We start from the raw sequence: 72,089 nt of genomic DNA on the forward strand, positions 1-72,089 counted from the left end.
ATAACATGGACTCACACCTCAGCATGTTTATGTTGCACTATGAAGTTCTGGAGTAAGTGAAGAGCATGTTATCAAACTCATGTGTCAAGAGTAACCAAGAACTGCAGAAAAAAATGACCAGTTAGCACTTTCCCTTCTGTGGAAACTCGTTCTTAAAAACGTGTCTGCTTTTATATTTTTTAGTATCTTGCAGTGATATTCATATGTCTACTCGCATAAATTCTATGCATATTTCTTGATGGACATGGGATCTTCTGATTTCATATATTTATAAAGTTAACACTCTTCACCTGCAAAGAATTTGGAAAATCAGCATTACCCGCAATATCCAGGTATGATTAAATTTAAACCCTTTTAAAATACAATTAGAACATTATTTATTACTGTCCTTTAATGAAAGTATCCTTTGAGATGCCATCAGTAAAGATAAGCATTTATTATATTAAAAATTGGCATGGCAGAAATAATTTCTACAGCTATGTAAGAAGTGCTGTGTGACTTATGTTTCTATAGCACTTTTTAATCATATGGACCAGTTCCTCAGGGTGTTAAGTGATACAGCTCTTGTTAAAGTCATTATTACTTCAATTTTGGCAACCCTGTCCTGAATAAAGAATTTAAGTACTGTGTACCATACCCTGTCTATAGTAGCAGAGGTAGAATTCAAAATCGCAGCCACCATGCGGGAGGTACTGACGTAATACAGCTCAAAGATCTCCCACAGGAAAATCACATTGGCCTGATGCTGTCCAGGCGAAATGAAACTTTTCCAACAAGCATGCAATTGCAGAGTGAAACAAAGAGTGAGGGTTGAAAGGTAATAAAGAGTGGTGCGGAGGGGATAATTAGCATTTGTGCATGATAAAGTTCTGTCAGTAACAGATTGTTCTGGTTTTGTGCAAATGTTTTTGCTACAAAATTATTCTGAAGAGTCTTACAATCAGCAAATGTAATATACAGAAATTTAGGTGGATTTTTATGACAGTGAGAAATCTGGTAGTTGGTAGTAATATACAAAATTCTCCTTATTGCCTGTCGGAATGGAAGGTGCCATTGGGCTGGTCTCTTGATTCTCAGCGATCCTGTACCCGCCTGTGATTTCCTGCACTGGCTGAGGCGACTTCTTTCAGGAGAGCTCTGGTGTAGCAATTTCAGAGCTGTCTTGCTTATTTAAAAGCAAGGGGCCTAGCTTCTACAAATCCTAATTTTTCACAGTTCATCTGCCGAAGTACAGTTCTCCAAGAATGTACTTGAAATAATGTGTTTGAATAGATACGTCTTATTTTGCCTCCACCTCAGAAAAATAATCGTGTAACTAATGAGCCTCATAATAAGTAATTTGCAGGCAACTGAACCTAGGACCTTAAAGAAGAGAGCAGAGGCTTCTGCCACTTGGTTTAAAAGAGTAGTAGACTGACTACAAAAGAAGGTTATTTTTCTCTATTATTGTCTTGCCAATTAGAGGAATGCAAAACACACTGAACTGGTGGGTGGATGTTTTCGAAAGCATTCATCGTTGACTTTAATGGGAGAGGAAGCAAAGGATAACCCATTTTAAGTGTGCCATCTACAGGTCTTTACAGATGTACTTAAGCATATGCACCACTCTCGGTGCGTGCAAAAGGGTCTGCAGTGACAGGCACCAACTAACTGAAAAGAAGAAACATTAACTCAGTAGTACCTTAAATGAACCTGAATAAGCAGCATATATGCATTAAATGTTTGGCTCTTGCAGAAGCTCTGCGCTGTCTGAGCGTACTGAAATCAGTGTGGTTGACAGTACTCAGAATAAACGTGCCTCCAACTTACTAAAATAAAAGAATCAGATTCTGGTGGCACAGTATTTGCATAGCCAAATGAAGAATAATTTTCTGCCTTATAGCAGTTTTGAAACAACGGTAAAAAAGAGAGGAAAGTCACAGAAGCAGCTAGCTGAGAATCTGAAATTCTCTCACTTTGAATAATGACCTAAGAATCCTCAGCTTTCACTTTAAGATCCTAGTCAAAACCTTCAGGCAAGGGAACACCTTCAAACCCCATCCATTAACATTTTGTTTCAGGAAACGGCAAGGACAAAGCTTAGAAAGCAAACATTTTCGGGAATGTTGAACACGATTGAGAAAAAAAATCTCCACTAATAAGGCAATGTCACTGTTGACTGCATTGATTAAGAGGAAAAAACACATTTGGAGTATATAGATTTATACAGCAGACTATCAGGGCTGATAGGCGCTTCATATTACAAAAACTTAGGCACTGTGTTTTGTAAGAGTTACAGCTCCCATCACTGTAGTCATGAAATTTAATGCATATTTTCGCCTACCTACAATCTACTTCTTGAGATATGTTAAGTAGAATCACATGAATGATTTGCTTGAAATAAAGTGTGATACATCTTTAGTCTTTTTTTTTCTTATAGAATCATTTGCAAAGTGAGCTGAGCTGCTAACTAATAATTTGCAAATGTTTGTCTTATGTTTTAGGGCATGGAAAATATGAGTTGATAGGGTTATAGAACAATTTAACTCCTTATCTAGTCATAAACTTGTGACCAGTCACTTTTGGCAAACGCTGTAACATATATTTCCTCATTGGCCGAATGGAAGGTTTTAAAAGAGAAATGAATTATGAAGAATGAATAAAGAACAACCATGCTTTCTGGTAGGAATTTTAAGACAAATTATATGTGCTAAAATTTATGAAACTTTCAAGATTTGCCAATGTTTTTCATGAATAAGCCATCATAGCACACATTAACCTTGAGTGTTATGACCCTACGAATAACAGTAAAGTGAAATGGCCATTTATTTTCTGCAATATATAGCCAGTAGCAGAAAGTCTTCAGGTTATGGAAGAAGAGCAAATAGCTTATTTCAACCATGCCAATAAGCTTTAAATTCCATTACAGTCCTTGAAAGACCAGTAAATTGGAATAAACGCTACAGGATCACTTGAGACCACTAAAAGAAATGACAAAGCATTTCGTTTTCCACTCGTATAAAACCAATGTAATATTGTATTAAAGTCCTTAAAACAGTAGTTACAGAAATATGTTGTCAATTTATTTTTTAATGAAGTAGCAAAATTTTCTGTAAATTTTTAACAAACTCATTTTAATTTTGATCCCTTTTAGGTCACAATCATTCCAGGGAATGGAAAAAGAAAAAAAAAAAAAAAAGAAGTAAAAAAACCCCAACTTATTCAATGTTTCTTACAAAGGGACTTTTTTGGTGGAAAAAATTGTGGAATTACATAATTTTAAGAGAACACAGGACATATGGGCAGACCACTTACGTGTTTCAACAACTGTTTGGCCTTTAGCAAAATTTCAGTTACACATACTGTCCTCTTCTAGAACTCTATTCAGGGAAGTCAAACTAAATTTGAAGTGGCAGATATTTATACAGCAAATTTAATTTTAAGAACCATAATCATTCAGCAGCAGGAGCAAGGCCAGGTAGAAAGAGTAATTAGGCAACTGAAGGAAACAATGGTGTGGTATAAACAGAAATGAAACAAATTGCTTTAAATAATTTTACAGTTCTCGTATGGTTTAGGGCTGTCCCTGCAAAAATAAGCAGATTATGTGAACTCATTCTTCCCTGAGTACAAATAGCGAATTTAGATCTCTTTTTCAAAATTGGACATTTAAAAAGTAATTACTACAGCAGATTTCCTAACTGCTTTGAAGCATATTCTATACAGACTTCAGACTTTCTTCAGTCCATTCTATCCACATGCAGCTTCCTGTACGATACAAATTGCTTCTCATTAGTTCTTACTTTGCCTATCACTATGTCATTTGAAAATTTAGGTATCAAGAGCTTCACGTTTCTTCTAGACAATCAGTAAAAAGTTGCATAATATCTGGCTTGGTAACAACCTCTACTGAAGCCCACTGGGGACACTGATACTGCATTTGATGAGAATTCTCTATTAACAGGTCATGTTTAGGTATGTCACTAAGATAATTATTAATTCACTGTGTGCTCTCCTGATATTGGATATCACAAGATTTTAAATCAGAATTCGATGCTGTACTAACTCAAACCCCTTACAGAATTATATAAAATACAGCATCTCTGCACTTACGTATTAGCCAAAGAAATATCACCTCACCTCAATCCTTCTTTCTCATCAGTTTTCAGTAAAACTTGTTGACAAGCATTACATTTTCTACTGCTCTTTATTTGCTTGCTGATTAAGGTCTATCTCATTTTCTATGTACTTTTACTTATAAACAACACTAGAAAAACTAAAACAAAATGACCCAGATCACACACCCCTTCAGTGACACTGAAACAGCATTAACACTTTCCCTTTTCAAAGATTCCACACTTGCACCATTTTTCCATGAAACGATTGCCAGATTTATTTTCCAAAGACATTTGAATGCTAAGTTACTCACAGTTGGTTCAGAAATAGAAGAGGAGGTAAAGTACTTTGAATAAATTATTGCTCAGCTCTGCATACAAAGTATACAGATGTTTTATACTGCTGAAGACAATGTATAAAAAGAAAGGCACGGGACAGGATTTAATTCCTGTCTTTCATCAGTACTGCAGAAACTTGGACTATGATAAATCTTAATACTAATGGTTAAAATAAAAATCACTAATAGTTCAAAATAACTCTAGACTCTCCTTGAGAAGCTGAGAAAATCCCATTATCCTTTGGAACTGTGTCTTCTGATGCTCAGAGGGGCACCAACATGGATCAAGAGGCATAGAAAATAACAGTTAAGTCATCTTCCACCCTCCCTGCCCCAGACAGACACAACTCCCAAACTGCTGGGGTAAGCTTGAGCATAGGCCTAAATCCCAAGCCTTTTCAGGACCCTTCTGTCATAGGTGGTGAAAGAGAAAAGCTTGAGTGGAGATTGCTTCAGAACAGAAGCCACATTGGTGGGAAGCAGAGGTTATTGCTTTCCATGGACAGCAGAAGCAGATGAGTCTCTCGGACCAGTCTTAAGGGGTTAAGTTGGACATTTCCAAATGTGTTTCAGTACAATACTGAGGGAACATTCCAATACACAAATGTGACGGTATGCAAGAGTGAACTTCCAAGAGTTACCTGTAAGGATGCACATTATTCTTCACCTTTGGGGAAAAAAAAAAGAAATTTGAAAGAAAATCCTTTTTTTTTTTTTTTTTAGCTGGATGGAGGGCTTGCACATTCTTTATTGTCCTACTACAAAAGAAGTAGTTTCTACTGTGATCGAGAGTCACCTCTGTGTCTTGTTTTTCTGCATGCAAAACGAGAATAATAATAACAAGAATAACAACATTCATTTCCTGAACCTAGTGGGAGAGATGTTTTATTAATGCAGTAAAATGTATAGAGATCATTCAGAACAGCAAATTTCTGTTTTGATTTGATTTAAATTTTAAGCCATGTAAGACAATTTGATTTATGTGTTCATCTATTGATGCCTCTGAATACATAATACAAGAATAAATCCTCTGGGGAAAGGGAAAATATAAGTTAGTTAAAATGCTTAGGCTTATGGTGATAAAGTCTGTATCATAATCTAAATAGAGTATTGCTATACACAAGTGACAGTTTTGCATTACCTACACCGAGCTCCAAAAAATTCAGCTGTCCAGCAATGTGACATACACAAGCTATAAAAAACGACACTCTTGGAGTTCTCCTTTGGTGCTCCGGATAATATGCTAATTGATGTCTAACAAAGAAGAATGCAGATTGCACAAAAGGCAGATTCGTGGAGTTTACAGGCAGGGTATTATTAGTGCTGAACATCTCCAGTTCTTAGTAAGTGTCCTAACTAGTTGAAAACTTTTTCTCGAGAGCACACAGGATGCTATGTAGAAGCTGGTGGAATTATCAATGAGCCACAGGGACACTCAAAATGTTCACAGGATGTAATTCTAAGCAAAAAAAAACCTGAATACATCTCTGGGAAATATCTGTATGCTGATTTCTCCCTGTTTTAGCTCAGATTCCTAGAAAAAATATCCCAATAAATTGCAGTTTCTTCTGTGAACATCTTTGGATGCATTTCTTTCTTTTGTAAACTGTGCTATAATTCAGTACAATTTGTGTTTAGATCTCATCAAATGTCACTCTTTTTCTATTCAGATACTGTTTGTGAGAAGTTTATAACTATCTCACATTCAGATGGCTTCAGCAAATAATCCTTGGTCTGTGGTTTATGATAAAATTCCTTGACAACAGAAATCTCCACTAAGCTAACCAAGTGAGCTTCCCCACCACCTCATTTTTCACTTGCTAGTATTTCTCACAAATATTTCTACAAAATGAGGAAGATATAAAAAGCCTTTCATTTTACCTACAGGTAAGGAATGTGGCAAATTTGCAAATTCACAAATTAATTATTTTATTTCTGTGACAGCCTTTTTATCTACTATTAAAATGTGTCATCCATAACGATACAAGGCATGTACTTAAAAATCACATGTAAAACTCTACGGCAGTCATGGAGAGGAGGTGATAGCAATCCAGTCAAAAGTGCAGAATGCTCATGAGTTAATACAGCTTTCTTAAGATTTGGTCTTCTGTTATGTATTTTTTACAGAAGTTTTTTCTCTTCCCTACAATCTACCTTTTCCTGCAGCTGTTATGTTCTGTTTCCAGATCAGAACAACTTTTGAATTCAAGAGATGATGGCACAGAAGTACATATAGATATAGAAGCACACACAATACTGTGTGAATTTTGATAGAATAGGTGGGCCTAGAAAGTGAAAAGAGTGATCATAGTCCTATTATTGTGCTATGTTGAAGCCTTGGGTTTTGAGACAATACCTCAGTATGCTTAATCCTATAATAAAAACAGCACTTGTGCCAAGACTGAAAATGTGTAAAGTTACACAAGAGAAAAAGAACCAAAACAAGGGTGTAATTTAACTGGAAATTGAAATGTAGATTTTTTTTTCAGAACAAATATACTAAATACTTTTGGAGACCTTTTAGTTGGAGAAATATAACTGTTAAAGTCTCTTATTTTGTTAAGCAATTCTAAGCAGTAAAAAGTTATTTTTATTTTCAGTTCTCAATTGAGAATGTGATGATTCTTCCTACCTTCGAAAAAATTAAAATGCACAAAAGTAAAAAAAGAGAACAATGGTGGGGAAACTGCAGCTTTGAGTAGGTCTTCTAGGGACAAAATCTTCTCAGTCAAAAATATATACTTCAACAGCTGCTACCCTGCTCTTTCCTCCAGACTGAAAGTAGTGTGGCTGGGCTAGTCAGGACCCTGCAATCCTACTGCTCGTTCTCATCAGTAACCCAAGTTATGTGATGACCTGTCACATTTTGTTGTGTTTGTGCCAGGTGTTACACTAGGTCTCAGTATCATGCAAAAGAAGAGAAATTTAATGTGAGAAACATATTGTTATGTTTTAGTTCAGTACAATCCCGTAAATCCAGGAGCCAGAATTTTGAGAACACTAGATGCACATTAAAACCGAGAGATTTGGCAATTGCAGGCACAACACACCCTCTGTCAAAGGAAAATATCTGATCTTTTTTTAATCTAAAATAACTTCCACCCTGATGGAAATTCCATCTGTGTATGTGCAAGGATCAAAGGTATGAATGTAAACTGGAATTTTCCCTTATACTTGTAAAAAACGTTGGAATGAATTTAAGGATAAGTTCTAAAGCCTACATAATGGAAAAAATGTCCTTGTACTTATACAGGGTCTTTGTGCATGCACAGGCAGTGTCTTGATTGACAGGCACATCACTTTTCTGCACATGTAAATGCATAAAAATCTTGTTCCTGCTGAAGAAAGTAGTCACCATTCCCTTTTTACTAGATTGCAAAAGCTGAAGAAGATGGATTCTGCAGAATTTGTTCTTATTTTTCTTAAATCATTGAATATTTTTGAGTCCTAGTTAATATTGCTCGAGAGAAATGGTATAGAAAGTATATGTGCACACACACAAGTACACTTAAACTCCCAGTTTCCTGGTTTTACACCAAGCAGCAGATTGTACTGGTAATTTTCACCTGTCACTGCTGTTTATCTCATTAGAAGAATGTCACCCAGGATGACATTGTCACCCCTGCACCATGGCAGTGTATGACTTCAGGACTGATTCAGAGCAAAGGGTGCCATCTGCTTAGCCGGTACTATTACTCTCTGCAGTGCCTCAAATTTTCCTTGGAGGCTGCTCTGTCTAAGGCTGCTTTGTGTAGCTTACATAAGTCAGATGTTTTTGAAGAAAGGACAGATATAGCTACAGATGGCAAGAACTGCACCTCTAAGAGAGGAATTCCCCTTTGGTTTTCCAGACCTGTAGTTAAATGCATGCTGTAGTACACAAGTTAGCTCGCTACTGTAAATATAAATATATAGCAGACGGGAAAATAGAGAGAACCATTTGGGGCAATACATTTATATAGTTTGGAAATGTAAAGCACACATCTGGTACAGATGAACAGCAATCAGGAAGTTATGGCGGGGGAAAAAGAGAGAATGTTACAATCAATTGTGTTAAATGAGTTTTTCAAACAACCGAAGTTATGGCCCTCTGAGCCTGGGGAAGTGGTTTGTTCAAAGCACAGGGGAGGGTGGAGTGAGCCCAAGCCAAAGAATCTGCTTGGATCAAGATCCTGTGTAGTGAATGTAAGTTCATGAACCACTGCATTCCAAATGCAGATGGATTTGTGGGCAACATTATCTGGCAACCTCCAAAACCTGAGTGAAATACAGCTTAGTTTTGCAGAAAGGAGCTGGTAAAGGAAGAGGTGGGTGTATATATACATATGTTGTGAGAATGCTATGTAAAATCTTTCCCACCATCAGGACACATATTTCTGTGTATTTTGATTCTTTTGTTTGAAATACTCTGATTTATTGTTACTTGAAAAGTCCGTTTGCTTCTCTTGGATGTGCATTTTATGGATTTCTTCTTGGACATATCATCCCTTTGGAGTATAAAAGGAAGCTGAAATTTCCTGACACTACTGGCCAAGCAAAGGAAAAACAAGTTCAAAGCAAAACTATTCTGATGCTGACTGCAAATACCACAGCTAAGCCTCATCTTAAACAACTGTCCCAAAGGTTTGCAGAACAACAACAACAAAATGTTGTGGCCACCTTCTTTTGCAGCCAGAATCAAGCCTCTTTTATTACAGTTACTTAATTTGTTGGCTTGTACCTTTAATTGCATGAGATGAAAATGTAAGCAGCTGGATTAGTGTCTGCAATTTAAATATCAGAACTAAGGTAAAGTTGATGACCCTAGATTGCAAACATATAAGGAAACATTATTCTTTCATAATATCTTTGGATTTCAGAGTCCTAAAAAGGATACAAATAGCAAATAGTGAATAGTGATCTTTCAAAGGAAAGATTACTTAAATAGGACCGTAGGGTATCAGTTCAGACAAAGTGTCAAAGCAAACATGTTAAATGATGGTGATAATGCACAATAAGAAAAACCTGTTCACTCAGAAAATGTCTATTTATGTGATATGAGGCTCTAGGGAAGGAAGCAGGTGATAATAAAAACTGCATTGTAGTGTATAAGCAGAAGATGGTGGAGTTAAGGCTGAAAGGACATTTAAATTCTGGCATTTAACGTATTATGGGCCCCTGATTTTATGACCATAACATTCAATAAAGGGATTTTCCTGCTAAAAAAGCAAGTGAAGCCCTTGAATTCCATCCTCCCTTATTTCCCATTGAAATGCTACCCAGTGCATACAGATCTGAAGCACAGAAATCCGAAAGAGCAAAAGCCGCAGCTGGAAAGAGTGGGAAACAGATGTTTTTTTCCCACTTAGGAAAATTGTCCCAATTAAAAGAAAATATTCACCACAAATAAGGCTTAGAAGTTGAAATGTCACATTTTTCATAGATTGAAAGTTAAATGCATGATTCCTATTCAATTGGAGCAGGCTTCTATATAATTTTGAAGTGTTTCATTCTAGTTCTGATCATTTTACTCTCTTAATCACAGTCAGCTTGCATTTTCAAATGAAGGCTTGTTACATGCCATAAACCCAAGATTTTCAATTTTGAAAAGGTCAGTATGGGCATCTACTATTTTGAAGCTTTTTTCCCAAAACTTGTTGCTTTGTCAGAACCCTCTGAAAGCAAGTTCTGTTCCTGTGAAAGATGTTAGATTTCATAAATTGGCCTTTGCCAGGAAAACAAAATGACAATGTCCAACTAGATCCTTCACATTCATGGCATGGACCTCTTCTGTATCTGCTGGTATCCACTATTGTCTGCTTTGTGGTTGTCTCTGAGACACATCCTGAGTGTGGATTTCAAAGCTACTGCTGACAACACAGCATTGTTGAGAGGCTGAATAGTTACAAGGGCTGTGCTTTACTCTTTCCAAGCCTGAACTCCCCAATCCTCAATTCCTCCAGCAGCTTCCCTCTCTTTACCTTTTCTTTACCTTCCAGTCTGTGTAAGGTGTCACAGCTCTCACAGTTTAATGGCATTACTTCTTTTTTTCCTTGGCTTCAGGGATAGAAATAATTAGAATAAAGATAAAAAGTGTTCTTGCTTTTGAATCCAGCACCTTGCATCGTAACAGCTTCTAATGACATGGAAGTGCAATGCCAGGGGAAGTGCTGCTCATCCCTGAAACAGGCGAAGCTGCTCTTGGAAGATGTGCACGTCTCCCTGATGTCTGCAGCGATATGAGGGATTTGTGAGCTAATAGAGCATGCTCACTGCTCGTGAAAAATTGAGAGATTTTGCCACCAAATTCTTAACAAACGCATATTGAACCAGGGACTTCACTGTTGTATGGTTACAGTGGTTTCCTGGCAAAATCTCTACTGCGGTCGTGTCAGCATCTCTGCCTGCATCTCGATGCCAAGTTTCAAGCCTTTTCAAAAAAGCAGAGTTCCTGTTGTAATTTTGTCAGACTCTAAGGAGCAATTATTTGTAGATAGACTATGTGCAAACCAAACATCTAAAGTGTTACGCAGTCAGTTTGTGAAAAAATAATGTATTAATCTGTAAATTTTATGCGAACGAATGAATTTAAATCAACTCCCATAACACGTGCAGGACACCTAATCTTTCAGTGTACTTACTAACTTTAATATAGCACTGATGTTATCACCAATTTACTGGCTGAGAAAGGAGAGATTTACCTTGCTACATATATCACATATTTACCTTCCAACTGGGATTTTGAAACAGCCTTTCATCCAGGATCCTTCTATAAACTGGAGGATTACATCACATTATCACTGTGCTACAAATTTCTGTGCACCATTTCCCACACAGCAGCTTTAACAACTGGAACTTTTCCAAACACGTAACTGCAATATTTCATCGTCTAGCAACTTGTCAAAGGGCATCTCCTCTGTAAGAGGTGCAGGTGTGGGCTGGAGATGGCTGCAGAGGCAGTATCACTGACCCAGTGTTTTGGTCCTGTATAATACTCTGTAGCACAGAGCTTGACTGTCCTTAGCATTATTCATTCACTCTCCATCATTCTGTACATTCACGTGGACAAGCCAGACCAGTAGGGAGCTGAGATAAGGTACATGCCATTATCTCTGCCTTCCCTGAATTCTCTTCTTTTGACTGTTTTATTAACATTATTACAACTTGAGATTTTTTCTCTCTCCTTTCCCCCTCCGCCTTTTCATGAATATTTTATCACTTATTTCTATTTAGGCTGTGAGAGAAGGTGAAAGAGGTGATTTCTTCCTGTCAGTTCACATAAAATACAGCAAGAGAAGGGAGGGGTAAAAACCCTTGGTGGTTATTAAGGGGCCCGCTGTTGACAGAACATGCCATTCAGGGCTTCCTGCTGCTGTTATTAACAGTGGCCAAATGTTCTACCGCATAAACCCACACATGCTCTTGAGCCAGCTTTTCACTGGCTGACAGAAGAGTGGCATGGGTTCATATTACTTTATTACTAAAGCACTGAGGCATTTGGATGCTATGTGGAAAAGCAGGTCTCTTGTTTTGACAGGACGGAGGAAGAGATGAAGATAGTCTGTGAAGAATGACATAAAAATCATTACTCACCTTTATCATAACTGAAAGCTTGGTAACTATTCCATCAGTAACCAGCATCTTAAATGTCTGCCTCCCTGAGATGAAGGGTCTGATTCGGATCCTGCTTTTATAAAATCTCCACTCACCCAGAGACTTACTCCTTCTTTACATCGGAGTGAGCAAACTCCAGCTCACACTTCCTACATGTACTTCTGTTTGCTTGCCCCTTGATGTTGCTGAACTCCTGCTCTGTTTGTTCTTCTTTGTAAAATGTGTCCTTAACTGCAATTGATTTCACATTTGTTACTGAATTTGGATTGCTTACCTGGCAGCAACCAAAGTTGAAAGTTAGTTGTCAGGTACTGAGTCAGCATTAGAGAGGCTTACATAGAAGCAACAAGTGATGTAGGCTGGCTGAAATCAGTGAGCTAAAGAAAGAAAAAATAGTAAAATAATCTTTATCCAGTACTTTGCATGGACTTCATAGACAGCACTTTATCAGTAACATGAGCATTCACAAAGTGCAGTCAATGTGCAAGGTGCTTTATGGAGACACCTTCCTTAAAAAGATTCATGCTCCAAACAGTCTGATATTCAAGGAGCAAATCTTGCCTCAAAAATGTACTGTAGGGATGGTGCGAATTTAAACAACAAAGGGATTGAGCCCAAGACTTTAGGACATTGTCCTAAACTTAGAAAGAGACCTCAAAAATCCAAAGGTAAGCTAGTAACTTGAAGTTAATAGGCTACACTTTTAGCATATTATGAGGCATTTGAATTATCTAGAATTTAGTAAAGTGGTCAGCTTCTCTAACCTACCTCTATCCACTAGAATGTCTCAGTTGCTCATCTCTAAATCAAAGTATTAGTAATTTTTGAAACTCTTATTTAGGAGATTTTTCTAAAGACAGATAAGAAAATGTGTCTGGAGAGGATTTTTATGGAGTGGGAAAAAAATCTAAAAGGTTTTCTTGTTTGTAGACCTGTTTGTAAAAAAACAGAAATTCAGAAAACTCCCCGATCAGATTTTTCTTTCTAAACTCTTGGTGACCCTTTCTGTTACTTCGCTATTTATTCTAGTTCAATATCCCAATAGTTACATTGTGCAATTTTTACTTTAATAACCCCTGATTTTTTTATTTTTGTTTCATCCTTTCTTTAGAAATTAAGACTATTCCCTGCTTATCTCATTTTGATCTTAATTAATGCCATATTCCTGATATTTTTTTTATCTCATGTATTTTAAGTCAAAAATTATGTTTTATAAAAACGTTCTTTCCATTTCCCAAATGTTTATCTTCACTATTGCTATGGTTTAGCCCAGTCGGCAACTAAATGCCACCCAGTCACTCCCTCACCCTCCCCCACCCCCTGGGGAATGGGGAAGAGAATTGAAGGAGAAAAGGGAAGGAGACTTGTGCGTTAAGATAAGAACAGTTATGGAATATTATAAAACAAACCTCTGCTCTACTTTAATGATTTCACTGGCTTCTGTTAAACTATGGTTTTATCATGATGGCAAGGGGGAGGGACAAGAAATTAGTGCAAAGAAGAGTGGTGTGCTAGCCAGAAATAATTTGTCCTCAGAAATTCTCCATCTTGTGAGTGATTTATTCAAAACTACTCCCTGTGTGTTCTTACCCCACCATACCATATCAATTTGGTAGTTTTGCCTATGTTTCCATGAAACATAGATATTTATTAAATTAACTCCTCAGAATAAGATAAAATCCAGTGATATACATATTTTCTCCTGGCACCTCATCTTAGGTCTTTCCACAGGTCCTTATCAAAATCCTGCAATTTAGTAGCTATTTTTTACAGTAGAAGTTTTATTTTTTTTTACTCTAGTGGAAGCATTATGACATATTCCCTGGTGGATGTAAGATTAGTGGAGCCCTGATTCCTGATCCCTAGTGAATCCCAGCTACTCCCATATAGTTCTCAGCTCCTGGATGATGCCTTTCCCTATTCATGAGGGATGATGCCTTTCCCTATTCATGAGTGAATGGTTATCACTCCTGGCTGTCCTTCTCTTGTGGATTCACCTGAGTATTTCCTTCTACTGATGAGATACACTGATCTTTTCTACCTTGACCTATCTCAGGACAGTGAAACTACCTAAATGAGTCTACATGTGATTTATACCTCATTACTTCACCCTTGATATACAAATAAACCCCACTTCCTTTTTAATCAGGTAGCAATTCTGTAAGTTTTATGCCCAATTTAAATGCAGCATGGAAGACGGGTATGTACAGGAAGGGCTTCCACTAAAGCTGATGCAGGATTCTGAATAAAATACATTTCCTTGTGTCATTTTAATCTCATCACTGAGAGTTTTTTACTTTCTTCCCTTTCCCATTTCTCTTCACAAGGGCGACACTATCACACTTATTAAAATGTGGTGAGACACAATTTCACTCTGAGAAGGAAGCTTTGGTGGAAAGCAAGTGATGACCTTTCATTTACTCATCTTTAAAAAAGTAAAAATCTATTAGAGATAAATTTTCAGATTAGCTGAGGAGAGGAGGAAAAAGAGAATTAAAAAATGGCAAAGAGAAAAAGAAAATTAAACTGATTAAATTAAACTGTAAACCCACAGTGAAAACCCACCCCTCACCAAGATAATTTTCTAGGAATATAGAGTTAAATTCCTATTAAGTAGTATCTCTTTTCTCTCCATCTGTTGCGTATAAAACAAAAAAGTTTTCCTCCTAATACTTTGCACACAACTGGGCTTTAAGAGCAAGATGAGTGAGACTGTTGCTTTCGGTATGTTGGTTTCAATAACTAACCTTTTATTTTCTGCAATCAGAGTGCTTTCTTTGATATGACCCAGTCATTCCTCTCCATCCCCACAGGCGTGTGTAAGTGATTCTGCCCCTGCAAAGGGTCTCTTGAACTGCACTGAAATCTGTGATTAAGGGCTTCCGTGTTAACATCCAGCCTGTAAAACACCAGTGTAGCTGTAGGTTTCAGAAGCGCTTAATTTTTAAAGTGAGAGCTTTAAAAGCATGCTATATTCTGATGGATTTCTTAATCCATCCCCCCCCACCCCCCCACATCCGAATAATCCAGAATAACACTGTAGGCAGAAAACGAATCTGTTGTCTGAAAATGTATGGAAAAATGATTCCCATGCAGCCTTTAATCTGCAGTGCATAGCTAGAGTAAAGATATAGTCTTCGAAACAAGCTAAATTTAGGTGATACCTGGACATATTTAGTCCAGCCTCATTTGATTGCTGCTCTAATTTAGGTTTGAATTGCTCTCCAATCAATCAGTAAGATAGGAGAAGTATAGAGACTACTGAGAACAATTTGTGCCTCTTTCTTTGGTTTTACTCTAAGCAACACTCTTCTGGATTGGATTATTTGCCATGAGATTGCTCAGCTTTACACTGTGGTCCTGTGTGTACTTCCAGTGGTCACTGTTAATACAACTCCATCAGAATAAAAAGAGCTACATTAGTTCATAACAGCCAAGGACTTGGTCTAATAAAAATAAGAAACCTCCTGAATCAGGCAATTAGTTCAATCAATGAAGTTTCTCATAATTCTGAGCTTTAAAACACCTTGCTTTCGACTTCTATCAAAAGTTACTTAGAGAGTATTTTTTCCTTCCAATTCAAAGTGCTCCCCCACCAATAAATAACCTCTTGTGTCCTGTCCGTGGATGTGTTGCTCTAATCTGGCTGCAATATGTCGATGCTCGCCTGCTGTTTTGCTCTGGCTGGGACATTGAATTTTCAAAAGCTGAACTTCAGCTGAGAGTCACATAATTTTCCAATATTCTTTCAACACGAGAGAGTTCTTTGAAAAAAAAACCCAACAACATCAAAATAAATATAATTTTTTTTTAATTTCTTTGGAGATTTTCTTGTATTTTATTTCTTGTATTTCTTATTTTGTATGATTTTATTCCAGTAAGATAATTCAGCTGACAAATGTATGTTATCTTTTGAGGATGATCATAAATTACCCTGTGGTAAAAACTTAGCTTTATGACCTTCTGAATCTTCTCTAAGCCTTCTCTCCTCACCACAATCCTTATGTGTTTAAAATAAATCACAGTGTTAAATAAGTATGCTAAAAAAAAACCTGAACAACTGTCTAGCTTTTATAATAACGACTGGCCTCTACAGATAAGACTGAGGACTGCTGAGTTGTGCTACACAGTCCTTAAATCTGTAGTAACTAAGGCTTATCTCCTTTGGATGAAGATGTAAGGGTTACGTACTTTGCTCAGTATGTTTTCGGTTCACCACTACTGAAACAATGTCCTTTCTGTCTGATCACAGTGGATTTCAAGTATTCCTTGGAAATAGAGGGACTAAAGAAGGTAGTTCCTTTTTCCCCTGTCAGTAGACCATTTCCACACATGATATTGATGTTTATTGCTTAATGATCATTGCAATTGAAAAAAGAATCAGGTGAGAGATCAGTGTTGACTAGTCATTACTCGTGGTGGGGCATTTACTAGCAGCTCTAGTTATCTGCATCCACTTCCATAGTGGTACTTTAAATTTCTCATTCTTGCTCTTCCTTGGAGCCCTGATTGCCCAGTGACTCTGAACATTGTTTCAGAGACATTTATTCCTTAAAATGTATAAATAAGGAAGTAGAGAACCATGTCTGAATATTTGTAGAGTTTTGTGCTGGGTACTCCATTGGTTTGCCCATTATGAGCAAACGTATAAGCAGACTGTCCTTGGCCTTTAAGGTTGGCAGAAAAAGCTAGAAGTCTATAACTGAGGTTACTGATCACTCTGCTAAACGTCCTCCTGAACTAATTTAGAAAAAGTATATGTTCCTCAGCCAGAAAGACTTCAGACTACTAAGCACTAGACACTTCTGAGGACGCAGTATTATGGAGCTAAATAAAATAACTGTTCAGAAACCAATTGGTTTTGTAGTGCACAGATTCTGTGGGACTAAGCAAGCTCCAAAACTGGAGTAAGGGCATACAAAGGGCCAGTCTCCTACCAATGGAGCCTTGTTGCCAAATAAAGTTAGAAAAATTAGCAAAGAGAAAACCTTGAGAAGCTTCTAAAAATCTGCTCTAGAATTTGTTTTCCATGCTTAGAGGAGAAAGACTCAGAGCCTGGACTTTTGAGCTCTGAAGAAAGGAGAATGAGGCAGCCATAGGCAGTTGGAGAGGCAATAAAACTTTTTTTTTTTTTTAAATCAAGAAATAAGAAAAACTTGTCGATGTGATTTCATAAAAAAATTCTTGGCAGGAAAATTCTTACACTCCAGTAACCTTAGCATTCAACAAAGCTTTCAAAACGTAGTCTTTCTGCCTTCAGCAAACATGAGGGTTGGTGACATCTGAGTATCTGATGGGATAGTTTGCAGAGGCATAATCTTGCCATGTGGTTATGGCTGTATGCACATAACATTTGTTTTGCTTTCACTGAGTGCTGAAGGCTGGATGGCTCCAGAGGTAGAGGCTGTCTTGTCTTCCAAGAAAGTGAAAGCTGAGCAGGCCGTTGGTGTTCCATTGGTTATATGTAATCAGCCCCAGCAGATTTCTGAGGCAAACTAATATTCAGAAAACTGCTGAACCTCTGGTTATTTGACAGAGATGCAATATCTTCCAGCCAAATTCTGATTTGTACAAGCTTTCCAGTATTCATTGCTTGTCTCTAATTGAGATGAAAGGCATCTCTTCTTCAGCTCTTATGTCACAGTAGTAGTTATGTATGAGATTTCCTGCTAAACCTTGTTTCAAAAAGAAGTGAGACAGAGAGCAGATAAACCACGGATCTCTATCTTTGTAGTTTGCTTTCACCACACACTACCACAGGCACCCATGAGGCTCAAGCATATAGCTAAGAAACACAACTGATCCTGACCTTCAACTCTAAACTGTAGGAGTCTACTTGCTAAGCTAAAAGAGAACCACCTTTGTAGGAAAGCAGGAAACCGAGGAACACAGAAACATCTTTAAAAGTGAAGAATGTCTCCTATACCCACTTCCCCAGAGCTCTGACCTTGAGCAAGAATTAGTTCTATGTTTCCTGTAGGAAAATTTAATTTGACCTAGTTGTCTTGTAATGGGTAAGGTAGAACTGGAATTCAGCCAAGCAATGATGTGTAAATTAATGAGTGGCAGGATCAGCTGTTGTAAGAACAGTAATTGGGATGAAAGGGTAAGATCAGCATCCTCGCCAAGAAGCCATATGGGACTAGGAAATAACGGAGAGGCAAATCATTATCTTAGATTAGAAAGGCTGTGGTGTGGTAGCATAGAGTTAAAAAAAAAAAAAGTAGTAAAAGCAAGAGGTTGCTAAAAGACAGAAGTTACTGAGGGTTGTCTGGATTATAGTCTGGCAAAAATGGAACATTTTTGTGAGTTTGTTTTTTTTTTTTAATGTAACTGTATACAGTATAAGTGTCTACAGGAGGATAGTTACAGTTACAAATTCTTTTGCTTCCCTCACTCACCTGTAACATACCATAATTAACTATTTTTTCTGATAAAGCCTCAAACCTAGGGCCGGCCAACATTTTCTGACTTTGATGCCACTCATTTGGGTGTCCCATGGCAAATAACCTAATGCAGCTAACAAGAGTTTCCTCTGTAGGTGACACAAATGTATGCTCTCTCTTTAGCAACTGCAATGCGACCTACAGCTTCCAGGCTTGCATCTTCTTTCAAGCTCTGTCCTCAAAATTGCGTTTCATCACAGACACATGGGTCACTGTTAGTCAGAGAAAAGTAATTACCATGTCCTTGTTGGCTATTAGCTAAATTAATCATGCTTGTGCTGTGTCTGAGAAAATGGCTTAGTTATAGGCGGTTGCTCTCTGGGGAGGAGACATACTGTTTCTTAATTTTTTTAAAGCCCTACATGAACTTGCAGTGCAGTACTAATTACAGTCAATCAGTGTATCCTCTTATTTTGGAGGCATTTTTTGAATGATACTAGAGACTCATGATGATAACATCATGATAAGCTCCATGGCAATGAATCATAACTTTAATTGGCCGGCTGGACCATCTCTGGAAAGATTTCTCTCCATGGATGCTTAAAAATCCTTCAAAAGTGACAGTAAAACAAATGCTGCGATACTCTTAACCTCCCCTAATCATCCATGGAGTCTCTAAAGCCCTCTTTGATTTTGAAATCTATTTATATTCACTTCCTATCCACATATATAATTTCCTTGTTGCTGCCATGGCAAGGTCCTAGCTTGGCCCCCATTCATGCTCTCAGGAAAGCTGATTACTGCATGTCCATTTGAAGCTTGGAGAGCTTGAGGTCAGCCCTTTCAACAATGCTCCTCTCACCTCTTTCAAATGGCTTTAACACCTGAGAGCATCCCAGGTCCTGGGTCTGCTGCTTGCCCTTCTCCTGTGTTGCCTGATGCTTCTTAAGGAATCAGCCTCCTTTTCTTCACCAAGTTGGTTTTCAAAGTCTTTGCAGCTTGGCTAGGAAAGAGAAAGACATTTACTGCTAGGACAGCTTTCCTGGGCTGGCTAGGTGAGCCATTTGATCTCTCTTGTCAGCTCAGTGCTCCTGAAGTAGACAGATGGTCAAAAGAGAAGATGATGTGGTAGCCAAGGACCTTGGGGCTGAGCACTCCAGCTTTAATTTATTCAGCTAATGTTTTCACAGGAAAACCTCCTCTGATTTCAGAGAGAAAGGAGCCATAATGTGGGCTGAATAAAAAGTGATTAATGTCTTCAGAATTTGGCCCAGTTGCCACTTCCTCTTAGTCCTGTATCTTTATTTTTAGAAGAGATCTAGATCCAGTTTCTTCATGTGTACAACTAACGACTGCAGAGTAAACATGACTTGTTGAATTGCCTGATGCTGGATATGTCCTAAATGCCAGGTATAAGTGATATGGAGAATAACACTTAGTCGGGCATTGCAACACAGCAAATAGTTTAGCAAAATACTGAAGCTCTGTCACGAGCAAGAATCCTATCGATAAGTAGCCATCTAAGGCCATCTAAAGCCATCAAGGTAACAGGAACTGTTAGCGGAACCCTATTGTCTGTGGGTAACGACCTTAGAAGGCGCAGATAAGATAATGGGAACTGTTAACGACCGTTCTATGATCCGGTGGGGAGTCATGTATGCCTTTGCATTATAAATTGGTTCTTGTTTTGTCATACCGTGCGCACGTTTGTGGTGGAGCCATCGATCCTCCCCGTGCACCTACGCGTAACAAACATACCTACTTTACAACTTTCCGAGTTGTGGCGTCTATTTCCGCAGGTCAGTTTTGGCGAGCCAGCCAGGAGGCTCTCCGCTCGCCTGTGGGACCGACTGCGGAGCGGACGCCCCTAGGCGCGCCCCGAGAACTTTCCTCGGAGGAGCCTCCTCTCCTCAGCCGTTCACCCGGGAGCAGACAACGACCGCTCGAGCCCGCGGACAAACGGTGTGTTTGCAGGGGAGCGTACGCTTGGCTTGGCCGGGGCTGCTGGCAAAGCGCGCGGAGACGTCCGGCGTGCAGCGTTGTCCCCGTGGGAAGGAGGGTACCCTACACGGTGGTGGGGGTTTGCTGTCCAAAGGGGTGGCCGCTAGCGATCTTGGGGGTAGATCGAGCAAACCCGAGGTTGCCGCTGTATCCCTCCATTGAAACCCGGAGGCCCTGGGACGGAAAGCAGGGGGTGGGCGAGGGAGCTCGGAGGCCTGCAGAAGCGAGCGGGGGGCGAGTAAGAGGAATCTCAGAGTCATATGACTTACTGGATAATATTGGCAGCTGCAGGAGAGGTAATAGCTGGATTGATAACTGTCTATTATTTGTTTTGTAAATATTCTGCTGTTTCTGTTGTTCCATGTTTTGTGTCGTATTAAGGTAAGTAACAAGAGAGGACGTTCCGTTCCAGCCGCACCTGGCCCTACAACCCGAAAAGGGTGAGAGGTGTCAGAAAGCAAGGGGGACGATTTGAAATCTCTCTATATGTTGTCATCTATTGTAAAATCTGGTACCGTGTATTTCGTAAAGTTTATACCATCCAAAGCTTATACCATCTAACAGCGTATATAATAAGGCCTTTGGTGTTTGTATGAGTTTGCTGGGCTAGCCCTGAAATGTGTGATTGTGCCCCTAAATCACTGGGTGTTTGCGCGAGCGAGACGCAGCCCGGCTGCGGAGCGAGTGTGGGGTTCTCCTCCGCGGTTCCGTGCTCTCCGCGAGTGCGGAGCCCGAGCCCGCGGTTCTGCCCTCCCGCGAGGGAAACAGCCGCAGACGGACGAAGCGAGTGGCGAACTTCGAAACGGTATTGTTATACACGCGAGCATCAGGGTTTTCGTGCAACCTAATGTACTTTACAACTTTCCCAGTTGCGGAGTCTATTTCCGCACGTCATAAGCAATGACCTTTTTGTGCCTTCTCTTGTGTTTTCACAGTTTATTCACACTGTGCGACTGGAAGCGGCGACTCTGGCAGGACAAAATGAGAAACGATCTGAGCACCGACTCTTTTGATGTGGTAGGCAACTAATCTGCTCTTTACCTTAGCATCCTGAAAGCAAATGGGATTTCTGAGTAGTGAGCACAGAAGGTGGGATTTTTTTTGAGCCCAGGGAGGGAAATGCAGCCCACAGTGATCAGCCCTGGGACTGAGGTGGAGGTGCCACTTGGAGCTATCGAGAAATGACACAGCCAGAAAGCACAGCGCTAACTGGTGATACAAACAGCCTGCTGGTTCATTCTTACTCTCTCACTCTACAGTAAGCCAAGCTCAATTTTCAGAGACACCAAGTAATATTTCATTGGAGAAGAGGCACAACGTAGAAGCATCTCTCATGCCTCAGTCCTGCATATGTAGAGCATTTTTTTTTTTTCCACATGCTGATTGCAATAATCTATTGTACCCTGAAATCTAGTAGAGAAACTTAAACTTCAACTGATACTGCTTTTCAAAATCTGTATATGAGCCACCAATGTGGAAACACTAGTTTCAGAACTACTAATGCTGAAAGGAAACGAATCATTCCAATGGCCAAGAGAAATATTTAAAAAAAAAATCAAGGAAGGGAACACATAACAAACTGATTTCCACAGTTTGTGGTAATGATCTTATTACCCTTTTTATTCCCACTTACCTACCAACCTTTATGTACAGCGATTAAGTCTTTTCCTTGAGGATATCTGAAATCAAAGTGTTACCGTTTTATCTAGGTGCCAGCTGCTTTGGAGATCAAACCTGTTCTTTTCCTCCCCAGAGTGTAATCCCAGCCTAAAATAGCCTTTCACCTAAAGCTGCAGCCACAAAGGATGGCAGTATTTGCTGACTTTAGAAAGGAATTTTTCAATTTTTTCAGTGTTGCATTTCACCTGACCTCACCACTAAGCAATCACAGCATTTTAAAAGATTTCTGCTTTTCCACAATACCAAGATTTATTTCTTTGCCTTCTTTGTTAAGGCTTTAGATGCTCGTTTCACAACAGCTGATGAGGATCAAGTACAGAACTGGCGAATCCTGCCTCCTTGGTCTCTGGTGATGCTCGTCTTTTCATATTTTCTGGATCTGACCTTATCTTGCTTCTCTGAAATGTAATGGAAAACCTTGTAGGCTGTTCCTGAACTATCAAACACCTACACCAACTATCTTCAGATATTATTTCCAGAGAACTCAAAAGTGGGTGAGGCAGGCTAAAAATAATTTAAAAAAAAAAAAAAAAGATGGAAAGTGATAAAAAAAACACATGGAGGAGGTGGTGGAGATTGCAAGCTGCAGAACTTGGCTTCCATAGTTTCTGCACTTGAAAGCTGCTGTGAACCTAAATGCTATTTTTGCCTGTGCCACATAGTTCCTGTATGTTTTAGTCAAGTCCCTTAAGCCAAATCTTCCACAACCCGCTATTATTTTTTATCTTTTTCCAAGTGTCCAGCTGGCACAGATACATCCTGCATAATCCTCCAATCTTGCAGTTTCTGATTAATATGGTATCCAAGAACAGAGAAGAAGCTTTTTTTTTTTGATATAGAGACGCTTCCTGTGATCACCGTCTCTAAAGCCCTGATGACTGTGCCAGTACTTCAGTGAGAAGGGATACAGTCATAGTAATCACATTATTGCCTCCTCTTTTCGTGACACAGGAGACAGATGTGATGGAGTTATATCCAAAAGGAAACCACAGTGCAGGGACAAACTGTTAAGGGCAGTTTCTGTTGAGAGCCCCTAAGGATGCTTCCCTGTTATCCAGCAATCACATCATCAAGGCTACTGTTTAGAAGTACCAGCTGGTTGCCTAAACACATGCACAAGATTTGTGCCATACAGGCAAGCATATCGCTGACATTTTTGGATGGAGTGCTGCTAATGCTGGATAATAGTGGAGGGCAATTGAGTTGCTATTACCTTTCCTCCTGTAAACTACAAAGCAGACACAGCTAATTCCTGCATTAATTATGGGGAGGATGCAGGAAAGAGTCTAGGTCACAGTGCAAATGGACTACCATAATTGTGCCAATAGGTGCAAATAACTTTTGCCAGCTAGCAAGCAGTACTTTGTACTACAAAGAACTTACTTAGTTGCTTATAAACTTACATAGTTAATTTAATACGATGGGGAAACTTAAAAGCTACCTTGTATTTCAGGCTGACTGGGTCATATAAGCAAGATAGAGAATAATGTCCACTAAACATTCATTCTTTTGTTTTTGGTTTACTTCTCACTTGGTTTATCTTTACTCAACCCGGCCAAGGTTTAGAATGTAGAGTAAACCCTAAGAGACCTTCTATCGTTGTGAAGTGCCTTCTAATGATAAGAGTATACAAGAAACTGGTCTTCTGCTCATATTTTGCTCTTACTGCAGGAATGTTGATGCTGAATTTTTGTGTGATTAACAACTTCAGAATTAAGCTTGTTGTACTTAACTAACATATTTCTACTGCCTATGAATACTGAGCCCACAGGATATGCAGGAAGATTTAGAAACCTGAGTGTATGTGCACAAATCTGAGGTCTGTAAACATCAGGTTCATTTGCTAAATATATTACTCATTTTGTGCTCAGCAGAGCTTTGATTCATCGTATGTTATTAGTTTTCTTTATTTAGATTTGAAATATTGAGAGACACCTTTCTGAGATTATCTTTAAGAAAACAGTAAAACCTCACTTGCAGTGCAAGTAAGTATCCATTTAAACAGAAAATAAGATAGCCATCCACTCATAGAGACTACTTACTGATGCCTTCATCAAATTACTCCTCCCTAGAATTCCTCGCCAACTCGTGCCTTTCCAGCATTATTGCAATATTACCAAATTTAGACTGCTCAAACTGTGGTGGAGAGCTGTTTCCAGGAAACCTCACAGAAAATGCCCTGCCAGCTTTTACAGTACAGGGAATCCTGCCTGTGTCCACTGGGTTAAGTGCTGTTACAGCAGTTAGAGTTTTGTTCACTTATTTTTAAAAAGACATAGACATTGATAAAGATCTTCAAACTTTTAATTATTATTCAGTACTGAAAAATATCACTGAAGACATCATAATGAGTATTGTCTGTGGATTTTCTGCTTGTTTTTAGTTTGGAACTACTTGTGTGAACTTTAAAATATGTTTTGAGATGCATTGTCTTTGAATTATTCATTTTAACTAGTCTCAGTTGTCCTTAAGCAGGAGATCATGTGATTTTCTGTTCTTTGGTTGTATGGTTAAAGCAACACAATGACGACAAATAATCATTATGAGTAATATTTAGTTGATTGAAAATGCTAAATATTTGATTGAAATTTTAATGCTTGCTTAAGAACAAAACTATTGACACTCTTGTCACTGCCACCACCCATTTCCGTCCATGTTTCGTGATGCTTCATCTGTAGTGTTTTGAATAACACGAAAAAGATCAGTGCATAGAATCATAGAATGGTTAGGGTTGGAAGGGACCTTAAAGATCATCTAGTTCCAACCCCCCTGCCATGGGCAGGGAAACCCTCCACTACACCAGGTTGCCCAAAGCCTCATCCAACCTGGCCTTGAACACTTTCAGGGATGGGGCATCTACAACTTCTCTGGGCAACCTGTTCCACTGCCTCACCACCCTCAATGAAAAAAATTTCTTCCTTATATCTAATCTAAATCTGCCCTCCTTCAGTTTAAATCCATTGCCCCTTGTCCTATCACTACATGCCCTTGTAAAAAGTCCCTCTCCAGCTTTCCTGTAGGCCCCCTTTAGGTACTGGAAAGCTGCTATAACATCACCCTGGAGCCTTCTCTTCTCCAGGCTGAACAGCCTCAACTCTCTCAGCCTGTCTTACATGCTTCTGTTATGAGATTGTGGATTAACAAACACTGATGCTGGAATTCATGCTGAATCAAGAGCTTGGGAATGTTTCCACCAATACTCAGCAGCTGGGTGTTTTTTTAATGTCTTCTATGACTGCTAATATGACACTCGCTGCAAACCAGTCTTGCGTTTCACTGTTACTTTAATAATGGTGGTAGCAGAGATCCTAATCTCCTCTGAAAATATTTACAAAGCTTTTCAGTTTTCCTTAATACTCTGCTGTGCGAGTCTTATGTTCGATTTTGGAATTTTTTGGATGATAATGTATGGTTTGATACTTTACTTTCCCACTTTCACAAAAGCCTCTTTATTTTGTGCTTTCAATGCTAAGGGCACTAGCTCTCATTAGAGCAAGGCTTCACGTTACAGTTTAATCTCAGAACCTCACGTCTGTGGTGGTAAACATGCTTGTACATCTGCACACTCATTCTCACCTCTGCACATGCGTGTGTCTTGAGGAGCATTTCATGACTCTCTTGGGGATTTTTTTCATTTGTTATTTTTTGCAAGACTTATTTTCCTTCTGATATAAGCATGGAAAAGTACCAGTGCACAGGACTCGAGCAGCTTTACTTGCAGTCTTAGTACAAAATGAGTATTACAAGCATGAACTTGAACTCCAGATTAGAAAGTGTGTAGGATTAAAGTTTAGTGGAGCAGGGTTAGAAAGCTTTTTCTGTGGACGGTTCAGGGTAACTGATGTAGGTGTGCTTTTTTTTTTTTTTTTTTAAGTTAGAGAAGACTCAAAACAGTGTAAATGAGAATCAGGTATTAATTTTGCCCATATCTGGAACTGTGAATTACAAATCTCTCCTCAAACCTATTTAAACAAATAAAATTATTTTCCTGCAAAGACGGAGAGGAAGAACTCTGTTCACCAAAGCTCTATATATCTGAAAATATCTCAACTCTATCCTGTTTGAGATTCCTTGGACCTATCCTCCCTCACTTTGCAGACTTTATTCAGTTTAAAAATGAGTGCATCCCTACTAAGACAACCTTGGAGGGAACTAGAAAGCAATGTTCAGAACTATCTGGTTTCAAAGCTTTATTTTGCGGGGACATGAAACAGAGGCACAAGCAAATTCTACCGATCCAAAAAGTTCATGTTTTAAGTCTGGGCTGAGAGCAGGTTGGGGGCTCTGCAAAGAACCAGACTGGCTTTAGTTTTAAGAGGATTACTGCGTCTCAGCAGTAGAATGACCAGTGAGGAAAAGCCTTGCCAGCAGCCATTCATCCTCCTTTCACTTGTACACTATGAGCAACAGCAGGACACCAATTCAAAGCTGAAGGTCATTCCTTCCAAATGGACCTTTGGCAAGTGTATGGGATGGAGTTCTGTAGCTACTGACCTTTCAAAGGAAGACCTGGGGAGGATGAAGAGAGCAAGGTTATATAGTTTCTTGCTAGCTGAATTTGTTATCACTCTGGACTCAGCTAGAGAAGAAGTATTTATTATCCGCAGCTGAATTTGAATGTAGCTGGAGAAAAGAACAGAGTTGGGAGGGGCCCACATGCTGCACAAGTTTCTTACCAGTTTTGAAGCCGTCACTCGCACATAGGGTGCTCTTATTTGAAGGTAACCATGAAGTTTCCAGGAAAAAATTGATGTAGGAACTGGACAAAGATCTAGAGAAGTCTTGGAATCAGGTCAGAAGACTATAGATTTCAGGTTATCAGTGTTTTGAAATACATGTCCTGGGTAACCTTTGGAAAAAGTAGAATTTCTTCCAATTATAGTTCTCAGTTTTCAGTGTGGGGTGCTATTTCCTTTGATCTATGCTTTCTTTTTCATCTATTTGTCAAAACTATAAGCAATTTCTAAACTGGGGTATGAACTTCACCAGAGGTTTCCTGTCATTCTTCTGTGCCCTACTCATGGGATCAGACTCCCGGAGACAGGGATTGCCTGCTATGCATTAGCAGGAATCATGGATTATTGAGGTTTCTGTGCTTGTGTAATGCAAATAATCTTTTCAAGGTGTCCATCAAGCCAGTTTTGACTTTAATCTGACCTGAACTTGAAGTCAGCTCCTCAGAGAAACCAAATTCTCACCTATAGATACTTCCATGTTAACAATTTATTGAAAATCCTCAAATCTGATATGAGGACTTTTCTCTTCTCATCCTCCTCTTTTTCTGTGCACCCTCCCCCATCTCTCGTTAGACTGTATTTTGGACAAGTAACTGCAGCTTTTCACTGAAAAGCAGTAAAATCCCACCGAGACAAAATTGATTTTAATTGAATGACATCAGTGTAAAACTGCAGTGAGTCAGGAAGTGAATCAGAAGGCACAGATTTGACGGACAAAGAAAGGCACATCAAATGAATGGTGTAAATTGGATTAGAGTGATCACTTTCTAAAGAACTTGCTGTCAGAATTATAGAAGAAGTACAAATGGAGCAAACACTGAAAATAATTCAGTAGAGCAAGGAGAAACAAATGCTACTTATCATCAGCCTTTTATTGCTGAATTTGCTGAAATATGATTCAGAATTTGATTATGCTATTTATATTTTAGTTTCTTTTGGCTTTTTAAAATGAACGAAATCTAATAGTTACACAATGGCAAGATACTAGCACAGGGGACTTCTGGGTCCTATTCTGATATCTAAGATTCACTTCATGTATGATTGGGTAAACTCTCTAATCGTTTTGTGTTTCAATTTATCTATAGAGAACAATAATAGAGCTTAACTGACTCAAAAAGGGTGCATTAGGCATGTTTGTTTTGTGTTTATTAAGTGTCTTGATATTTTTTTGTACAAAAAGTGCAGTAAGTTCAAAATATTATCTCAATAAAAGTGAATACATTTTTTAAAGTCAAAGGGGGCTGTAATTTAGCATCAGGAAAAAGCAACCACTTTCCAAAATATTGTTCTCCAACAGTCTCTAGCAACATTGACAGAAGCTTTCTTTGACAAGGTTTTTTATTAATCAGTGGCCATTCATGTCGTGGAAACATGATAAGCCAAGCATACTGGCCTGTAGTTGTTGGGGTGGGAGTTTGTTTCAGCTGATGTGGAAAGAATAAGAAATAGAAATAAGGATATGGAAGAGGAGATTTATTAACTCAGAGTTTCACCAGACATCAGAGTAAATTGTCATGATTTCACCATTATCTTAACACCTTCATATATCTGTGGGCAGAGTCATAGGGGGCTGCTTTTCTAAGTGCTGTATATAAAACTGTTGTACTACAAGTCAACTACCAACCCTGTGGCTTACAAGGAACACATAAGAAAAACAAATGTAAATATTACACTTTCTGGTTTTAATAATCTTCTATTAATGTGGAGCTGGAACGCATTGTGTAGGAGCTGTTATTAGTGAGCTGGGAACAGCTGCCTGACCTTGCTCTGCTTTGTGAGTGCGGGCTGCAGAACCCAGATGTGGTGTGTAAACTAGTGTGAATTACACAATCACAGGCAGGGCTGAGTTAAAAGAGTTGCAGAAGTCGCTCTTTTGCGACACGCAGGAGGATATAACAAAGTGTGAAGGTGTAAATTAAAGAAGTCTCTCATATTAACCTGCACCTTTGCCAAGTAAGATGAGCCAACTTTAGACTCCTTCACACTCACTTAGACTCAGTCACACCCACTTAACCGCTGTTCAGCTTGCCCTGTCTTGACCAATGTAATAAATATGTGATGTTCCCCATGACAGAGCAAAATACCTTCCTCAAAGGAGCAGTCAGCATCCACCAAATCCAGAGGTTGAAATGACTCACATGAAGCCTATGAATGTGTGTTTTTCGCCTAGGATAAAAGGTGTGTTGTAAGAATACCCTGCACAACACTTTCTAAAGCTCCTGTACAGGTATGATATGCTGGCCAAGGTGAGCTGAGTTTATTTTCCCCTCCAGTCAGGAGTGCCATCATGATACATGGTGTGTGTGAAGGAGATAGAGCCTGACACTGGATTACAATCAAGTTCTATTCATTTTATTCTGCTAGTGACCAGAGGAGATATGTATATAACCTTTTCTAGAGATATGTTTTTTGTGTAGGACAGCACCAGAAAGCAAAGTAAATCTAACGAGATAATTGCATCAGGTAGTGAGGGGCTTTCTGCTTTCACACGGAAAACAAACCCAATGGTCCCAAAGGTCTTTCTCATTTCTTATGTTTTATGCTTCTGAGGCACTTGCTCATGTGATTACATAGTTCACGTGAATTACTTTCGGTTGACTGACAGAGAAAAAGCGAAATCCAGTTCAGAAGACAGTGGGTGGCACCTGAGTACAACAGGAATTTCTCTGAGGAAATTGTATCTGGCACACTTTCCTACGCAACACAGGCCTATGTGAATTAAATAGTTGCCCTGTTTTCAGGACAGTAATATTGAAATTGAGGAGGAAATGCCAGATACCTACACTTCCCACTTCTCAGGAAAAACACAGATAAATGCAGCGTGCCATGGAGTAGAGCAGATGTTAAATAGGGAAAATATCCACTCTGAAACACAGGAATGTATGCATATATTGTTGTTTGCCATATAGGGCTATGGGCACCTCTCTTTTTCCATATGCAAATGGAACAAGGTAAGGTTGGGTGCAAGAGTGGTAAATGGGTAAGATCTTGCACCTCCACCTGATCATCCCTGTTCTCTCACCTTTGCTGGGCTGAGAAACAGCAATGAAAAGAAAAATCAGTCTTAATAACTTGAAGCAATTAATAAAGCACTGTACAGGCATCAAACATTCAGCTTTTCTACTGAGATTAAAAAAAAAAAAGTTGTTGACCTTTACTCCAAGCTCTTCTCCTCTGTTTGCATTGTAGACATGTCATTAAAATGTTATTTTAAACACCAGGCAGAAAGGTGAAATGGTGCGGAAGATACTCACCTTTGCTGAAAAATGCACTGAGTCAATAATGATCCATACCAGCAGTAATGAGCTGTTCCTGCTCTCATCTGCCTGAGCATTCTTAACGTTATTAAAATGATGTCGGCTCTAAGAGGTGCAAAAAGGAAGGAAAAAATGGGAACACACAATTAGAATATAAGAAAATGCAAAACACTAAAGCAAAAAGGAAAAGGCTTTAGGTGGCAAAGATAGAGATGGAGATATACTTGTAGACGGAAAAAACAGTTGAATTTGCAAAAAGTCCTTTTTATGTGGGGGAAATCTAGTTAGTTACTTTTCTTAAGAAAAAGCTTTAAAAGTGTCCTCCCTAAGCAACGTTTTTATGCACCGTACTACTTCAGATTTATAACAAAATTTCTAATGGGTATTTCAGGAGAGGGAAAAGCGTGAAGGATGTGGGTATGTTGTTGAAGAGGTGAGATGAGACAAAAAAGGTAAGGCTTAAGAGTCTGCCTTCAGGGTGGTCAAAAATTGGATCCAAATATAGCATATTATGATTTAAAACCTGTACAGACTAAATTTAATTCTGCCATAGCCAACTGGAGGTACTGACCTAAGCAGAAACGAAACTTAGGTCAAGTAGATTTGCCCATAACTCTTCTATGTGCTGTTTAGTGTTGTTGTGTTGTTGATTTAGCCAAAGAGCTCTTCCAGTTGTAGGGACCATGTGTGCAACTGCCACTTCGGGGGCTTTAAATAGAAAGGTGAAGCAGCAGGACTTGAGAGACATTTCATTTTTCAAATTCCAAACCTGTCTGGAGGCTCATGGAGCTCTCTGAGAAGTGCCCTTGAGAAGAAGCATGTACAGCTCAGACAGATTTCATTGTTTCAGCTCAGAGGAACACTGAGATTCATCTTGTTTTCACTAAGATTTTTTTTTTTTTTAATTTTTTGGTTTGAGGACTGAGCTTTATCTGAAGCCATTTCATGCTTAGACACATTGATTTAATTTTTTATCTGCCTTTTTCATTTCCAGTCATCTCTGCATGCTTGTGTTTCGTCTGGAACTGACACATCTAAATACAGGCATGGCAGGATCTAACGGAAAGTTTAAATCACTAAAAACTGCATCATTGTTTTCAGGTGACTTCCAATTCAGCAGAAAAGTTAGAGTAAGACCGGAGAAAGGATTATGTGTTTATAGATGCCTTATCTATAACCATACTGCTATGTTTCTAGTTATTGAGCAGTAAGATAAACAAAAATGTTTCATTGTATTGCTCTAAAAGTCTTGATTATTTCTTTGGAAAAGAGGATCTATCTCATTGATTTTGCTCAGTCAGCTGATCTTATATTTGAAGGACAATTTTTTAGAAGGCTGAAGAATGTGAGCATTAACAGAAGGGAAATAACCAGAAATTTAATTCAGGAGACAAGGTTTATAAATTATCTTTCTGATTGCTAAATAAATGTCAACAGGAACTAAACATGAAATTCATAGGTTGTTAGGATTTTTTGCAATATTTTCACTTTTGCTAGTGACCTTTATATGGAGGGTCCTAAAACTCTTTATGAAAAAAATCGTTATTCCAGTATCACAGCTCCCCTTGCAAAATTACTGTCATGAGCTGGCTAAAATTCAGGGCTGAAATTCAGCTTTAGACTTTCTAACGAGAGTGCAAGGATTTTTGAAAATACTGGATCCCCAAAATTTGCCTTGAATATCATAGCTAACTTTGGGGCAAGTGTTACAAGCTTATTACCTGTGAAGCCAGCATAATGGATTTTTTCAGTAGTTTTAGATTTTACATACCCTTTGACTTAACCAAAATATTATTTTTCAGCATCTAAAATTTCTTAGTTTTCTACATTTTCATCATGGCCTCCCAATGCTAACTTTGTTATATAAGAGTAATGGAGAGATAGAGGGAATAGTAGTTAACCTCTTTGTATGTCATTTGACACTGAGAAGGTGGGATAGAACTAAACACTACCACACATTCTTTAGTTATTCTAGACTGCTGTACCATGGCCTGTATTTTTTTCAAGTGGAGAAAGTAATTTATATACCTTAGATGCTGAAAGTGTAATTTAATTAAATTACATCATTTTTAATGGAAGTTTGAGACAAAAAACAAAGATCGGGGCTTTTTTTAACAAAAATGTTTTTGTCAACTTTCCTTTCACAAAGCTTCATCTTGAGCTATTTAATATCAATAATATCTTCACTTAAATTTAAATGGCATTAGGATTAAGTCATTCTTGTTGTAAGTTAGCCTAAAAATCTATCTCAATTAGTATCTTGTCCCCAGCTTAGAGAGAATGTAAGAACTGGTCAAACATATGTCATCTTCAAGCAATATTTGCCTTTCTTACTTCATGAGTTAGCAGCTTTTAAACTTTGCTGTCTCAACTTCCTTGGCCCAAAACAGGAACTATTCATTCAAGAAGGAATGACGGCTTCAGTTAGCTGTATCTTCAAGTAAACTATAATTTACCTTCTTGGGGCTGCTGCCTATTATCCTGTGCTTTGCTTTCTTGAGCTACTATTCTCTTACTATTATGTTGGGAGAGAATGCCACTTTCAGAAATATGTTTTTTCAAACAGTATCCAGTTGGAAAACTTGCTCATGTGTGTAAGTTGTACAAGTGGAAGATTTATTATCCGAAAAGATCCCACTTTTACATTCTTGCTTGCTTCTTTAAAAAAAAAAAAATAATTCTGCATTTAATTTCATAATCAATTTATTGTGAAGCATTTAAACTCAGCAGAGAAATCCAGTTAAGTAAATGCTTTTGTTCATAAAGTATTTTAAAAGTTATAATTATTTTATTCTTGTTTCCTAACCCTATAATTTTCTCATCCTCAGAAGCGTACAGTGAAATCATTATGTGTCATTTGCAGTCTTGACATTTTGCTCCTGCCTTTTTAATTTGCAGAAGCAAGCAGTGTTTGCCACTGAAATAAGTGCAGGAAACTTACGTAGGTTTGATAGGAAACACAGACAAGAGGAATATGGATTCACTTTTGTCCTTAACACAAACAGAAAATTACAGTCAGTGTTGCTTTGAGAAAAATAAAACAAAACAAGGAAGACTTTGGTTTGAGAAGGTTGCTTGTTCTTAGGGAACAGTGGTTGAAACTGAATGTGAATATGGTTAGAAAAGAACTTAGATCATAGTGAATGTCAGATGTGGAAGGACACCATATGGTCCATCCCAGGTAGAGGTGGGATAGCAACCTGGCAAGTGCTCCGTGATCTTGCCAGGCACAGAGGAGAAACTGACTTGCCTATAGTTGCCTGGATTTTCCTTTTATCCGCTTTTTAGAAATGGGGATTGTGTTTCTCCTTTTCCAGTCGGTGAGGACTTCACCAGACTGCCATGACTTCTCAAATACGATGGATAGTGGCTTAGCAACTTCATCCGTCAGTTCCCTCAGGACCCACAGATGTATCTCCTGAGGTCCTCTGGACTTGTCTATCTTTAGGTTCGTTAGGTGGTCTTGAACCTGGTCTTCTCCTACATTCGGTGATTCTTCATTCTCCCAGTCTCTGCCTTTGCCTTCTGTGATTTGAGTGGTGTGACTAGAGTAGAGCACTTGCCAGTGAAGACTGAGGCAAAAAAGTTGTTCAGTACCTCAGCCTTTTCCTTATCCCAAGTAACCAGGTTTCCCATTTCGTTCTGGAGAGGGCTCACAGTTTCCCTAGTCCTCCTTTTATCACTGATGTACCTATATAAGCTTTTCTTGTTGCCCTTGATGTCCCTGGCCAGATTTAACTCCATCAAGGCATTAGACTTCCTAACCTGATCCCTAGTTGCTCAGATAATTTCTCCGTATTCTTCCCAGTCTGCCTGTCTTTGCTCCCACTCACCATAGGCTTTCTTTTTGTGTTTGAGTTTGTCTAGGAGCTCTTTGTTCATCCATGCAGGCCTCCTGGTGTTTCTGCCTGACTTCCTCTTTCCTGGTATGCACCACTCCTGAGCTTGGAGGAGGTGATCCTTGAATATTAATCAGCTTTCTTGGGTGCCTCTTCCCTCCAGGGCTTTCTCTCATAGTACTCTACCAGACAGATCCTGAAGAGGCTAAAGTCTGCTCTCCTGAAAGCCAGAGTAGTGAGCTTGCTGTGCACCCTCCTTGCAGCCCTAGGGATCCTCAGCTCTACCATTTCATGGTCACTGCAGCCAAGGCTGCCCTTGAGTTTCACATTCTCCACCAGACTCTCCTTGTTGGTGAGAACAAGGTCCAGCATAGCATCTTTCCTTGTTGGCTGCTCTGTCACTTGGAGAAGGAGGTTATCATCAATGCATAGGAACCTCCTGGATTGCTTATGCCCTGCTGTGTTGTCCCTCCAACAGATATCGAGGTGGTTGAAGTCTCTCTCCCCTGGGGACAAGGGCTTGTGAACATGAGGCTGCTCCTGTCTATAGAGGGCCTCATCCACTCAGTCTTCCTGGTCAGGTGGCCTGTAGCAGATCCCCACTGTGATGTCCCCTGTCCCTGCCCTCACTTTAATCCTGATCTGTAAGCTTTTGGTTGGCTCCTCATCCATCCCAAGGTGGAGCTCCATGCATTTCTGCTGGTCATTGACACAGAGGGTGACAAGTGCTCCTCGTCTCCCCTGCCTGTCCTTTCTAAAGGGTCTGTATCCTTCCATTCCAACACTCCAGTCATAGGAGCCATCCCAGTATGTTTCTGTGATGCCAATAAGAGCGTAGCCCTGCCAGGCATGCACATGTCTCTTAACTCCTCTTCTTTATTCCCCATGCTACGTGCGTTTGCATAGAGGCATTTAAGTTGGGCCTCCAATGAAGGTGACTTACTGGCTGGAGTGGCTGGAATTCCTTTCTGCTGTTCTTCAGGTGCTCTCAGCTTGTCACGGGCAAGCCTGATACTAATCTCCCTTCTCCTTCAAGCCTAGTTTAAAGCTCTGTTGATGAGCCCCGCTAGTTCACGAGCAAAGACTCTCTTTTCCCTTTGAGAAAGGTGAATCCCATATGGCGCTAGCAAGCCTCGTGCCGTGTAGGCCATCCCATTACTGAGAAACCCAAAATTGTGGTGGTGACACCAGCCACGGAGCCATGTATTAATAGACTGGGCACCTCTGTTTCTTCCAATGTCACTGCCTACAACTGGAAGGAGAGAGGAAGAAGAATCTATGCTCTTGATTCTCTTGCCAACTGTCCCAAGGACTTTAAATCTCTTTTGATCGTCCTTGGACTATGTGTTGTGGCTTCATTGCCACCCGCATGGGAGATCAGTAAAGGGTAATAGTCCAAGGGCAGTACCAGGCTAGGAAGTTTCCTAGCAATGTCCTTCACCTAGGGGTCAGGGAAGCAGCAGACTTCCCTAAGGGGAGGGTCCGTCCAGCATCTTGGTCCGTCCAGCATCTTGGACCCTCTGTTTCCCTCAGAAGGGAGTTGCCTACCACTGTAACTTCTCTTTTCTTCCTCATGGAGGTGGTCATGATACAGGGGGTTGGCCTTTCTGACTCCGCAACACCTCTGGTGTAGATGGACCATCATTCACATCATTCATTGACTGGCGTTCCACATCCAGAGCCTCATACCTGTTGCACAGAGACACCTGGGAAAGTGAGATGGGCAATTAGGGAGTTCACCCGCTGCCTTGAGAATTAATGTGCCTCCACTCACTCCTTTCCTTTAAGCTACCGCTTTCATAGAATCATAGAATGGTTAGGGTTGGAAGGGACCTCAAAGATCATCTAGTTCCAACCCCCCTGCCATGGGCAGGGAAATCCTCCACTACACCAGGTTGCCCAAAGCCTCATCCAACCTGGCCTTGAACACCTCCAGGAATGGGGCATCCACAACTTCTCTGGGCAACGAGAGCTCTTTCAGCCTGGTGGGGGAAGGATACAGAATCTCTTTGATCTTGTCAGGGTGACTGTGGCCTTTCTGCTCACCTTTCCACTCAAACTGCTGTGCGCGCCCTGGCTGGCACACCGCACCCTGTTTGCCCGCTCTGTTGGCAGCTCCGGGTCACTAGATCTCCCTAAGCTGCTTCGTGTAGGGGTGGGGTGGCTGCCGCTGCTCTGGCAATGCCCAGGCCACATCAGTGTCCTAGTGAGAGCTGCTGGCTCCTGGCAGGTCTCTCTGCTCCCTTGGCATTTCCCTGCCTCAGGAAAACCCTCTGTGTGCCAAGCTCTGCTGGTCCTCTGTGGATCAGACCAGCTCTGGAGCAGCTCCCCTTGGTGACTGGATTAAAAATTAATTCTATTTATCTTTGAAACCCTCCTAAGATGGAAAGAATCACAGAGTATTACCTTAAAGCAGAGGCACACTCCATATCTTGGAACAAAATTTAGCTGCGTACTGTGCCAGTACATGATGAATGCCTCAATGGGGTGTGTAGACCTCAAGCTGTTAAGTGGTAACAAATGCATGATTTTGAAGATCTTTCATTTCATTCAAAAGTTTAATAAAAGGAATACTTGGAGTTTTCCCCTCCCATTTCATAGAATGAAAAACATCAAACCCTTTCACCATGTTAAATCACTTTAAGGATATTAAATCGTTTAAAGAAACGGTTACTGACATGCAAGCCCTTGGCCAAACCAGGCTTTGAGTGACATTCTACTTGCAAACCAGAAGCTATTAAAAATAGATACTTCACCTATTGCACTGCCAAGGTTGCACTTTTTTTCAGGAGCTACTGTCAAATCTGTCAAATGGAAACTAATTGACAACCTGATAGAAAATCCCGAATAACTCCTTTGTAACCTCTTGCTCCAAGAAACCTCCAGGGCTAAGCTAGATTTTGGAATCTGAAATCTCATATCTGTATTCTGATGACATTTGGTCATGCAAACATTTTCTCAGCCCTGGCCACTGGTCTAACTACAGGATTCTCACCCAGAATACAAAAGTGATTTTGATGATAAATTCAAATGAGAAATTATCAGGTATTGAACCTTCTTTGTTTCTACTAGACTTAGTTATGCTTCTTTTGCACTAGAACCAATTACTTTTGAATTCCAGACCTGGCTGACTTTTCTGATCTACACAGGATGCTGTGATACAATGATGACACCATCATTCCCTCAGTTTCCATTGGACAGCCCAAAATGCCTGAGGTGTAAAATTTGACCTGTCTTTTCTGATGCTTTAAAAAAAAACCACAAACCTGCTTATGATTAGCAAATTCATGGTTCATCTAATTTATGGCTGGCTCTGGACCTGTTTTTGTTCTCTTTAGGGTGGCACATGCACATTGGAGTGCTGGTGCACTTCTGATCATCCTAAGAACTGAGGAAGCCAGAATGAAGACTGATTCAAGTTTCTGACCTGATTAAATTTTGTCCCAGAGTTTCTCAGTAGTGATGAAGAGAAAAGCAGCTTTTTTTCAGTTACTATCTGTGGTTTAGTAAACAAACTATCTAGTAAAAAGTAAGAGAGACAGAGAAGTGTCAGATGTAACATCAACAGGTGAACCCACATAACAAGGGAAAAGTGGGATTTTCAGCAATGACAGAAGATTAAAGGTAGCAAAGGCAGTTGGAAAGAAAGGTGAAAGGTTTGATTTGACAGTTAATTAAAAAATTGTATTTCCAAAGAAGTCATATTGTTTGTAAATCACCTACATCCTTACCGTAAAGCATCAGGGAATTATGTCCAGCATTTAAATACTGCATTTCAGCTGAGACTCTGAAAAGGACTTCACAAATAATGGACTAAATTTTAATAGACTAAAAGAAGATGGTTTAAAATCCTCTAAAAAACACATCTTTGTTTCTTTTCTACAAGTAAAAAAAAGATCTAGAGGAATTCAAATGAGCATAGAAAGACCTTTTTAGTGCAGGTAGGCATGATTTGTATTATCCTGCCCATGACTCATTAATTGAGCTAAATGTTTGCTATACTTAGAAGGACTATCAAAAATTTAAATAAAGATAACCAGATACTGTACTGTTTACATTCTGTATTTTTTCCTGATAGTTTAAAAGAATTACTATAGCAAAAAGTTAAATTTAATCTTTGATATTAATAACAATAAGTAATGCCAGCTGCTGTGTATTAGCTATTTTTATATGATTTTTCATTTGGCAACTTATTTTAATTTCTTCATTGCTTTCAGTATTTGTGGTGCTCTGTTCAGCTTTTGGTACAAAACTGTTTTGCTGTGGATTAAAAAAGCAAAGTGTCAGAACGAAGCTGATGTTAAAGCCTTCAATCTCAGAGCCAGCCTAACATCTACCCTGTTCTGCTTATTAGCACAGTCTCTTGTTGTCGACTGTTTCAAATGCCAGAGCTCTTTTAAATACCACTAACATTGCCGGAGTCTCATTTAAACATGTATTAGCAAGGTAATCTTTCAATCATAAACTTGTCACTAAGACATAAAGGGGATGATTACTGACATTCTGTGCCCTTTTCAGAATTACCCAAGGGAAACAATATAATGAATATCTTGGGCTCTCAGTGACCCCAGACTCTTCATAAGAAAGCAAAGGAAAATAAAATGAAATTATATCAACGACTGATGTCTCTCCTCTTTCCCCTTTTATTTTACTTTAGAATAACTGAAGAAAGAGTTACATCCACAAAGTAGCTTTGTTTAGATGGCTGTAGTTCTCCTTAGTTACATCTTTGTGGGGGAAGCAAAGTAACAGTATGACATCTAGTTTAAGTCTTAGTCAATTTGTATGATGCTGGGAGGAGATCACTCCTATTAGTTTCAAATGCTCTAACTTGTGACTCCCCCCTCCTGTGCTCTTGCACAGCTAAACAAGGAGCACAACTAATTGTCAGTTCAAAGCTTGATTTACTACAACAGTGCTGCATAAAATAAAAATCAATGAAATATCTCCCATATGTAAAAAATGTAGCTGAATGCATTCTGCAAATGAGTTGAACTTATATGTCAAGCTGATAAACTAATTTGCAGCAATGCTGTAACTAATTATCCTAAATTCATGAGAACCCTCTCTTTGGGCTGCTTGCTTCCTGATAATGCTAGGTAATAATGCATCTTTTCATTATGAAGACCAGAGTTTTAAAAATATTCTCAAGATGGCCACTATGAAGTTATACGAAATGGGAATAATTCCTGTCATTGCAAAAGCTTTGAAAATGCGTACTAACATATGCTCAGAGTTCCTGTGAAGCCAGGCAGTTTATTCTTACCAATGAGTACCCTGGACAAAAAAGAGAAGTGACCTGCCAAACGCTCCACAAGACCTGTTTGCAGAGGACAGGATAAGGTGTGTGAGACATCACACAGAGCTCCCCCAGACTCAGTGTGGCTCGAGGCAGGGAGGGTAGCCGGCATCCTGAAGCCACCATGGCTCGGAGCAGTAGATGCTCTCCAGAGGTGTACGTAGGAGAGGTGTAACGCTGTGCAGAGGTGTTCATAGGAGAGACGTAATGCTGTGCAGAGGTGACAGTAGTTCTCCCAGTGCTGGTTGCAGTCGAGGTCTCCTTGCTTCATGACCCCAGCTGCAGTGGGAACCCAGCTGACGAAAGGCAGAAGTAGAAACTGGCCCAAACACAATCTGAGCCTGAGGGGCTCCTGGCAGGTATACCCAGTGGCACTGAGTGGCACTGAGGCAGCGTGGAGGGAGGAGAAATGACATTTTACAAGGGGCAAAGCTTCTGCATGAAAAATGATCCTACTAGTCCCACGTGATGATAGTTTGGTAGCTGAAGGGTTATGTTTCTTGCTCTGCTTTGCTGCTTGTCTCTGTTAGCAGGTTTCTATGTGTTTGGGGGCCTATTTCACTGCTACAGTAAATCCCCTGGAACTGCCCAAGTTACCCCAGGGAAAGGTTTGGCACCATGATCAGTGACAAGCTGTAACTGTGTGTAGTGCTCTGTAGCTTCCTGTAGCGTGCAAAGCCCTCTAACTTCCCTGAAGGGATGGCTGCAGCATTATTCCAGGTGTTCAGATTATCCAGACTCCTCACCTAGTAGCAATTCTGTATGAAACTCTTATATTTCTGCCTCCTTTTATTTCGGCTACTTTGCTGCCTGTGAAAGTCTGCCCTGCCCCTACTTGTTTATGAAAGAATTATCTGTAGGAAATATGTACATTTTAAAATTGGATTCTGATTTCGGTGACATTAGTGTAAATATGACATTATGAATGCAATCAAGCTGAATGATGTAACTGAATTTGCACCACTGAAAATGACATCTACAATTAAACTCTTGAACAATTGTTTATGTTTACCCTGGTCCTTTCATGTTTTGAGCCAGTTTTCCCCTTCTGGAGTACTGCAGGAGCATGGGAACCCACAGCTACAAGGAGCCAGCTGAATCAAAATGTCTAGTTATCTGTAGCTTGCAGTTAATCTAGGCATCAGCCCAGAACAGTCAACAGAATATCTGCTGTCTACACCATAAACCAGCTGCCACTAAAAGCAAAAAGCCACAGAAGTGTGTTTTTCCGCAGCAAGAGAGTAGAAGCTACATCACGTTTGGCATGTGAGTGCAAGGAGTAGACAGAGTTAAAAAAATAAAGCAAGACTGGGTTATAGGTTATAAATACTTGAAATATTACTAAATGTCCACATGCTTGTACTTGCACACTGAGTGAGTCAGTGATCCGTGATATATTTGTGATCACCAATTTCTTCCTTAGTGGAAGGTGGCAAAGGGATAAGGGGAAGACAAAAGGGAAGGCAAGTATTTAATTGCAGTGGAATAAAATGTATCACTTTTTTTTTTTTTTTTTTTTCCTGAGTGACAACTGCAGCTGTTTTCACCCTGAATCTGTGGGTCAAACCAGTCAGGACATATTCAGCTATGATGGGTGTATGCTTTTATGCTTTTAAGTATTTCTTCTAACTTCTGTTTGATAAAGCATGTACAAATTGAGGTGGGTAAAAGCCATGGAATCTGACTCTCCGATTTTATTGAGTAAATTTTTACAAATAATACTAGGATAAAATAATAATAATAGGAATAATGTAATAATAATAGTAGGAAATAATAATAGGATTTGTAGATAATTTAAATTTAGATCCAGATTTAGAAAGGTCTCAGTTTTGGTCAAGAATTCACCTACATCCTATGCAGGATACAGTCTACCTTTCATATCATTTTCACATGCCTTTGCAGGATCATACACGATAGTATATGATATGTTTTAAATATAGTTCGCTGCTGTTCATTCTATGTGATAAGACACACCAGTACTCAGTGTCCTTAACTAAATCACCCAGCCACCAATGATGCAACAGTTAATTATACTCTCCCAGCAGAATATCCCTGAACTTTGAGAAAACTTTAACTGGACTCAGGATTTTCGCTCTGTAGCTTGGGAATCTGTCACTGAAATGTGTGCAGCTCTCAGAATTGCATCCCCCTTTTTGTATCCACTTCTTGGATTGTTTCCTGTTTTCTCAATGCAGTAGCAGCTGGAGCCACTCCTGGCGCCTGCACCCTGCACTTCACACAGCTGCCTCCGCAGCTTTTATTAACGTTTTCCATTTCTCATCCTGTTTTCTCACTGATGACTCTGGCAAAAGACACAATCTCTCTATTGGAGTAAAAAATAATGCAAACCCTAAATACCCATCTCAAAATAGCTGAGAGGGGCTTTGTGGCTCGGATGAAGGAAAGCAGAATTAGTGCCTATTGCAGCATCTTTGTATGCCTCAGAATAGGTTGTAGGTTAGGAGGCACCAACAGAGCTTTGGTCCTACTGCTATTTTTTGAAAGTCCATCACGTTGAAAAGGATTCCCTTGCTCAGTGGTATTGTACTGGTAAAGAAAGTTACTTGTAGGGCCACTGTTTCCCTCCAGGTGTCACTGCCCTCCTAAATCCTGAGTCTCCGGACAAAGGGCAACCGGTTGAGCCATCAATAAATCCATATTAGGATGGAGCGTGCAGAATCTAATAGCTGATTTCATTACATTGAAGTGACAAGGCGTAAGCTGTCTGGTTTGAGGAATGGGATTGATTTCACCAAGGGAAGTAAAACCAAATGTAATATTAATCAATAATCTAAGACAAATAACTGTGAGCCTATTAAGTCAATTTTTAATTCTGAGGAACATTTTGTCATTAGCTGGAATTCCGGACTGATTTTGTCTTTGTGAGTAACGCATTTCAAGAAGACCTACTTTGAGTTTGCAATTATTCTTTTAAAGGCAAAAGTCTGTAAATGAAGAGATTATAAGACACAAACAAATTCATTCATAATTAGTCTTCCTCTCCTTTAACAGGGCAGTAATAATGAATAATGGTAGCCATTTCTTGAGTCTCATTTAGTTAATGGAATCATACTCTTGGTTTATTTTTATGACATTTTAAAAATTTATTTCTGTCCCACCAGTCTACCAGACAGCAGCTGAGTCTTTCAAGTGCTTTTATTTGAGATGAGATTGAATCATTGGAAAGGCAATTAGAAAGACTCTGGCCACTTCAAGATGGTTACATTCTATATTCAAATGCCTCTTCCTAAGACATTTGGGTAAGTTGGTCATTTGACTTCTATAAATCAACTCTAAAGCCATAAGTGGCTGAGGTTGAGGAATCTATCATCCTTAGAAGAGTTTTTCTAAAACTGTTGCTCATGATCTGTACATGCCCTTGGAAAGCCTCAGATATATTAAGAGATCAGAAATTTTGAAGCCAGGTGACTGTCACGTTTTTCTGTAAAAGTAAATGTATTTAATTTGCTATCACCCGAAAACTCCACCCAGACATGAGATGTGCATTTTTGGTGGGATACCACTCATATCACTTTTCACTGCTTATGAGAGTCATACAAGAGCCAAATGCTCTGTATTTTGCTGGTGGGTTTTTTTTTTTTTTTTTTCTCTTTCTTTTTTCTGTCTTTGTCTGGAACAGCAGAAGCCCTCGGGAGCTGGGAGCTGAGGCTCACTGCAGCTCTTGGAGAGGAAATTATTGCGAACGTGATTCGCTTAGGTGGCAAGGAGAGCATCCTGAGAGACTGAGCAGCTCCTTTAATTAGCATTTGAGAGATCAAGTATCTCTATAGATTTGCTTATTTGCTTGCTTGTTTGAACTTTTCATGACTCCAAAGCTGGATGTCCCATGTTTCTCTTCCCCATACTGATCATTTTCTTCACAGATGTTCAGTTCCCGTTAGTCCTGCTATTGCCTCAGGTAACTACTCTTTTTTGGAATTGCTGTCCTCTCTGTCCCTCCATTTAAGGAAAAATCTGAAACTTTTGTTGTTCTCCAGGGTAATTGAAATGAAAAGCTTAAAGCTCCAGCACCTCTTACTCTTGCCTGTATAATGATTTTATCGGGTACTTTCAGTATTAACCAAAGATATACTGGGCTCCTGTGTAATGATTTTATCAAATACTTTCAGTATTAACAACATACTGGGCTATAGTTTGTGGTTTGTACATAATTCTTGAATTTTCTGTAAAAGCTTGAAGGATGTCTCAAACTGATTAGTGCAGAAACTCATCTTTTTTTTCCCCACAAGCAATGAAGTTTGTTTGAAGAGCAGTCCAGTGACAAAATAGTGATCTGCAAAGAGCTTTCCTGGAGGAAAGGAACTGAAATTAAGATGTGTAGTGAAGTGGAAGAACATAGATGGTAAATTACCTGACTGGTGACTTAGTGGTTTAAAAAGGGAGAAGCATTTGTACCTCAGAAGGTGAAAATCAGCTGTCACTAATTCCATATGACATTTTGAGAGGTGTCCTAGAGCTGGCCTAGATTCAGTTTCCATTCAGCAAGGGAAGCTGTAAGCACACCTCTGGCTTTATCCAGAGACTTCTTTTTAAGACTTCAGTGTCCCATGGGGCTGATGACAGCTAAGTAAGAGATTAGTTTAGTGGTAGCTGGCTTCATATGAGCATGTTCAGTATCTCTGGCTGTAGGTTGTCTATTGACTTCTGCATGGGCAGACTGACAGCTAATCAGAGCACAAGCTGTATGCAAAGCTTCTCTTTGCATGAGATGCTAGCAGTGGCATATAATCCCCTATTGAATTCACGGTTGTTTTCTTTATGCAGTCAACTCTTAAGAATAGAAATGTTGGAGCAAACTAAATTATTCTTCAACTAAACCAAAAACCAAGAAAAAAAACATTAAAAAAATAAACAAACAAGAAAACTTCTTTCATTGGGAGCTCAGCATGTTACACTCAGAAGGCAGAAAACAATGGTCTGGCACTTCTAAAGGATGTGTGCTGGTTTTGGCTGAGATAGAGTTAATTTTCTTCATAGTAGCTAGTATCGGGCTATGTTTTGGGTTTGTGCTGAAAACAGTGTTGATAACACATGAGTGTTTTAGTAATTGCTGAGCAGTGCTTACACAGAGTCAAGGTCTTTTTTCTGCCTCTCACATCACCGCACTAGCGAGTAGGCTGAGGGTGCACAAGAGGTTGGGAGGAGACACGGGTGGGACGGCCGACACTAACTGACCAAAAGGATATTCCAGACCATATGACATCATGCTCAACATGTAAAGCTGGGGGAAGAAGAAGGAAGCGGGGAACATCCAGAGTTATGGCATTTTGCCTCCCCAATTAAATGTTATATGTGATGGAGCCCTGCTTTCCTGGAGATGGCTGAACACCTGCCTGCTGATGGGAAGCAGTGAATGAATTCTTTGTTTTGCTTTACTTGCATGTGCGGCTTTTGCTTTGCCTATTAAACTGTCTTTATCTCAACCCATGAGTTTTCTCACTTCTAGTCTTCTGCTTCTCTCCCCCATCCCAGCAGCACGGGGACAGGGAATGAGCGAGTGGCTGTGTCATGCTCAGTTGCTGACCGGCATTAAACCATGACAGGATGATGTAGCAGTTTTCTACTGTAGTATAATATATAAAGTAAATGTTGTATTGCTTTCAGGAAAAAAATATATTGGGCTTTACTTTACAAATTAATTAACCAGGCAGTTTCATGCCAGTCTCCAAAATTCAGACTGTAGGAGCACACTCTGTGTCATCTATTTTCAGGTAATTTGCAGTGTAGACATCCCTGTTGGAATTAGTCACCTTGAATTCCATTTGCAGAGAAAAGAAATAGTCACTTTTTGGTTCTTATTTGACTTATTTCAGATACCTGCATTGCATTACTTTGGATTTTTACATGCAAGTGCAGGAACTTCATTGCAGGATCTACCATTTGTAATGAATACAGCACTAAAAAGCCTCTAAACATAGAAACTACGTGAAGGATGTCTCCTTAACAGTTTATTTTATTTTTCAAGGCCTACTGATGCATTTTTTCCTGCAGCCTGCACTGGCTTATTCAGATGTTGTCCATCTCAGAAAGAAGCAGAAAACTCAATCACATTTGCCTTCCAGCTCATATCTTCTTCTCAAGCAAGAAGAATCCAAACCCCAGCACAGTTGCTCTCATGATTATCAAGGAAAATGATATTTCATCAAATAATTTTTAAATAATTCCTTTCAACAAGGACAGAGAAAGCATTCTGCAGTCTCCCTGGAAGACTGTTGAGTAACAAAGAAAATGCTAAAGTCAAATAATCAAAACAGAGCTTTAAGTTTGTGAAATCACTATAATTAGGACAAAAACACAACAACACTGCAGAGGGTGTCTTTTTTTTCCCCCTCAATTATACTTAATGAGATAAGATATGCTTTTAGCTAATGATAACTTGGGATTGTTCAAATATTCATGATTAATTAGCTGAGTATAACTGAAGATACATATATACTTAGAAGTCAGAAGAATTTTGTTTTGAATGTCTTTATTAAATTTTAAAGTATTATGACAACAAGAAGAAACATCCCAGTAATAATTTTGCTCCATTGTGGTTAAATGTAAAGGCATCAAATATTTCATTGTGGAGAAAAGCAGAAATAAACACAGTAGTGGTCTGCCTTCCACAAATTTTGTATTGTGAATATAAAGACACACCAAAGCAAATCATTTCAAATTTTTGTAATAATTTGAAAGGTGCTTCTATATAAGAGAGGCAGTATTTTTACAGTATTTGCAAATATGGCAGAGTGAATTAGTTGAAGGAAACAGCTCAAGATAAACATTAGAAAACATTTTTTTAGCATTGTGGTCGTATAGGTATGAGGTTGAGTCTCTGAAAGGGGAGAAATGCAGCTGGATCTTTCAAACTGAGCTCAGTAAAAAGCAGAGAATAATAGTGGGAATGAAACCTCACTGCCTCAAAGACAGGAGATACAACCCCCCAGGTATAGATGAGCGAGGCATGCAAGCATGCAGCACCTATCTTGCCTCTATTACGCTTTCTTTTCCAGCTCTTCCAATTTAAAAAAAAAGAAAAAAAAGATAGGCAGTGGTTATATTGTTGGTGCTTAATTTTCACTTAAAGTTTCACAGATAACTGTGCAAAGTTCAAGTCTTCAGCCTTGCTAAGATTTGCTTGGTTCAACACAGAGTTTTTAACAGTGGGAGAACTGTCAAAAATTATTTTTATAATAACTTTGTGATGATCTAATCTCCAAGGTTATCTTAGTCCCAGAATATGTCAGATTATCTTTGTGGGTTGCTCTGATTCATGTTAGCTTGGAAAGGCACTATTATGGCAGCCATGGCTGGCAGGAGCTCAGCCATATCACCTCTCAACATGTCTTATTATCAGGAGATCAGGAGCTGGAAAGCAATAAGCATGTAGATGGCTAAGTGGCTGTCTGCCATATAGCTAACTAGGAAAAGAAAAACAGTGACAAAGAATAACCACCATTCAAGCACGCCGTCCTGTTCCCCGACATTTTGTAATCTGCTTTGTCTTTTACACCTGTAGAAAGAGATTGTGAAGTAAACATAATGTCGAATCAGAGTCTATATTTCTTTAGTAACAGGAAAGATTGACTCTCTACACTGTCTCAGAGAAGAAGGGCTTTATCATGTCAGATCAAAAGTAGTCTAATCCTGGATTCACTCTATTGACAGTGGGCAATAATAGAAATGTTAGAAAAAAGAACAGAAAAAAGAGGTGTAAATAGCAATAATTTGCCCAGGAGCTGAAAGCAACGAACTGCCCAATAGAGAATCAAGCCCTGAATTCTCATACTGAGGTGAAACAAAACCCTCTACACTGGGTGTTTAGACCCTACATAAGAGTCGGATCTTTTTTTTTAAATTTGAAGGCAGTGGGGTTCAGACTTTGAAATGGACCCGGGAGCACTGTAAGATATTTGACAACCAAGAACTATGGTTGCAGTTTAGTCCATGTGCTTAAAATTAATGTGCACTGTTATTTACTGAATAGCCCATCAGTTTATGCAGACATTTACAGCAGCCAAGACACGCCAACAAATTAGCAGACTATCTCTTAGGGGGATATTCCAGTAATTTCTGATTTTTACGTTTGCTTCAACCTTTCCAAGGTCTTCCATGTATATTCCTCCTTTTTCTCCTCACTCTTTCATATCCATTTTAGTAACTTTTGAATGTAATTTCCTGAAATAACACATTCATTATCACCTCTGGGTAATTCTTCCTGTGACAATCCATTGCGTTTATAACTTAGGACTTACACTTTTCATATTTGTTGCAGTCCTCCATCTGTTCACTTATCAGTGCTGGATGCACGAACCCACTTGTTCACCATAGACCTGAGTGACTATAAAAACACAATTTTCTTTGGCGAGAGGAGGGAATTGAGGTGGTGCCGTTCTTGCTATTGCACAGGGAAGCGCTTCCTTTGTCTGGAGAGAGATAAAGTAGGCTGGAATGAGACATGCTCTACAAATTCACTCTATGGGAGACAGCCTGACTTAGCAAATAAAGACTTTCACCTCTAAGTCACCAGTTCAAGGTCAGATTCTGGAGCGCGTCAATAGGGACTTAAAAGCTTTACCACCCTGTGCCTGCTCTGCATTTTCAAATTCAAAGAAATGACAGTCTCAGGCTAGTTTCTCATAAACACCACCACCGCTGTCACTGCTAATTGGGCACTTGCTGGAAGCATTGGCAGAGAGGCAAAAAGACTGAACGAGCCATTGACATTGAATTCACCTCTCATTGCTTGTTCAGTGAGGCTCTTTGCTGCTGGCTTTAGTAGAGGTAGACTCCGAGAGTCTCTTTCTGCCTTCTTATCTTGCTCTGGGAAACCAGCTCTTTAAAAACTCTGTCTGCCTTTTATAGCTAATGTGTCGTTACATTGACAATTTTGAAGGAGGTAATAATCAAACAGTAATGGAGGGAACTATGGGAAAACTTTGGCTTAATGTCAAGAAAAACTTTTTGAGAACAATATGCTGTGTTTTTGCCAACCTGTTTCTGACACAGTCTGACTGATTCAAACTCTAGACATATCCCAAAATATCTAAGGCTTCAAATGAAAAAGTAACACACACTTTTGAAGCAAGGCCTGCTCCTATAAACTGTATGAATAAAGATGATCTTGTGTAGGGTGTTCTGAACTGTAACTATCTCCCAGGAGGAGTCTCCTCTGTCTGCTGTTTTTCTCTAATTACAATCCACCCCTATCATTATTAAAACAAAAAACAACAAAAAAAACCCGTCCACCGAAACTCAAAAAAACAATTCCACTTTTATTTTTATTTTGAAAATAATTACATATTATATTTTTCATATTAAAGACAGAAGCAAATTTACACTGTCTCAGAAAAGATATGAAGCTTTAAAATTTCATATAGTTGATTGGTAGAAGAACTTACTTTTGCAAACATTTTTATCACTTAGTGAAATTAATTCCTCAAGACAGGCAAAATCCTAAGTATCCAAGGCTCAAAGTTATAACATTTTAACTTTAAAGTTCCTAATCGTTCAGCACTAAATCAGTTTCTTTTATAATATACATGGAAAAATTGCTAACCAAACATCAAGCCAGCTATCTGAGTAAAGGACTTCCTAGACTGGCCAACTTAAAATAGAAAGAATAAGAAAACATCTTGAGTCCTTAGGTCCCATGTTCTTGCATTTGAGGAGACATCTCACTCAACTGCAGTCTTCACATCCCTAATGTTTTTTCACACAGACTCCTGTGTAGGATTTGTTTTGTGGGAGGTGGGCTGGGAAGAGAAATAAAAAAAAGAGTGAAGGATTTTTGCTAAGAAAGAGAATCAGGAAAATGTTTACTTTATGACTTCCAGAGGGGTTTAAACAGTAGTTCAGCATCAAGTTGTCCAAGACTGTATGGGCTAAGGAGCTGACCAAGACTCAATCTGCTAAGCTGGTATGAACAATTTGCTGCCTTCAGCTTTCAATCTGTCCTGGACAGAGATAAATGGGGCAGAAGAATATATGTGTGCCAGCCTCATGTGTGCATCTGACATTTCAGTTTATTAGTCTAGCGCAATGGAGGTGGCCTGGCAGTTATATGTCACCCTGTAAATGATGATGGCTGAGGAGTCGGGACATTTCTTGTTGTGCCAGCCCTGAGAAGCTAGGCAATTACCAGCAGAGAGATAGGACCGACCACTTAGAAAAAAGTTCTTGTCCTATAAGTAGCAGTCATTTATTCTGTCAGGCTGCAACTGAACTGAGTTTTTGAAGGTGTATTTTGAATTTAGGCATCTTTATCGTGTTTACGGTTGCATGCTTAAGTTCTTGTCCAGAACTAAATCCTTTTCAGAGTGTTATCTTCCCGGTACTTCACCCGGTGTTATTTCAAACACAGTCTAGCTTTGCTACAGCCACTTCTGTCTGATAAGCTAGTATATATTCTACCAGATGGGATAAACACAAATTAACTGATAATTGCTCAAAGTGACACTGCTTTTTCTGTATCCGTTGGCATGTAGCAGGTTCATGGATCTGTTCCATCGTTTTAGCTGTGTCTGGAGCAAATAGAGACTAATGCACTCTGAATATATAGTACACAGCTACATGGGAAAAACAAAAGGTTAATTTATACTGAACTTGAGGACTATGCCATGAGTATTCATTTGGCATCCTGTCTCACGCAGCAAGAAAGAATAGTTTTTCTTCTGAGATTAATAGTCAAAATCCAAGAAGGGAATCATTCCTGTACAGAAGCCAAATGGATGCTACACAAGTTGTAGATCCTTTATCAAAATCATAAAACTTTTCAGTCATGGTAGGAAAATTTCTTAAAGTTTGACCTCCTTTCACATCAGTTCTTTTCCTTGGTTTGTGGTCAACCTCTAGAATTCAGAGTCACAGGAATTCAGCCAGTCTAATACGGTGGGAGAATTTTTAAATGTTGCGTTTTGTGGGCTGACAGAGGAAATCATCTTGCTCAGCACCTTCATAAACCAGTAACGTACTCCACTAAGACCAGTAATAGTACAGTCTAAACAGCCTAATGTGTTCTAAAGCAGAAATATGTCGTTCTGGCAAGCCTTTTTGAGAATGGAACATAGTTTTGGTAGTTCTACAAAAAAATAAATAAATTAATCTATGATCAATTTTCAGTGAGTGTAGGTTGACATTATTAATCACTGGATAGCAGGAATGAGCTGTTAAGAAACAGCAGATACTTAAGTTGCTTGCATACAAACTAGGTTTCCACTGTGTTTAAAAATATGTTCTCAAAATATTGCGTACCTGGATATGCATTTTTTCTCAAGTTCACAGCACCCAGCAGATCTCTTTCCCTCCCAGCACTTCTGGAGAGCAACCTTATGGACAACTGTCTGCCCTGTCACACAGTGTCTGCTCTCAGCTCTGTGGGCTCTTCCCTCCTGTCGGGACTGCATGGGCAGAGAGCTCCAGCCTCCTCTGCACCTTTTGGCTGTTTTTTCAGGGTGCTGGTGTGCTATAGCTGTCCAGAGGGAATTTTTGGTTTATGTCATATATGGCATAGTGAGACCTTGTCCACAAGCAGGGGTTTTAAGTACTGTATCAAAGTTAGTCATGTTACTAATAAGTTCATGATTTTATAACGTTTTATGCAAGTATTTTATCACAAAACCTGGTAAAATATATTTTTCCTCCCTTTTGAATGAGTCAGATATTTCTCTCCTTATTTGATAATGAAGAAGAGATTTTGACATAGTAAATCAGTGTCGGAGAAGATGTAAGCCCTAAGTACTGGAATCTAATTTTCTGTTCAAAACCCTCTCTCAGACTGGTTTGCATTAGAAGAGCTAAAGACTTTTCTATGTTTTGACAGGGCACCCTCACTTAACCTGCAGTATGAGTGAAGTGGCAGTCGGATCACTCTTCAGTGTGAATATTAATGAGAACATTCATAATAATCCTTCCCTTTGACAGTGGAACAGGAGCTAAAGTCCAACAGCAGGATCAAACAGGGTGGCATGGTACATGCATCAAACCATCTGGCTAATGCATAGCTCAAGGAAATGAGCCAAAACATTTCAGTCAAAACTCTTCACTGGAACAGTAATAACCCATGAGTCCCTTTTCTCTAATAACCCTGGAGGCAGAATAAAATATCCTGTCAAAATGCATCAGTGCAATGGAGCAAGAAAAACAAAAACTTCAGACAGTGTGTATGACCACATGAAGATGTTTATATATTTCACAAAGAATTTTTTTCTACTCTTTGTTTCTCTACCTCTCCCTCCCCTGCCCTCTGTGCCTTCCACCTTCACACACAGGCTATGTCTGACTCTTAACAGCTCCTTAATTTATGCAATTCAATCTATGTTTCGTTTAAAGACAGTGTTTGTTCTGAAACTTTCTTTTCTTTTTACATTTTGTGTTTGTTCACTGTTGTGGAACGCACTCAGTTGTTGAACTGACTCCTATCATTTCGCTCATCTGATGAGAAGGAAAAGGCAGGTTTTCTAAAGTTTTTACCTGCTCAGGACATCTTCAAAGATTGTGAGGCTGAAATATAAATCTAACTACATTTTGATAATGTTCTCTGCTGATAATTGAAGCGATTCCTCAGCATTGATGTTGGTCATGATATTGGTACATCTCTGGTAGAGGAACACGATGTTCTTCCTGTTAATAACCAAGCTTCCTCTGGCAGTCTTAGTCGAATCGGCATGGTTCGAATAGCTCAAATAATGAGTCACCAATCCATTATAAGATGCCATACCGCTGGACATGTTGGGGTGGTAGGAGGAGATAGAAGGCGACCACCAGTCTCCAGAGCTCCTAGTGTGGTATTAAAACTCCTAAAAATGCTAAATGTACAACTTCACATATAGACCTCAGTGTTCATTGATGCACAGTAGTGTTTTCAGTTTGCAAACTGGACACGTTCAGTGGCTTACTAACATGTTAAGTGACAGAGGCCAGATGAGGATACTCTGGACATGAACTGTTAAAAATCTAATCACAAAGGATGAACTTGCAAATTCCAGTCTTTCTCCATTAATCACTGTCATGTACAGACTGGCATATTGAAATGGCATAGCACGTTAAGACAGAAGAATTCTGAAGGAATTTCATTACCAGTGTTCAATATGAGAACAGCCAACACAGGTCAAATTCAGGGTGATGGTGCATGGATAAAGCATGCTGAGAGGAAAATCTGAATATCCATATCGCACATGAAATGGGAAAGGATAAAGCCAAATTCTTAAGTTTCAAACCCAAAGATCTGGTGCCAGTGGGAGATTTGCAGTATTGTTATCTCTGTTAAGTTTTAGGAGCCAAGGGTGTAAACTGCAAAAGCTTCTGAGGCAGGCATATCACTGCACAACTAATTGCCATGTGCTGTTCTAAGATGTGAGAGAGATTTACCTGAGACTTGCCATTTAGGTGAATTTGTGGACAGGGACAGATGATTTAATATTGTGCTGGAATTGGTCTGTGAGAACAACTTTTTCCCAAAAAGAGAAGTATCTGTAAGATCTTCATACCATTAAAACAAAATTCCACTGGTGAGAAGCCAGGAATGCATTCTGCACACATTTTGAAGACTGGCTTTAATTTTTAACATAAAAACCCCCAAATATGTGTGTTTTGTTTAAAACTAGAAGTAATTTCAAAGTTCATCAAAGTATTTTTATTGTTGAAATATCTCAAGCAGCTTTGCAAAAAAAACCAAAAACCAGAAATATTTGTTTGAAGGAATATTTTCCTGGAATATTGTGTCCAGTTTTGGGCCCCTCGCTTTAAGAGGGATATTGAGCTCCTGGAGCGAGTCCAAAGAAGGGCGACTAAACTGGTCAAGGGGCTGGAAAATAAAACTTATGAGGAGCGGCTGAGGGAGTTGGGGTTGTTTAGCCTGGAGAAGAGGAGGCTGAGGGGAGACCTGATTACAGCCTACAAATACTTGAGAAAAGATGGTGGGAAGGTGGGGGAAGGGCTCTTTACATTAGCGTTGAGTGATAGAACAAGAGGAAATGGGTATAAGCTTGGTCAGGGGAGATTCAGGTTGGATGTTAGGAAGTATTTCTTCTCTGAAAGGGTTGTCAGCCACTGGAATAGGCTGCCCAGGGAGGTGGTTGAGTCCCCATCCCTGGATGTGTTTAAGAATAGGGTGGATGATCTACTTAGCGATATGGTTTAATGGGGATTAGGGATGGTTGGACTTGATGATCTCTAAGGTCTTTTCCAACCTAGAAATCTATGAAATCTATGAATTTTCTATCCACCAAACCTTCCTGAGCTGAAATGTAGTGGTATTGAATAGATCACTGATCTCGGTGTTATGAATGAAATCTATTTAATATCACATTTACAAAGGTAGGGCTTTCCTTCTTAACACTTACTGAAGTTTTCATGAGAATGATATGTTTCCAGGACAGTTCATGTTGTCTGTAGCTAAAAAGTGAATGTTCAGAAAAGTCTTTTTTTTTTGTGTGTGTGTTTTTTTTTTTTTCCAGATTTGCTATGACTTTTTCAAGAGTTCTTATTCTTTTTTTTTTTTTTTTTTTTTTTTTCTTTTAACTCCAAAGTTGAAGTTTAGATTCAAGTCGGATGTCTCCCCTTTTATACAGGGAAAATATAAGGTTGACTACCTCATGTTTATGTTAAAATTTTATAAGTTTACACACTAGATGAGATTATAGTATTTCAGCAACCTAATGTCTAGAATCACAAATCTTTTCTTGTTTGATGTCGTTTATTAAACATGTCTCCTACTATGACTTTGAACAGCCTTATTGAGCATCCTATTATCCAATACCAGATTATCACTGCTAATAATGTTGCTACTAGGACTACTACTACCACTACATCTACTATTTTGGAAGTTGAAATCAGATTTTTTTTTTCTTCAGAGTACAGCCAGCACAAACAGCCAAATTGCCCCAAATGGTCACCTAAATAAAAACTAAGAGTAGTCCATGTATCATTAACAAAAAGTGCTGCAACTCCCCTTCTGCTGTTCATGTAGTGAATAACTTTCTTAAATGGAATTGAAAAAACATACTTTATCTGAAGAATCTTTAAGGCAAAATCACAGTTCCCAGCCTAGCATGTATTTTCTGTTATGTATCCTCCAGTTCCTGTCAACTGGACGTTTATAATGATTTGCAGTGAAATGTTTAAAAAGGCTCCTATTGCCACTTTTATTCTATTTCACTACATCTTTTTTTTTAATCTGTTCACAAAACTCTTATATGTGCACTCTGAATTAATCATAATTTCATGCTGAATCTGATGTCACAATACTTAACAGGCTTTTGAAATGTGTGTCAAGATCAGATTTTGTAATTCTGTTAGTGTTCCAGAAAAAGAAAATATATGTTTTGAGACAAATATAACTAATATTCAGTCATTAAAAGTGCCAGTTTATCCCTATCATTTTCATACTTAAAAAGCTTTAAAATTATCGTAAAAATAGTTTCTGTAACTTAGTGAACATATCAAGATAGTGTGAAAACAAGATCAACATATAGTTGTCCTGTATGGACATGTGTCAGCATTTTCATGAATTAAGTGCTGACATAATGAAATTCTTGTAATTCTGAAACTATTTTGGCAAATGAAGAAAAGTGCTGGAAAACATTTCCTTCACAGCCTTCAAAATCAAATCATGACTTTTCTATATCGTATATTTCTCTATTTTGCAGTACCTGAGTGAGGAAATTTACCTTTTATTGTCATATTTTATACATTTGTATATAGAAGAATGTATTCCAAAGTGAAAATGAATAATATCTGTGGCAAATAATGATGGATTACCAAAGTTCAAACTGTTTGAGACTAGTATAATTTTTATGCTTTATTCTTATAAACTCACAATGCTCTTTTGAACATAATCAAGTTGAAATCAGCTCAATTCAATCAGATAATAACAAAAATGTTTATATTTGCACGGTTTTAAATTACTAGTGACTGCAGAGAACAAGTTGTTCTATGAACAGTGAAATTAATAAAATTGAAATTCAGAAGGAGTTGTGTCCACCCTACACAGCCCTTCACCCTAACACTCTTGGTTTCTTCCTTGTCCCTTTCTCCACGCTTTCGAAATCTCCTGAATACTGTATAAGCAATAGATAAGGGCAAGCATTAAGGGAAAGAACCCTGATTTTTGGCTTGCATTTATGCTGATGGACTGGCATATATTGCAATGCATGTATTGCCTGATTAGCTAAATGGCTAGACAGAACATATAGCTGTAAAACTTGTGCATCAGCTTTTTCTACGGCAGAAGCACTAACCCCTCTCCTATCATGGCACAAGTTGTAGCAAAATTGCTTGCAAAGGTCTGTAGAAGAGGGAAGGATAGAGAGAACAATTGCAAAGGCTGATTTCATTGCTAATTATTTTCTGACTCAGAAGCTGATGTGTTAATTACAAAACACAAAACTTTTATCTTAAGTACTCTGATTTTAGTTATGGGGAAATAATGAAAACAACACTTTCATTTTCCATTGCAACCAAGTGAGCTATGACTACAGATAAAAAGTGTCACATTTTGCTGTTTCTGCTATAATCACCACCTATAGAGAAAATCTCTATTCTCCCCTTTATTAGTCACAAAGTTTCAAGGCTATTGTTTTCTCTGTTTACAGTAGAATTATTTAATGTATTTCTTATCCCTGACAATCTAACATTAGAAATAGATAAACTGCTTTTACAAAGAGTAAATATTTTGTAGCTATTGCTGTCCTTAGTAATTCATTAACATTTTTTAAGCTACCCATATGAAAAGTTCTTTCTTCTTTCAGAGGAGCAAGCCTTGACTTGATGGACTATCATAAAACTAATCACTATGTATGTAGTGGAGGTATCCAAATCAATTCAGAATTCATCAGTCAAGAATCAAGCTTAGATCAGGATGATGCTATCTTTTCTGTACTCACAGCAGACCAATAGATGTTATGGTTATGGCCAATATAGCTGATACTTATTTCCTGATCAATACAAAGGATAAAATTGCCTTTAGACATTAAGAAAATCATCATAAAGATAATAACCATATATAGAGTAATTCTAGTTGCAGTTCCTTTGGGAAGGCTAGATCGGTTTTATTTTGCATTTTGTTATTGGTTCGAGTCATGTCTTCTGGAATTTGTAAAATGATTAGGAGCTTTTGGTTTTAAAGCTGTTGTATAAATGCAAACTACTGCTATTTTTTTTTTTTTTTTTAAAATAAAAATCAGGTTGTCTTGGCTGAAATAACACTGAGAACAAGATTTCATCAGTAGTTACATTACTTGTTTGGCTGACTGATTCAGCTTTCCTCTTACTCATGCAGTGAACGAAATGATGGATGTCTCTTAAAATAGGGAACAGAAAGATACCTACAGAATCAGTGAAAGAAATACAATATAACCTCTTAACGGAAGGATGGCCACCCTGCCTACACATACTGCTCTCTATCCCACACTGCCTGCTGTTTGACTTTCCTCATACAAAGCTGATTTACTTTCCTAATGTCCCTTTGAAAGTATTTCCAAATCCTTATTCTCTGGCAGTAGTTGTATTTTTTAAAGAAGTCTGGTTTTGTTTGTTTGTTTGTTTGTTTGTTTTCTGTGCCTCTGTAAATGTACAGATACAATCAATAATGTAGCTTTACTATAGGATGACGCATTATCGTCACATATCTGAAGAAATATCTACAGATCTTTCACAGATAAAAGCGTCTGCCTATGATCAGAGCCAGATAAATAAATACTGTTTGCGTGTCAGTGGGCAGATGCTGATGCTGTCAGGCCTGGAACAGGCATGGGCACAGTGATACTGAGATGCTCAGTCTGTCCATCTCAGATGTTCCCCTGCCAGTCAGAAAAAGCACCCAGCTCCCCCTGCTCCCTCTGTCAGTGCAAGCAGGTCTGACTCGTGGGGCATGGTCAGAACGATAGCTTAAGTTTTTTTCTCTTTATTTAAACCAATGGGAAATGAAGAAAAGTTGAATGGCCAGATCTTGTTTTCATGTTAGTTATAAGACAATTAGAGCTTTTCTTGGTTTAAAAGGCCAAGATTTAAAACGGAGTTGAGGCCCTGTTTTTTGTTCTGGTGAGAACAATGTAGAACTTGGCTGCTGAAGATGCTGAAGGACATGCCTCTTCACTGGATGACTTGGTTGATTTCTGACAGGGAGTGTTGATTGCTAGTGAACTGCAAATACAAAACGACAGCAAAAGGGTTACTGATGAGAGAACTCTAATAATGAAAGAATATCAACTAGTGAGGCTATGGGAACAACAATATTGGGCAAAAATTGCAGTAAATTTGCCCTATAAAAGAGAATTATGACTTTTTAGAGGGTTGGTAATAGTGTTTGCAGAAACTGCACATCAGTTTAGGACAAAAGACTGATGAACTAAACAATTAGACTATTTGACCCTAAGAATCCAGCTTTTGTTGTGGCTTCTGTTTTAGAAAATACAGAAACTTGAGGTCAATGGCCTGATGGCCCTTGATAGGTACAACAATTAGCATAAATCTTTCAGTGGAAATCAACGCCTTTTCTATATAGACAAAACAACTGTATCTCTGTGGCACTTCTTGAAACTAAATCACTTTATTATTGTTCATAATTGATTGGCCTTATTATTGTCATTGGTCTGGAAACCTAGGTGAATTTGTCTGGCTTGTCAGTATTAATGTAAGATATTTGTCTGTATGGAAGCTGTAGAAAAGATGGAGAAAGAAAAGGGAACCTAAGTGAAAAGTCCACATTGGTCCAGTAGTTTTTATTTTCTTTAATTCTTTTTTTTTCTTTTTAATTTGTTCTTTAGGTTCTGTCTACATTTTTTCTTCAGCCACATAATACAAAGTAGCATAGGAAATGAGTTTTTTTGTTATTTTTTTTCCCCTAAAAATACAGATTCTAGAATATATGAAGTTTTGTGATTTTTTATCAGTTTTATTGAGTTTATCATACCAGAAGGAAAAAATGTTGTCAGTTTCAGTATCTCTGCATGTTTTGAATTAATATTATTTTTTAAAAAAAATCTGAAATTCCCTTATGCTTATTTTCACTTCTTTAGTCCTGGAATTCAAGTGTAATTTTTTTTTTTTTTTAAGATAAACAAAATGGTTAACTGGATATGTAATGAAAACCACTTGACTTTTTGTTTCATCAAAGTTTTTCCATAACACAAGTTTAGTTGAGTGATTTTTTTTCCTTTTGTTTTCTTAGCCATTCTTTAATTAGAATAATTCATTAATCACACAGCTTTTGTGAAAGGAGAAGATGGCTTGACTGTAACTTGGTTTTCTGTTGTTTTAAGATCTTGCACAGAGTAAGAGCTTTATCACCTTTTTCATGCAGTATATGGATTCACAGTTTGAATCAAAACAAATTATGAAATGATGGCATGAAAATCATTACAAACCTGAGTCATTCATGGATGATGACTGGGGTATAATGTTACAGCCTTCCTACTGTGCAAGTATTCATATTTTAGATAAAATGTGTTGTTTATTTTTCCTGTGGTATATGGCTTTCATATCACCACCTTATCAATAGTCCCAACAGATGGGTAAAAACAGTCCATGATACAGTCATTTTGGCTGATCAGGTATAAGATAAAACAAATTGTTTAAAACAACTCCAAACCCTATAAACAATAGATCCTCCCACTGCCAAACCTTCCTGTTTGCGAACCTCCTTTCTATTCTTCATAAGAATTTTATTCTCTACCAGGATAGAGTCACCTACTCTGACCTTTAGCCTGCCTTCAAGATACAGTCTTGGAAAAGAAGAAAAAAGTAAACTTCCTAGGGTATCATCATTGCTCTGACAATCTCCTTGAGTTCTAGGGCATCAGAAAATTGCTGAAAGTTTGAAATATGGATAATAAAATAGTATGAGAAAGGTGATTTTTTAGGAGAATACTGTGTATAATTGGATAAAAAACTATTTCCTGATGAGAAAATTGCTCTACAAACTGTTCTTCTGTAGCTCACTATTGCCCTACCTGCTTGCTAATCTTAGGCTTGCAAGTTCCAGACACATATAGTCAGCAAATCACAACAACATGCCACTAGGCATTTACCAGCTATCAAAGCAGACCTGGTAAGTCTTCCAAAGAGCTTTACTCCAATTCCAGCCTGCCTGCTGTACTGCAAATTGTATATGCTGCTTGCACAATCCCTGAGGAATCTCATTACTGGAGCTGAGCTGGAATGTTTTATTCTAAACAAACACCGCAAACTGCACTGTCTTTATGAATAAAATTATCTTAGTCAGAAAGCTGTCCTATTACTTCAGAAGTATATGTTGAAAAGCTGATTCAATTCCTTCTGTCTTTTCCATTGGAGCTCTCAAAGGAAGAGTCCCTCTGCTCTCCTAGAGTCCAGCCAGCTCAGCAGCCACATTTAATTCTACATTGCGTTTTCTTTGATGTGGAGTGACAAGCAGTGGGTTTTGGCTGCCATACCAGATGAGAAGGATTGTGTCATGATTGTCAGTAAGGTGGCGAAGTTTGTATGCAAAGGCTGTCTGGACATTTCAGTAGCATGAACAGTGCCATGGGGACAAGTGCTTCTCATTGTTTTTGGTTAAGCCACTATCAGTTGTGATTGAAGCCTGGTTAAAACAAGGAATTATGAAAACATTAAAATTAAGAATGGTAAAATAGAGTTCTCCCTCTGTCTCCTGTGGGACAAAAGCAGACCAGGAACTTTCTGCTCTATTAACGTGAGTTCTGACAGAAAAAGGAAGTACCAGAAATATAGAAAATCATCTCGTCTGTCCATGAACTCTAAGGGTCTTTTGTTGTTGTTGTTGTTTGCTTGTTTACTGTTTGTTCAGACAGTTCTGTAATAGGATGATAGCGTGGTACCTCTTGGAGGTACTCAGGGGCTTTCCCCTGAAGTCCCGTAGCATTTACTTCAGTGGTTGTAAGTGGGTAAAAAGGGAAGTGGAACCACTGTAACATTCTTACATTTGGTCGAGGAAATGAATTACAGAGAATTGGGAGATATTTGCTAGAGTGAATACAGAAAAGAAAGGGAAGAGTCTCAGTGGATGAATTAAAAGCAGTTTTTAGTCATAGGCAGCTGTCACTATTCTAAATTTAAATTTTAGGTCAAATGAGTATTCTTTTAAAGTTACAAATCTACAGTTGAAAATTTCCACTTTCCTCAGAGGGGGCAAATCGTGTTACGCTCTACCTCACAGGCAGGCAGGAGATGGATTTAAAGTTATGCTTAGCTTGTTCATTTATTGCCCTGCAACATTTAGTAAACGTTCCAAGTAAAGAACTCTACAAACGTAATTGTATTAACTGGCCCCAGGCTGATCTGAAGTAATTACCCTTGAGCTAGAGCGCTGGATTCCCTGAACAGACTTTGCTTCTCTGGATGAGTTTCAAAGTAGATTCGTTATCAAATCTCTGTCAGTGTCACTTTTAGTATGATCTGAGTATTAAAATTAAATAAACATTAGAAAATCAGAGGCAGATGTGCAAACAGGTCTTTTCTCTGCTTTTTAATGGAAAACAAAGTTTTCTGTTTTTCTTAAATGGCAAGGTCTTATAGCTTTGGTATATTCCTTTTCATCCTGTCAGGGCTGGGATTTTTATAGATTTTTTGTTTGTTTTTCTGTTGTTTCTTATTGTTTTCAGTACTCATTTTGCTACCTTTGACAGGCAGATGGAATGAGACACTGCCTACCAGATGTTTATGGAATAGCTTGAATAAATAGAAGACCCTTTTTCATGAGCCCAACTTTGATGTATGTGTGTAGTATAAAGGGAAACTTAGGCTCTTCCTTTACCTTGTTTCCTAGGTCAGTTTCATAAATTCATTAGACTTGAGTAAGACAATTTTTTGAGCTATGATATGAATACAGGACAGCTGGAATAACCTGAGACATACAGTGTCACTTATCTCCAATGCTGCAGAAAGACAAGAGCAGGAAGGAGGTGGTCTACTGTGTCATGTTTGAGTGAGGTGTGTCACCAGCTCTCCCTTGACCTTGGAATGAGGCTTTTGAACAACATCAAGAATGGCTTTGACCTCCACTAAACACTGAAGAATCTTTTGAGACCCATGGAGAATTTGTCTGAGTTAGTATCTCCAGGCACAACACAGATGACTAAGAGAAGTCAGAAGTCTAGTATCCTTTTAAGAGAATGCTTTTATTTTAAACCATATCTTTGTCAACATACAAGCACTGCAGAGACGGTAGAAGACAGTTGTAAGGTTATTTCTGAACCTTTCTTCTCCACAATTACAGATAAAGGCATGCAAATTCCTGCACCACAGATAGATATTCCCCGTGAGTTCAATTGCATGTTTTCTTTTGCCTCTCTTTGCTGTTTTCTCTCCTATTATTCTAAGGACTTTCCCCACATGCATTTACAAGATTATGTAGTATACGTGCTGTCATTGTTTTAAAATGAATATGGTTCAGTTTCAGGCAGTTTTGGCAAACTCTTAAAATTTAAAATAAGTCCTGTATCTCCACTTCTGTCACAAACTCAACAAAAGATATCAGTTTAACGTCCCAACTAGGTGTTTGTCATCCTATAGGAAGCAAAATATAGAAGTAAAAGGAAACTTGAATATTTTTCATATTCCTTTTAAAATGCAAACCAGCTTTAGCCAACTGGCTATATTTATTTTGATATCACTACCTACTACAAGTTGTGATACATCAGGGACACAGTCTCAAGGGAGAAAGTTCTTGAAGCCACAGTACAGAAATTTGCAGTTGGTAATACTGGTGCTTTGCAGTGGAAGATAATATTAAGATGATATCTCCACTGCTGTGTCAGTCTTTATACATCAGCTAATTAAGGCTGATGTGATAAGTTATGGCCATAGAAACCACGCTGTGGCTGGGGAAGGATTTGTTCAGCGCAAGTGGCATGCAGTTATTCTCAGCAACACCAGCCAAAGACAGGATTAGAAATGCAGCTATAACTTATGATCTGACTGCATTGTCAATGCCAATGTTATAGAGAGACATGGAAGCAGGCTTTAATCAACTGCTCTGCAGCTTAGTGGATATAGGCTTTAGCAAATCTCATGCTGAATTTCATTTTGTTACGGCTGCATGGTAGCTTGTACCACTTAGTATGGTTGCCTATAACATGCTTAAGTCTGATGTGTTCAGCTCTGGAGTCCCCAACACAAGAAGGACATGGAGCTACTGGAGCAGGTCCGGAGGAGGGCCACGAAGATGATCTGAGGGCTGGAGCACCTCTGCTATGAAGACAGGCTGAGAGAGTTGGGGCTGTTCAACCTGGAGAAGAGAAGGCTCCGGGGTGATCTTATAGCAGCCTTCCAGTACTTAAAGGGGGCCTACAGGAAAACTGGAGAGGGACTTTTTACATGTGTAGGCGTGTAGGCAAGGGGCAATGGTTTTAAACTGAAGGAGGGGAGATTTAGATTTGATCTAAGGAAGAAATTTTTCACTCAGAAGGTGGTGAGGCACTGGAACAGGTTGCCCAGAGAAGTTGTAGATGTCCCATCCCTGGAAGTGTTCAAGGCCAGGTTGGATGAGGCTTTGGGCAACCTGGTGTAGTGGAGGATTTCCCTGCCCATGGCAGGGGGGTTGGAACTAGATGATCTTTGAGGTCCCCTCCAACCCTATCCATTCTATGATTCTGTGATTCTATGATTATATGTGTAGGCATGCTGGACATGCTGTCTCAGATATTCCTGGACCACACAGTCAAAGATATATAAAAGTATATACTGTATTTGCCCTGACTGTAATTCTACTAAGTACCTGGGGTAGGTGGCAGAATTTTGTTCTTGATTAGATTGTTTTTTCTCTTGTGATAACTGAAGGTGTTTTTGTTATTGTTTTAAACATTCATTACACACAAAACCTTCCATGCAACTCTGAACTTGAGTACAGTTAACTATTAGCATGTATGGAAGTCTTATTGACTGTTATAGGGCCTAAGTCTCTATACAAAATTAACGACATTCTCAAGGAGTTTGCCCTTTTTGTATCTTTCCCTCTTTCTTTCTAATTCTTACAGTATTTTCCAGAAACTCCATTAATGAAAGCCTATAACTCACTAATTACCAAATTACGTCACTGAAACTGTAGTTCAAAATCTGTATAAGTTAATAAAACCTCTCTAATGGTGTAAGTTGTATCAATTTATAAGCATAATTAGAAGTACAGCTGAGACTAACCAATTTTTCACTTTTTGAACATCTTCCAAGTCCCTTTTGACTTCTTTTAATGTGGCAAATAATGTACCAAATAAAATGACAGACATTGAGTAGGACACAGATAAAATCCTAAGGATGAGATCTTCAGCCAGTGGTGTCAGCGCTACAAGATTTAGATAGTTTTATGTTTATGAGTGGTTTAAACCCGTAGAGTTTATCATTCCATCACCATTTCATTGTTGTTTGTTAATACCTGTGGGCACCACTGGAAAAAAATAATGAAAATACGAAAAAGAACAGGATCTTCACTGGGATTAGGTGATGGAAACAACTCTAACTGGCACTGACCTCCATGGGGCAGTGATGAGTAAAACTTAAGCCCATTGCTTACTATGAAATGTCATAAAACACAGAGCCCTATTTCGGTACTTGCGTGTGGTTGAACACTGTGTTGATTTAATTACAGCAAAAAGTGATTGAGAAGTATTTTTAAGAGAGATTAGTCTCCTGTTGTCAGCTGTCACTGAGATGGATGGAACTCAGCCTTACTATTGAGGCACTAGTTTTGAGCTGGTTTGCCGGTGGCTGAGACAATAGGCTGCATATTTTTAAATTGTATCAAGAAGGACCTATTATTTAGGACTCCTTATTACTGTCAGTGTCACAACATCTTGCATTATTCAAAGATAGCATTGCTTCCATCCGTCAGTCTCCCCTTTGCTGTCAAAGATGCAAATACAGGTTCTCATTGCTTAGGGGAAATTTGTAATATAAAAGGAAGGGAAGAAAAATGCCAGGAAAAGTTAAATGATATAGGATGGAAATCCTCAGGGGAAAGAGCAACTGGAGCTTGGAATTTTTATACTTGCTACATAATGAGAAAGTAAGAGGAAGAAAGTTTCCTTTAATAATAGTGCTGGAGAATTTATATTTTTGCGTACATGGATGTCTTTTACAATATCAAGTTGGGCTGCTAGAAAAGTTGCTGGATGTATCTGAGAGAAAGAAGAAAAGGAAAAGGAAACTATTCCTATGCAAAGATCAATTGTTAGGGTTTTGAAAATGAAGGCCAGTCCAAATAGTTTAATAGTTGAATGTAAAAGCGAATTAAATGGCAGTTGAACATATTTCAGAATGCAGTAACAGGGAACATAGCTGATCAGATTTTTGTAAAAACTTGTTTTTTACTTAAGCTGTTGATTTATTGAAGCAAGGTATTTGGGGGCAAAAGACCGGTATCAGTGATTTTTTTAACCTAATAGTTTTTTTGGAAAGGGTTTCAAAACTAGTTTCAGTATTTTGTTTAGGTTTTGTTTTAAAAACCACAATTATCCAATTTAAAATTACTTTTGTTAAGAAAATGAAGAAAACTTTACATCTTTTAAAATGTTTATGGTTAAAATGATGCATTTTGAGATCATTGGAATAAGTTTTGTTCCACATCCTCAAAGCATTTGAGAATATTTCCTTTCAGTCTTGAACATTTTTGCAAGCGTTTATCCTACTTTGAGATGAGAATATTTTTGATATTTTGAGATGTTTGAGTGTCACTGAAAGATGTTTCCTATGAAACCAGAGCACAATAATCCTCTCTCTGCTACCCCTGTATCTGCTGTTCTCATTCAGAAAAATTAATTTAGATGAATCCTGGGGCCTGTTCACACAAGCTGTCTGTGACTTGAAAGTGACAGCAATGGATTTAAATCGTGAAGATCATACAGGGTCTATAGATTCTGAACACAGTTTCCTGGGCTCGGACCAAGGTAATTATGTTCTCCGCAGGCTTAATCCATATGTTTCCAAAGAAACACTGTCATTGTAAGGCATGCCAGTCACAGACCATGAATGATTGGGGTGTATTGCTTAGAGAAACTTTTTTTTAATAGAAGCAAGCCAAGACACTTCCTCATCTACTTCATGCTATATCTTCAGAGTTTGCTTGCTTCTATTGGTCTTACTATTGGAGTTACCGAGGGGAGTCACAGTTTCATATTAGAGTTGGGACCTGGAAAAGTTTTCCTGCCTCTAGTGCTATCCAGGGGGATGAGCTGCAAATGGAGAGCAGCTGTTCATCAGTTGACTGATATGTTTTCTGTGATGTTGGTGACAGTACTATTTGAAATATATTTTAATTATGAAAAGTAATAATAAAAATATTGAGGTATTTTTAATTTGTGAAATCTTGGTGAAAAATAAATTCCTGTGTGATTTTCAAGGCTTCACAAATTAAAATAAAACAAAGAGTGGGCTTGTTTGTGTCCCTTTAAGTAAATACTGCTATCACTGCACCTGCCTGCCACTATCATTGTAGCTTGAGAAATGCATTCTCTATCTATTAGCCTGAAAACCCTTTCAGCCAGAGAAGGGCCAGCATTCCATGCAGGAAATCCATGCAGGAAATCTATTACATTTTAGGTTTTGCTGCAGAATTTTAGCTGGTTTTGCAAAGAGAAACAGAAATTGATTCAAAAAACTAGAAAAGCTGTTAGAGAAGAAGCCAGTCTGAGATGTATTCCATTTTCATTACTGTAAAGAAATTCTGCTTTCTATCTCGCCATATGTACAATGAAAAACAAAGGGTTCAATTTGTGCTAGAGCATTGGTAGTATTAGACTAATTGCTTAATAGCAATTTCCCCCATCAAATAAATGGAGCCCTGTGATTTCTGCAACAGATAGAAACAAAGCCTGGAGGCCAGTGAGGATACTGGTTTGGAATACAGACAGGCAGGGATCAGGGGCAGGAGGCTCAACTTAAATGCCGCTCCTGAGCAAAACATTACTGTAATCCTTCAGAGGCTTCTTATAGCTCTTTCTTAAACAGTTCCTTCTTCACAACAGTCTGAACCGAGGTTAGACAACTGTCCCAGATCAGAAAGCTAGCCTTGAGCTCAGACAACTGAACATCTAGGAGAGGAAAATGGTCTCCTGACCCTGTAACTCCCTTTCCACAAAGCAAACTACTTCTGCACGCTTTCATTTTCAGTGGAGACTTGGTCCTGGCTCCCCATTCTCTGCTTTATGTTCCTTTACTGAAACTATCCCTTCAATAATGCAGAGCCTGCGAGCCTTGATCTCTTTCCCTCCTTACCCATCCTCCTTTCAGTGACCCTCAGTAATAGCTCTTTCCGTCTGAAGAGTGCTTTAAATATTTAATGGTCTTTTGTTTTTCATTTTTCAGTGAAATCCTGCTTTCTTCTTTGGATTGTCCTTTGCCACTTTCTGTAATTTATTTATATCCAGCAGAAAATATGACTATGGCAGAACTAGATCAGCTATGCAAGTTATCTTGGACAAAGTGCAGTGTTGGGTGTTTAGATGTTAACATAGAAGTCAGTAATACCCTTTATGATAAAACAGATACACTTTAAGGACCAAAAGAGAAGAAAAAATACGAAAATGAGGAGTGTCTGGTCCAGTTTGTGGACATTGCTAAATTGATTGCTGGAAAGACTAAGATATGATTTTATCCCTACAAACTTGAGTCAGCTAAAAATGGTCTTGGGCATTTCTTCTGAATCACTCTATGTAAATTCAGATCTTTGATGGTGTCTTCTGGAAGTCTCTCTCTCCCCTGGCTATAAAACCAGCCTAAGATGACTTCTCTGCTCCTTTAGAGAAGAGTAGTTTCTCTACTCCTACTCTACTCCTTTTTAGTAGTCCTCCTTTAGAGGCCTAATCTTTGCTAGTATTATTCCTCTGGATCTTTGTTTCCGCACAGATGTACAAATAAAGTTACATGTAGATTGCTTACTGACAGAGTAGCACATGAAAGCAATTAATTTGCCACCAGAGGATAGATCTGACCATCTGCAAGAACATTTAGAATCATTACCATAATGTCCTGGATTCATCTGGGACGGAGTTAGTTCTTTTTAGCAGCTAGAAGAGCTCTGTGTTTTGGTTTTAGTCTGAGATTTTCTATGAGAAGAATATTGATAGTGCACTGATGTTTACAGTTGGCACTGAGACCTCAAGGACTTTTCAGCTTTCCGTGCTCTTGCCAGTGTGCAGGAGCACAACAGGCTGGTGGGGAGAGTAGCTGGGACAAAAGGTCCACAACTGCCCTTATGATTTGAACTTAGATGTAAGATTGAGGGTCAAATTGGCCAATGAAGTATTTCATATCATGCAATGTCATGCTCAGTACATAGATTAGAGATGACCGGAAAGAAGGGCAGTTGCTCTTCCTGGAGCTCTCACTCTTGGACTCTTGGAATATGCTCTCTCTCTCTCTCTTCGGGCCTCTTACTGGTCCAGGACTGTGGTATCAGGACTTACCTGTTTTGGGATTGTTAGCCAGGACGGGACAGGTGTTAGTCACTGAGTGGTAAGCAATTACACTATGCATCTTTTTCTTATATTGTTACAATAATTATATATATTCACTATTTTTTAATTATCATCATCACCACCATCAAGTTGTCCCTATCTCAACCCACGACTCTCCTTCCCTTTTCCACTTTAATTCTCTTCCCCACACCCCGGAGGTGAGGGAGGGTGAGTGAGTGGCTGTGTGGCATTTAGTTGCCGGCCAGGCTAAACCACAACACATAACTAACAATGGAATGATCTTCCCATAGCTAAAAATGAAATAAAACTGAAGAATTTTCCTGGACCAACTTGGACATCCTGGACCAACTCAGATGCAAAAAGAAGGCCTATAGGGGGTGGAAGCCTATAAGTAGGCTGGGAAGAATACTGAGCGATTGTCCGAGCAACCAGAGATCAGGTTAGGAAAGCTAAAGCCCTGATAGAGTTGAATCTGGCCAGGGACATCAAAGGCAACAAGAAAAACGTCTATAGATATGTCGGTGATAAAAAGAGATCTAGGGAAAATGTAGGCCCTCTCCAAAAGGAAACGGGGGACCTGGCTACCTGGGATATGGAGAAGGCTGAGGTTCTCAACGACTTCTTTGCCTCAGTCTTCACAGGCAAGAGCTTCAGCTGCACAGCCCAAGTCACAGAAGGCAAAGACAGGGACTGGGAGAATGAAGAACCGCCCACTGTAGGAGAAGATCAGGTCCGAGACCATCTAAAGAACCTGAAGGTGGACAAGTCCATGGGACCAGACGAGGTGCATCTGTGGGTCCTGAGGGAACTGGCAGATGAAGTTGCTAAGCCACTATCCATCATATTTCAGAAGTCGTGGCAATCTGGTGAAGTTCCCAATTACTGGAAAAGAGGAAACATAGCCCCCATCTTTAAAAAGGGGAAAAAAGAAGACTCAGGGAACTACAGGCCAGTCAGTCTCACCTCTGTGCCCGGCATGATCATGGAGCAGATCCTCCTGGTGACTATGCTAAGGCACATAGAAAATAAGGAGGTGATTGGTGACAGTCAACATGACTTCACTAGGGCAAATCCTGCCTGACTGATTTGGTGGCCTTCTATGATGAGGTTACAGCATTGATGAATAGGGGAAGAGCAACTCACATTGTCTACCTGGACTTATCCAAAGCATTTGATACTGTCCCACACGACATCCTTGTCTCTAAACTGGAATGACATGGTTTTGATGGATGGACCACTTGGTGGATAAGGAATTGGCTGGATGGTCGCATTCAAAGAGTTGTGGTGAACGGTTCAATGTCCACGTGGAGGCCAGTGACGAGTGGTGTTCCTCAGGGGTTGGTACTGGGACCAGTGCTATTTAACATCTTTGTCGAAGACATGGACAGTGGGATCAAGTGCACCCTCAGCAAGTTTGCAGATGACACCAAGTTGTGTGGTGTTGTGGACACGCTGGAGGGAAGGGATGCCATCCAGAGGGACCTTGACAGGCTGGAGAGGTGGGCCTGTGAGAACCTCATGAAGTTCAACAAGGCCAAGTGCAAGGTCCTGCACGTGGGTCGGGGCAATCCCAAGCACAAGTACAGGCTGGGCGGAGAATGGATTGAGAGCAGCCCTGAGGAAAAGGACTTGGGAGTGCTGGTGGATGAGAAGCTCAACATGAGCTGGCAATGTGCACTGGCAGCCCAGAAAGCAAATCGTATCCTGGGCTGTATCAAAAGAAGTGTGGCCAGCAGGTCGAGGAAAGTGATTCTGCCCCTCTACTCTGCTCTCGTGAGACCCCACCTAGAATACTGTGTTCAGCTCTGGAGTCCCCAACATAAGAAGGACATGGAGCTGCTGGAGTGAGTCCAGAGGAGGGCCACGAAGATGATCCGAGGGCTGGAACACCTCTGCTATGAAGACAGGCTGAGAGAGTTGGAGCTGTTCAGCCTGGAGAAGAGAAGGCTCTGGGGTGATCTTATAGCTCCAGTACCTAAAGGGGGCCTACAGGAAAGCTGGAGAGGGACTTTTTAAAAGGCCGTGTAGTGACAGGACAAGGGGCAATGGATTCAAACTGAAAGAGGGGAGATTTCGATTAGATATAAGGAAGAAATTTTTTACATTGAGGGTGGTGAGGCACTGGAACAGGTTGCCCAGAGAAGTTGTGGATGCCCCATCCCTGGAAGTGTTCGAGGCCAGGTTGGATGAGGCTCTGGGCAACCTGGTATAATGGAGGATTTCTCTGCCCATGGCAGGGGGGTTGGAACTAGATGATCTTTAAGGTCCCTTCCAACCCTAACCATTCTATGATTCTATGATTCTATGAAATTTGTGATAAAGAAACAGCAGGCCAAAGATGCAAGTGTTCCGTTGCTTTTGTATAGAATCGTCATCTATATTTTAAAGATCAGGAAATTTAGAAGATGTGCAAGATGAGCAATCTCAAGCACAAACAGAGACTGGATGGAGAATGGATTAAAAGTGGCTCTGCAGAGAAGGACTTTAGAGTACTGATGAATGAAACACTGGACATGAGCTGGCAATGTGCACTTTCAATACAGAAGGCCAACTGTATCCGGGGCTGCATCCAAAGAAGCGTGGCCAGCAGGTCGAGGGAGGTGATTCTGTCCTTCCACTCTGCTGTCATGAGGCCCCACCTGGAGTACTGTGTTCAGCTCTGGGCCTTCCAACGTAAGAAGGACACAGACCTGTTGGAGCAGGTCCAGAGGAGGGCCTGAAGCACCTCTCCTATGAAGACAGGCTGAGAGAGTTGGGGCTGTTCAGCCTGAAGAAGAAAAGGCTCCAGGGAGACCTTCTAGCAGCTTTCCAGTACCTAAACGGGGCCTACAGAAAGCTGGAGAGAGACTTTTTACAAGGGCATGTACTGACAGGTCAAGGGGCAGTGGCTTTAAACTGAAAGGGGGGAGATTTCGATTAGATCTAAGGAAGAAATTCTTCCCTCTGAGAGTGGTGAAGCACTGGAAGAGGTTGCCCAGAGAAGTTGTGGATGCCCCATCCCTGGAAGTGTTCAAAGCTGCATTGGATGAGACTTTGAGTAACCTGGTCTAGTGGAAGGTGTCCCTGCCTATGGCAGGTGGGTTGGAACTAGATGATCTTTAAGATCCGTTCAAATCCAAAGCACTCTATGAGTCTAAGATCAGTGAAAAGAATGTAAGAACATGACACAAAAAAGGAGACGAAAAATCTAGAGTTTGTGGAAAGCAATAAAGATCTAGATTTTGTGGAAAGCAAGAAATGGAAGCTAACAGAAAGCAGAAAGCCAAAAGTGTAAAGACAGGGAAGCAAACCCAGAAGTTAAAATAGTTACTAAGGAGCTACCATCTGCAAGACACAGGAGGTTTAAAATAATGGCAGTTGAACAAACATGTTTTAATAGCTTTTCACAAGAATACTAGTAGATGAATAGGGACATGCATTGGTAGATTCTTGAAAGTAGTCCTTCAGACAAAAATCCAAACTTTCAAAAGCTATTTTGCTGCTTATGCGTGTAAATGGTATTTTAGGTGAAGGAGGAGAATGTCTCAAGATCCAGCTTTAGCAGAAACATCAAAAAATTGCTCTTTTGCTTCTGAGGCCAGTAGAATTTCAGTATTGCTGTATTTATGCAGAATGATTTCCAAAATGTTCCTCTGAGGTTTGTGTAGTCAAGAGGATTTACCTATGCAGGAAGAGATTCTGCATTGCATGTCCTCTCCTGTGCCGCTGTTTTCTTTTATTCTCTTAGAGTGTTTGCCTAAAGTTAATTCATCCCTTCCCACCTCATAAGCAGGAGCTTTGCTAGCTTTTCCTAATGTGCTTTAGTTGCCTCAGTCTTAATTCCTGTTTAATAGTGTTAATTTTTGCAGCATTATGTTATTATTAATTATTATTATGTTATTATGTTTATTTATTTTATTATTATGTTATTATTATTATTATTATTAGTGTTATTTTTGCACATTATTATGTGCCTAGCTGTCCGCATGATACTTCATATCTTGAGGAGAGTTTCATGGTATTTTCAAAGCAGCAAAACACTGATTTTAATCTTCTGCCATTTCCAAACTAGAAACTGTGAAGAGCAAAAGTAGAATATTTTCTTTAGAAGTTTTCATGGAAACAATTGAATCGATAAGTATTGCATGGTGGTAAAGACTGAAATCCTCAGAGAGGCTGACGAGGAGACCTGGCAGAGGCTATTGGAGAGCAAGTTTCGCTCATAACACCCAGTTGGTAATGTCTCAGCCTGCCAGCCTCTGGCCTCGCTGCTGAACCCAACAAAGATTGAGAGTAGAAAGGGAAGAGATGAGGTAAGTTCTCCCTCTAAGCTGGAGGGCTGAGAGTCCTCATTATTTCCAAGTATTTAGTGAAAAACTGTGGGGACCAAAAGAACTTGAAAAATATGAAACCTTTCAGGCATATATGGAACAATTAAACTTGTAGGTTCTCTTCTTGCTACCTTTGTTTTTTGACTACAA

The sequence above is a fragment of the Tauraco erythrolophus genome, chromosome 6 (genome assembly GCF_009769465.1).
Source record: "Tauraco erythrolophus isolate bTauEry1 chromosome 6, bTauEry1.pri, whole genome shotgun sequence".
NCBI lineage: Eukaryota > Metazoa > Chordata > Aves > Musophagiformes > Musophagidae > Tauraco > Tauraco erythrolophus.